This window comes from Bidens hawaiensis, unplaced genomic scaffold (genome assembly GCF_021521415.1).
Source record: "Bidens hawaiensis isolate Kalapana, Puna unplaced genomic scaffold, B.hawaiensis_p1.1 tig00044595_1, whole genome shotgun sequence".
Classification (NCBI taxonomy): Eukaryota; Viridiplantae; Streptophyta; class Magnoliopsida; order Asterales; family Asteraceae; genus Bidens; species Bidens hawaiensis.
The window spans coordinates 34,769-106,857 of record NW_027497901.1 but is presented as its reverse complement, the minus strand read 5'-3'; the positions used below and the strand labels follow the sequence as shown (position 1 = coordinate 106,857).

The 72,089-nt window shown below is 37.1% G+C and overlaps 4 protein-coding genes and 3 pseudogenes across 4 annotated transcripts in view; 2 read left to right on the top strand and 5 right to left on the bottom strand.

Annotated features, from left to right (window-relative positions):
- The window catches only part of LOC143595005 (scarecrow-like protein 30), a 1,854-nt gene extending 164 nt beyond the window's left edge, over nucleotides 1-1,690 (bottom strand). The window contains exons 1-2 of the mRNA XM_077074165.1: nucleotides 1,505-1,690; nucleotides 1-1,426 (exon numbers count right to left, since the gene is read on the bottom strand). The exon at nucleotides 1-1,426 is cut by the window's left edge and continues 164 nt beyond it. Coding sequence (XP_076930280.1) covers nucleotides 1-1,426; nucleotides 1,505-1,687 — 1,609 coding nt within the window. The 5' untranslated portion in view covers nucleotides 1,688-1,690. The remainder of the gene's footprint in view (nucleotides 1,427-1,504) is intronic.
- Nucleotides 1,691-26,203: 24,513 nt separating this feature from the next.
- On the bottom strand, nucleotides 26,204-28,053 carry LOC143594998 (scarecrow-like protein 30 pseudogene; annotated as a pseudogene).
- Nucleotides 28,054-31,972: 3,919 nt separating this feature from the next.
- Nucleotides 31,973-35,074, bottom strand: LOC143595008 (scarecrow-like protein 34). Its single transcript, XM_077074167.1, has 2 exons — nucleotides 35,031-35,074; nucleotides 31,973-34,455 (listed from the first exon to the last, which is right to left on the bottom strand). The coding sequence occupies exon 2, from the start codon at nucleotides 34,364-34,366 to the stop codon at nucleotides 32,120-32,122; it is 2,247 nt and encodes a 748-aa protein (XP_076930282.1). The 5' UTR covers nucleotides 34,367-34,455; nucleotides 35,031-35,074; the 3' UTR covers nucleotides 31,973-32,119.
- A 6,567-nt stretch (nucleotides 35,075-41,641) lies between these two features.
- LOC143595004 (uncharacterized) lies at nucleotides 41,642-44,102 on the top strand. Its single transcript, XM_077074164.1, has 4 exons — nucleotides 41,642-41,755; nucleotides 43,626-43,729; nucleotides 43,817-43,946; nucleotides 44,038-44,102. Exons 1-4 carry the CDS (start codon nucleotides 41,651-41,653, stop codon nucleotides 44,074-44,076), a joined length of 378 nt encoding a protein of 125 aa, XP_076930279.1. The 5' UTR covers nucleotides 41,642-41,650; the 3' UTR covers nucleotides 44,077-44,102.
- An 818-nt stretch (nucleotides 44,103-44,920) lies between these two features.
- On the bottom strand, nucleotides 44,921-45,411 carry LOC143595006 (pentatricopeptide repeat-containing protein At1g08070, chloroplastic pseudogene; annotated as a pseudogene).
- A 7,605-nt stretch (nucleotides 45,412-53,016) lies between these two features.
- Nucleotides 53,017-66,370, top strand: LOC143595003 (uncharacterized). The gene is made up of 5 exons (XM_077074162.1): nucleotides 53,017-53,030; nucleotides 54,259-54,364; nucleotides 65,851-65,954; nucleotides 66,042-66,171; nucleotides 66,263-66,370. The coding sequence occupies exons 1-5, from the start codon at nucleotides 53,017-53,019 to the stop codon at nucleotides 66,299-66,301; spliced, it is 393 nt and encodes a 130-aa protein (XP_076930277.1). The 3' UTR covers nucleotides 66,302-66,370.
- A 100-nt stretch (nucleotides 66,371-66,470) lies between these two features.
- On the bottom strand, nucleotides 66,471-68,521 carry LOC143595002 (pentatricopeptide repeat-containing protein At2g01510, mitochondrial pseudogene; annotated as a pseudogene).
- Between the last annotated feature and the right edge of the window lie 3,568 nt (nucleotides 68,522-72,089).

Below are 72,089 nucleotides of genomic sequence, written 5' to 3'. Positions count from 1 at the left end.
CGGCCCGAACATTCCTCGACTGCCACTGCTTATACGACTCAGGCCTCTCGACCCGAGTGGTCCCCTCACAAGCCACCACATTCATCACTTGCCTCCCAAACACTTCTTGCTCATACAACAACCTCTCTTTACTTTCCCGGGCTGCGGTGTGGTCAAATATGTCAAACATGGTTGAGAAATGAAAAAGAGCCTCTCTAAACCGGTTTAGCAAAAACGGGGCATTGTGGGTCCCGTTGAGGACCCCGAGGACAAACATGTCCGGGTTGATCTGTCTGATTAACTGCAACACAGTATCCCTAGGGCTGCTCTCTATAACCGTCTCATCCAGGATATTATGCATCCGGTTAACCGAGTTGACCACGGTCAATTCACTCCGATCAATGTCTAAATCATCGATTGTTATCTCGTCCCATCTTTTTGCTATCCCAGTATACTTAAATGGTACGTTAAACCGCTTACAAAATTTCGCAAGGCGTTTACCGGTCTCTTGGATCCGCTCTGCGGGCCGGTACCCGGGCTGTGGAAGATCAATGCCCGTGATGTGGAGCATGGGAGGCCCGCCGGGCCGCGTGGATAAATTTTTTATAAAACATGGCCATTGGAATCCGTATAAGATCCCAAAATCGATAATGTGAAGCTTATCGGCCCCTCTCGATAGCTTCTCGATCGACCCGTTAGCCAAAATATTCGACATTCGGTGAAACGGGCAAGCCATTAAGTAGGAATGGTAAGCTTTTAAGATTTGGGCCGCTGATATTTTCTTCATATTCGATACTCGGTAAACTTCGGCCCCAATCCCAGATAACCGGGCCTCAATCGCTGTCACGAAATAATAAGCCAATCGTTCGTTTGAATCACCATTCGGGCTACAATGTTGCTTGATTTTGCTCACTATTTCACAAACCAAACTTTGATTATTATTTGAGATTGCTTGAGCACATTGAGTTAACAAATCCCTTAAATCAACCATGATTTCTTGAGTGATGGCGTTCTTCTTCCCTCGTGGTCTTCCTCGTTTCGTTGTTGATTCAGTTGGACTGAACTGTTGTGGTTCGTGATCATACAACAGCAAGTCTTCATCATACGGGTCAGGCTGGTCCAATTCTGGGTCGGAAATGGTTGCCATTTTGGGTTCTCGGTCTTCTTGTCGATCCGGGCTTCGTTTTCTGTCGTAACCACAGTTTCCAATTGTGTCTCCAATTAAATAATCCGGCGAATCAGCCGCTGGATTATTGACGAGAACGTCGTATAACGACTTCTCCGTCGCTTGTAGAGACAAACACTCGTTCAACATACAAGGTTTTTCTTGTAAGTCATCTTCTTCCATTAACATTTGAGTCAGGTACTTGAGGACAGAATCGTAGTGGTCCTGGCTGTCAGGACCACTATCACCATCGCACTCAGCTACCACTGACGGCGATAAATCCTTATTATACGACCAATCGCTGCCGCTGGTAGCTGACGGCGATGGGTCCTGGTTGTGGAAGCCATCACCGTCCACAACTACGGTAGATGATGGTTCCTGGTATTGCATGGGTGGGGGGTAAATACTCGGGTGGGTTACTTGGGTCGGGTCAAAGTCGGCTGTGTGGTGGTTGTAACTGTTGATGTAGTTGTTCATGGCAGTTGCATAGAGAGTGTCCATAGGAAGTGTGAAAGCGTATGAAACAGAACATGATGGTTTCATGGGTTAATATAGAGGACGAGGTTATGTTTTTTGCTTTATCCAGATGGGTGTTTGTGCAAGTTATGATGCATAAGGTACAACTAGATAGTGTGTGGTTGGTTTACTTTTGGAAGTTGGTGGTGTGGAAGGTTATGAAATAATTGTTTGTAAAATATAAATAAATGGAAGGTTCGTGGATGAAGCTTAGCCACCTTGATAATATTACTGGTTACCGGGTGGTCCGGTGAGGGTGAGGTTCAGGTTAAGGAAGGTTCAGGGGAAGGTGGTGGGTTGAGCCAAGTTGGAATTGTCATTTGACTGAATAATATTATACACATGATGTTGATATCAAGAAAATCACAATTGTTAATAGTGGTTATGCTTGAATAATTAAAATTCAACAATATATATAATCAGTCAATAAATGGTTAGAGTTTCTATTTTTCTTTAAATTACTTATACGTTTATTTAATATTATTCTTATTATCGCATCTACTAATCTACACCACCGGTTCCTTAATCCATGACTACAGGCAAGCTGGTATTAGTGTATCGAGTGTGATGTAATTTAAATAGAAAAATGCAAGTCTAGACACTCGTAGACGGTGCTAAACAGATTATATTGTTAAATAAAACTTTTTGTTTGACTATTATGGCTTTTTATTTAAAAATAGTCATGTTTTAAATATATGTCTATATAAACTATGCAACTTGTTTTATAGATGTTTCATGTTTGCTATTGTATTTTAAGACGTATTTTGGATAATGCTCAATTGATAGTTACAGTTTTTGCTCTGACTAGATGTATTTTACTCATAAAATTAGACATGATGACTATTAAAGTCACTTCTGATAACTAGATATTTAGAGGATTTACCCGGATATAGTTGTTGTATATGAAAGTCACCTCCTTTATAACAACTTTTTTCTATAAAATCATTGAAATTAAAACTATTTTCTAGTGTTATGTGTTTATTATTTTTTATTCAATAAAAGCATGCCTAATTACAGAAATAGTTAAAATACAAAAATACTTTTTTATCATATTATCAACATGAAACATCAATAGCCCCGTGCAAAACATTTTAGGACATCAAAAAATGTGTTATTTGTATTTCGGTGGTTTACTCATCCTTAAAAAAATATATTATCTAACACTTGGTCAGTGTCTTGGTAACCAAGTATTTATTGTACTAAATTATTCCTTATCCACTTGGTATTTTATTTTTATTTTTCAATTATTATAAAGGATTTGGTTCAGTGATTGCAACATAAGTTGTATTTATTATTTTCTCAAACTTTTTGACTTGCTCCCCACGTACATGTAATTTGTCACTTTCACTTTAAATGATTCTTGAAAATTCTCGTTCACATTATTACACATTCAAGATCCTAGTCTAGGACCCATGTCTCGAACCTTGTCGTTCACACCAAAACCTGTTAATCAAAATAAAACTTTGATACATCAAAATTGATTAAATACATGCTAGCCAATCACTTTTTATTCGGCTGACTACTAAGTGCCAAGTATTCTCACTGACGGACTTTTTTCGGTGCTCCAGTGTTTCCTAACTTGGCATCCAAATTTTTGGTTTAGCTGGGGTGGACATTAATAATAATAACTTCTTGTTGCAGGAATTCGGTAAATCTAAGAGCTACAATGAAGTAATAATCGCAACAATGAAAAGATAATACATCGTTCAATGACCATTCAATGAAAATAAGGGAAGTACTTAATCGATTTGATACTCATTTGATTTTACTTTTTTACTTTGTTTTTCAAATACATGTATATATCCATTTCTACGTATTATGTCAACAAATATTCGCACAACGCCTACTCACCATATTGTTTTCGTGAACATGACATTATATGATTTAAAGTTTGTGAAAAATACAAAAAAGCCCCTCAAAGTTGTATTAACTAATGGTTGATGGATGGCGTTAACGGGTTAGACTAAAATTGATAGTCAAATTAATGTATTGTACCATAAATGCCTAAGATAAACTATTAAACTAAAATTGATAATTTTTAAGAAACCACAAAAACCAAAGTCGAAGTTCACTCTAAATAATAATAAGTCGTCACATATAAAATAGAAAAGATAATGAGTTTAGGAAACCTCGCAACGTATAATACTGGCTCTGCCGATAAGCGCCTCTACTTAGCTAATTAAACACCCATCTACATGGAGATCATAGATTTTGAGAATAATTATCAAGATAGTAATATTCTTAAAAACATTTTTTGCACTTCAGCCACATAAAAGGACCCAAATTCTTTAGATGGTCTAGTAAATCTTAAAAAATTTAACCTTTAACCGAAAAAATAACAGCAATCAATCATAACCAAATAAAACTGATGGTTATGGTTAAGTGAATCTGTTCACCGACCATCCGGCTATGTGTATTTGTTAGCCGACGGTTAGGGTTAATGTGTTTTCGCACAACGCCTACTCACCATATTGTTTTCGTGAACATGACATTATATGATTTAAAGTTTGTGAAAAATACAAAAAAGCCCCTCAAAGTTGTATTAACTAATGGTTGATGGATGGCGTTAACGGGTTAGACTAAAATTGATAGTCAAATTAATGTATTGTACCATAAATGCCTAAGATAAACTATTAAACTAAAATTGATAATTTTTAAGAAACCACAAAAACCAAAGTCGAAGTTCACTCTAAATAATAATAAGTCGTCACATATAAAATAGAAAAGATAATGAGTTTAGGAAACCTCGCAACGTATAATACTGGCTCTGCCGATAAGCGCCTCTACTTAGCTAATTAAACACCCATCTACATGGAGATCATAGATTTTGAGAATAATTATCAAGATAGTAATATTCTTAAAAACATTTTTTGCACTTCAGCCACATAAAAGGACCCAAATTCTTTAGATGGTCTAGTAAATCTTAAAAAATTTAACCTTTAACCGAAAAAATAACAGCAATCAATCATAACCAAATAAAACTGATGGTTATGGTTAAGTGAATCTGTTCACCGACCATTCGGCTATGTGTATTTGTTAGCCGACGGTTAGGATTAATGTGTTTTCGTTAACTGACTTTAATCAAGACTGAACCGGACCTTGTATGCTTGTTTTATTCCAAATTTTACACCTTTATTTCCATCTTTTATAACTTTGTTTCTAGCTCCGAATAATTAAATTTATGCTGCAGCTGTTTATAAAAAAAGCTTGGAACCAAGCTTGAAACTGACATGTATCAGCTTCAAAGATTCATAATTGAGCTTGGAACATCATAACCAAACTAATTTTAACTGGAAAATAGGAAAAAAGAAAAACATTGGACAATTAACCAAACTTAACCGAAGCTGACACATAACCAACTATAAATGACCATTCAGTTATGGTTATGATTAAGCAATCTTTTATAACCAACACTGCCGGCCCTACTGCTTTGTTAACTCAAGCAAGGGCTTGAGGCCACAAAATTATTATGGCCCCGTATTTCTAGAACAAAACTAAAATATACATGGTTAATTAAACTTCATTTTATCACTTGCGTTATGTTTAGCGTGCTTTGGTTCTTTTGAAATTACCGATTGCGATTGATTCGGAGTTTTGCATTTTTTTATTTCAGTTTGCCGATTGTAAATTGTTTATACTTTATGACGAGGTCTACAGGTGTTCTTTTGAATTTTGGATTTGCACTTCGATTTGGATTTGTCCAATTCAGATATCACTAGATTTGAAGTTAGTAATTACTTATTAGTTTATTACTTTATAATGTGTAATCTACCAATTTTTATCTTACAAACTTTGCCCTATTTTGGCCTAATATATAATCTGTTAGAATCAATAAAGCCAGAAAGGTAAAATTTATGAAAACATGTTTTTTATAAACACAAGATATATAGCTTTGAACAAAAATTTTTAACTTCATCATCGTCGGTCCCCAGCACTGGTAAAGGAGTAGGGTTTATATGGACTTTTTTTGAAAGCCCCCAACTTGATAGTTAGGTTGAGGCCTCCGAAAACCTTGGGCCGCCACTGATAACCAAAGCTCAGTTATGGTTAAGCCCCAATTGACTTTGCACACCCCGACTTCTAGTGTCGGCCTAATTTTTGTTATGAAATGTGGTTGTTTGAAAAAACAAAAAAAAAACCTTATTCGTTATTCCACAACCTATGTTTTCGACCAATATTATGGTTGGAAGATCAAGATCCAATAAGTAAATTCTTATGATTCGTAGGTTCCTAGCTAAGGACTAATGAGATCTGCCAAGACTCACCATTCACCAAGAGGAGGATGGTAGGTCGTACTAGCATCATGTGCATCCGTAATTTTTTATGTGTTATATAATATTTATGATGGTGATAATAAATGATAAGTTACAGAAGTAATTAGGTTTTGGGTTGATTGATACCAAATATTTAAAAATATGTGTTTGGCTTGACCCTTTTAGTTATATGTTGTGTTTTAACTTTTAACTGTGTGTTTAATGAATTTGTTGACCTATTAACCAATTGATTTTGAAGAATTTTTTTTTAAAAAAATTCTTTCTTAGAGGGGTTATTTAAAAAGTTTGAAATTTTCAAGGTACAATTTTTAAAATTTTATGAATTGAAAAAACATCAACTTTTCATGCACTTATGAAAAAAATATATGTTAAAATTGACAAATGTTAAAAGTGGTTGAATCATGAATGTGACAAATTCAAATATATCTAGAATTCTTCAAATCATTTTAGCACAAAAAATAGACTCTTTTATCTTTACAGTATATTTTTAGTTAGGGATATGAATGGTAGGCATGAGTTGGTGAATTTGCAATTTTTCTAAACAGTTTATTGGTAAAAAAATATAAAAATAAATATAAGGTGTGGGTGAAAGGACGGCCGTTTCAATCTTTTCAGTAACCTACGGTGCATAACAAAAATGGGCAATTTTCATACGAGAAATTAGGTTTCGATTTTGTGACTCTAACGTCATCTATGTTTATTTATAATTAAAAACCGCAAACCCTGTCATTAAACAGGATCAAAACCATAGTTACCTATCAAAAGGATTCGAACACCATGATTTTTAAAACGTTGGTTTTGTAATGTGTTGACAAATGTTATTCATACACTTTAAACAAAGCTTTTGAGTTATGTTTACCATGTAATATGATGCTCATGACGTCAAAAAATGAAAATTTTTTACGTAATATCATAAACACTATTTAATCTGACATTTTTCTTTTCTTTTTTTGACTAATATCTTTTTTTTTACTAATATCTAATACAATGTATATACTTTTCAAGCACACATTTTATAATTATCATATATTAATACAGATGTAGCAAAACATTTATGAAGAGGTAGGTCCCAGCAGAGCCCAGTTGGACCCGCAAGACTCACCTCAAAGAGGGACGTCTGCGCAGTTGAAACCGCAAGACACCTTCAACAGGGACGTCTGCGCAAAGGCTAAACTCGCAAGACTCACCTTGAAGAGAGACGTCTGCGCAGAAACCAACTGGATCCGCAGGATCCACCATGCTCAGAAACGTGACGTCCTTACGCGCAGTACGCAAGCTGTTCCCGCAGGAAAAGCCTCCCAATGGTCGACGTACTCCGCCTGTTCCCGCAGTAACGGATACTAGCCATCAGGGAAGGCTACCCGCGCAGCAAGGCTACACGCACAAGGCACTTAACTCTTAAATAATTCAGTAATGTCACCTGAAGAAGGAGTGAGCAAGCCGGGAATACTCCCGCCCAAATGAGCCAGTCCGTACGATACTTGAAGACCTTTTGTACTGTACCTGACGAGGTATGGACAAAAGGTCTGACCAAAGCAGCGACAGCTCACTGTGACAAAGGAATAGTACACAGCCGGCCTGGTCACTATCAGCCGCTGCCTACTCACCAACCCCTGTCACTATTAGCCGCTGCCTACTCACCAACCTGTCGTAGCACGTGCATAGCCTGCAGTTGGTGGAAAGGAATAGTACACAGCCGGCCTGGTCACTATCAGCCGCTGCCTACCCACCAACTACCAGCATGGCATGTGCGTAGCCCACAGTTGGCAGAACATGAATACTATTCAGCCGGCTGTACCTTCTTGGAAACCTACCTTCGGCTATAAATACTCCAACACCTTGGAATGGTATGTACACATTACATTACATTACCTTACATTATCTGATATCTCATTATCTTATCTTCTCTAGCAATCTCTTAATATACACTTATATTCAAGAGCAATCTAGTCTGATTCTCACGCCGGAGGGTGGTCACAAGGAGGTACCCCCCTTCTCAGTGACGAGCTCACGGTGTCTGTTTTGCAGGTCATCAGAAGAACCATCTTTGCCGGACCTAACCCCTCGTGGGAAACATCTATTTAACCCCCAGATTATCCGTAATCTGCCCGGGGTCAATTAGTGTTTCTTCATTGGCGCCATCCGTGCATAAAAGCTAGAACTAATTCTCTCAGTTTTTTCAAAACCTCCGAAAAGATGGTTAACGTTACTCCGGTCCCCAGGCCAGGGAGTAACCAAGAAACCCCGGTAACCACAACCCCAGCTACTGGTGGGAACACCGGCGAATACACACATTTTACGAACACTACCCCGGTTACCCAAGCCGGGGCAAGTGCAGTAAATTTTACGAACACTACCCCGGTTACCCGAGCCGGGGCAAGTGCAGTAGACAATCCTCCCCTGGGATTCATTGATACCCAGGTGGAAAGATAACAGATGAGGCCCCCCCGCCAAACACTTGAACAAGTTAAAGCGTGGGCGGAAAAACGTCAAAGGGAATTCCAAGCTTAGTTGGATGAACGCTTACGTTCACTCCAACAGACTGACGAATTCGGAAGCACTCGACAACAGCTCAACATAAGCAATGAGTGCGAGTACTTGGACGATGATTCGGAGGAATCCGACACCGACGTAAACCCTCTCCATAAGGCGACAGGGAAGCGTAAGGAAACGGACTTCCAACCAAGAAAGAATTTTAGAGAAACCTTCAAACCAAAAAACGCGGGTGGAAACCCACGTGACTTCTCTAAAACCTTCAGACCAACCGCTGCAAATGCGGGAACCTCCAAGTTTGCAAGGGACATTGCGGAAGCAATCGCCCCAAGAAGTGCCAAACATGTAAGGCCCCGAACCCGGTAGCCCTACTTTAGCGTCGGATTTACTCATAAACACAGTTCTTCAATCAGAGTTTATTAAAACTTTTCGCGGAATATAAAACATCAACCATTTGTTACAAAACGTTAAACCTTTTCTTTGATACCATAACACATAAACTTTATATTTAAAACATCTTTACTTCTTTCTTCAGATGCCAGCCGTTCAATCCATGCCATGTGTCATCCTCATGCTAACTCTGTAATCAGCTCACCTGCGTGCATACTAAAAGTCAGCTACGCTGAGTGAGTTCTAGTTAATCGAACGCCATACAATACATACACTTACATGCATATCCGTAGATACATATCCATACTTCACTAGTTACCCTTCTGTTCTACATACACACTTACTACCATACATACACACATATTTAAAACCACTAACCTCAGTCTACCGAGAGTACATTCATAGTCCGCCGTCTATACCTGTACTCAAGGTCGTGAACACGTAAAAGGTCCGCGGTCCTTACCTATGTTCACCCTTTATGGTACGTGCAAGGTCCGCAGTCCTTCCCTATACCATCCTACATCCACAACACGTACAAGGTCCACAGTCCTCCCCTATGTTGCAACCTAAACCATAGCACGTACGAGGTCCGCAGTCCTCCCCTATGCTACCACAATACAACTACAGCACGTATAAGGTCCACAGTCCTTTCCTATGCTGATGCCTATCTATAATACGTATAAGGTCCGCAGTCCTTAACTACGTTGTCGTCTATTATCTGTAACACGTATAAGGCCCACCGTCCCTATCTACGTTTACGTCTATCATCTACTTTACGTATAAGGCCCGCAGTCCTTAACTACGTTTACATCTATCATCTACTTTACGTATAAGGCCCGCAGTCCTTAACTACGCCATCACCAGCCGAGTCTATGTCCGACAAAAGCTAGAGGGATTTGCCATCCTAACTTACTATGTCGAACGTAGAACTCACATACCATTCGTGTACCTGCATACACCTACTTCACATATACAATAATTACATCATAGCATAAGAACACCCTAGGCGTTCTTTACATCATTCATTTAACAACCATACCTCTTGTCGATACGTGCAATATCCGAAGATCGTTCACGCCCCGACAAGTATTCATTTGTAATGTTCATACATATTCGATGTATAATATTCGTACCTTTATTTTTGACATGACAGTACGCGCAATATCCGAAGATCGTTCGCGTACCGACAAGCAACCATTCATATCCATCACATATATCACATATGGCATACACTTATCACTTAGGATAAATGTATTAACAACACATCGAGTATGCACACAGCCCCGAAAACATAACACATAAATGGGGCTAGAAACTCACCTGAATACTGTTACGCTCTCCGTTAATAGTTATTCCCCTCTTGAGCTGCGCACGGCTAACTGTAATATTTACACGTATCAATTAGCTACTACTACTTATGTTGCGTTTCTATCTTTATATGACCCACAACGAACGGGGGTCCGGGGGCAGCGCCCCTGGTAGCGGGGTTCTAGGGGCGGCAGCCCCTAGCGGGGTCCAAGGGGCAGAGCCCCTGGCTGGGGTTAAGCTGCCAGGTCAGCTTGGAAAAATTTTATTTTCGATAACTGCCTTAACACATTTTCCATTAGGTTTTTAATTTATTTTATAGACGAACTTCGCTTCAGGCGAAGTTAAACCTTAGGCGAACTTGGAAACAGCTTGGTTCTGGCTTGATTCGATCGAATAGGATCACGTTCGATCGAATAGGAACACGTTCGATCAAACAGGAACACGTTCGATCGAATAGGAACACGTTCGATCGAATAGGAACACGTTCGATCGAATACAACACTCATTCGATCGAATACAAAACTCATTCGATCGAATGAGTTGGAGACCATTCGGTTGCTTCCCTATTCGGTCGACTGGACTTGTTCGATCTACGCATTCGATCGAATGGACTGATTCGATCGACTGGTTCGATCGAATGAGTCTGATTCGACTCCTTCAAGCTGGGCGACGGAGAAACCCACGGGTTTTCCAGATTTTCCAGATTTTTGACCCAAAATCGAAGTTTTTGACATGGAAATGCTCGGGATTGAAAGGGCTATCGATTCCTAGTACTTTTAAACACAAAAGCTTGCATTTTGACACCAAAACAAGGCGGTTTTTGACCCGAAAACTCAAGTTACGAAAATGGGAGTTTTTGCTCGATTTGAGGTCGAAAATGGTTATGAAAACGGATGATTTTCGAGAGGGACTTACCAAAAACGATTAGGAACAAGATTGTGGACTCGGATTTGTGATTTGAGAACTTTCTCTCTCTAGCTTCTCTCTCTAGAAATGAGAGTGTTTGGGTGGGTGTAAGTGAAGGAAGATGGTGAAAATGGTGGAAGTGTCAAGAACTTTCGTTTATATACTACGGGTTTGGTTAGGCTCGGGTTGGCTTCCTACGGGTCGAGACAGGCCGAGTTCATAAAATAACTAAGCCCAAGACCCGTTCCTTACTCGACATTAAATAACTAAAACGTGAAATTACTAAACATAACTTTCTTTTATTAATCAATATAAAAAAAATTTTAGGATGTTACAAAACAGATGTCCAACATCGGCACCTATGATGGTATATCCGACCCAGACGATCATTTGAACAGATTCATAGCGGGGGCAACCGTCAGCAACTGGACGGAACCCACGTGGTGTTATATGTTCCAGATGACGTTGGTCGGAGCAGCCAGAGCGTGGTTCGACCGTCTACCGGTCCACCACATCTACGATTGGGCAGACTTCCAACAGAAGTTCAGCCAACACTTCAGTCAACAAAGAAAGTACACTGAAGAGCAATGGACAATCTTCAACTGCATCCGAGAGGAAGATGAGTCTTTACTAGAATTCATCACGCGCTTCAATCCAAAGAAGCTAAGTCTGGGCAGTATTAGCGAAGATTTTGTTCGCGCTGCTTTCATCCAGGGCACGAAAGATCCAGAGCTCATCCGCACCTTAACGGGTAAAGATGGCATGCCATCATGACAGCAGCTAAACGCTTCGCGGAAACGGAAAAGCAACTGGGTAGAGATCTTCCCCAAAGCACAAACCTCTACACCCAGAAAACAAGAGAAAATAACGTCCTTACCGCCCGACTAAACAAAAAGAGGAAGCTAGGTATTTGGCAGTCAAGGGTAAACTTCGACACCTCATCCGGCTCGCACCCTCGGTTAGGCGGAAAGGATAACAGGCAGTCGTCGAACCGGAACCCCCGGTTGACGCCGCTCACCAAAAGCGTCACCGAGATTTTCGACAACGAGAGGCTCCCATGGCCAAAGGCTCCAATAATCCGAGAGCGTCACAACGCTGATCAGAGCAAATTCTGTGACTTCCACAGGACAAAAGGCCACAACACCGACGAATGCATAGACTTGAAAGACATCATCGAGACATTCGTCAGAGATGGAGAACTCGCACACCTCGTGGCGTAAAGGATGCTGAGCAGGCCAACGCGTGTAGAACCCCAGTTGGGAAAAACACGAAACTACAGCTACAATGTTGGAGACTACATACTGCGTAAACAACGAGATTCCGAACCAAACGCATATCGGCTCGATGGCACTCCCATCCAAACAACATGGAAGGGAGCTCAATTACACAGTGCATGTAGATCAATTCCAAACTTGTAAAAGAAAAGGCCCAGAGCCACTTCTAATGGAAATGATTCTCCTTATCACATTGACGCTGATAATCTTACATTTAGACTTATGAACTTTCCACACTAATATGCCGGTCTTCACCGCATACATAAGTGGGGAAGTCGTTGCGTGTGGAAGGCGGTAAAACCCGCATAAACACAAAAAACGGCAAGAATTTCTAAGGAAAAGATGAGGAAAACCTTCACGCAGGTCAGTCATAGGTAAAGTTTGGTCATCCTACTAAATGCAAGTGACGGTCTTACCCGCACAATCATGATAGAGGAAACTGAACATTAACCTATTGACAACCGCGCGTCGAAAGGTTAACTTATTCAGAACACTTAGAAAATCTCTTAAGGAAAAAATGAGGAAAACCTCCACGCAGGTCAGATATAGGTAAAGTTTAGTCATCCTACTAAGTGAAAGTGACGGTCTTACCCTCACAATCACGAAAGAGGAAGCAAAACTTTAACTATTATCTGCCACGTTGAAAGGTTAACTTATCCAAAGTACTTAAGAAATTGCTAAGTTAAACTAAAGTATGCACAAGCGAATCATATATTGTTTATGCGGCAAAACAAGTGCCAAATTAAACTATAATATGCATGAGCAAGTCGTATAACGTTTATAAAGCAAGAGTGACGGTCCTACCCGCACAAAAGATTTATATTCCATAAAAATTCAACTGTTACAAGAATGGCCGGGTATCTACCCGCCTACAAGAATATAAATCTATACAAAGACGTAAATCTATCCTAACAGTGGGAAAGGATGTAAAAGATCAAGCTTCAGGGCCACTCCCTCCAAACCCACTTGTACCCGCACCATCAGTTGGCTGTGGCGGTTCAAGGAAGGTCTTGAGAATGGTTAGCCCATCATCAGCAGCAGCAACTTCGTTCACCTTCTCCACCACCGGGTGCGGGAAGGCGGCATACTTGTTCACTGCTTGGTCATATACAGCTTCAGTATCCACATCATATAAAGGGAAGTTGGAAGGCGGGATGCCCTTCTCAACGAACCCTAGACCAAGTAGGAAGCCAGCCTTTTCCTCATCCTCATGAGAAGCGTTGAGGGCTGCGCTCATGGCATCGTCATATGATGTGTCCGTGAAGACCCGATGCACAACCTACAAAACAAAAATACAAGTATCAAAACCTTTTCTAAGTACAAAGAAAAGCGTAAAGATATTATAAAGCTATGCATACCTGCGACAACGCTTCTCGTAGAAGCCATTCCTTGGTAACCAGAGCCTCCTGGAGGGCAGCTTGAGCTTCATTACGGGCGCGTTCGGCTTCGTTCTTTGTAAGGTTGGCAAGCAACACATCTTTGGCTGCAGCCTCTTCGACGCCCTTTAGCTTACGCTCAGTGTGGTCAAGCACCCCCCTCTGGTCCAAGATCTCTTGGAGCTTCTTGGCATCTTCCATGGCCAAGGCATCATGAGCCTGCTGGAGCCTCTCTAATATGGCTTTGAGCTCCTCATTCTCAGTGCGTAGAGGCTCAGCAACAGCTTCAGCCTTGGTGGCCCTCTCAGTTGCGTTCCGTTCAGTTTCCTTAGCCAACCGAAGCTGTTCATTAACAGCTTGGGTAGCCTTGGAACGGGCCTCGAGACGGGTCTGAACTTCAACCTCAAGGGCCTTGAAGGCCTTCTCCTTCTCCGCAGCGACGACGGAGAGTCTCCTGTTCTCCTCCCGGATAGCCCGCGCCTGAGCTACTTCTTGGATACGAGCCGCCTTTAACTTGTCGTTTTCACGACAAAGCAGCTCGACGCGCGGCTGCATCCGGGCAAGGAGAATTCGAAGCTCGTTTGTCAGCCTACCCTCTTGATAGCTCGACATAGCTTCTCCCAGTGCACCACTAGGGGCGGCGTGGCGCGCCCACTCGACGCAATCCACAGCCGTCCGAAGGGTGGTTCCCCGGCGGATGTTCCACCGCGGAACATACACTTCATTGGAATCCGACACTGTAAAAACAAAAGGCAGTTAGGAAAAGATGATATATAAAAAAAAACAGAGAATAGGCCAAAATAACCCTACGCACCTGTAGGGTCGACAACAGGCCGGTAGCCGCCGAACCGATCACCCGAACCTAACGGATATCCATCCAAGAGGTCAGGCAGATGGGAAGGAGGCAGAGATTGGCTAGAAGCCCCAAACATACCTGCTGAACCGGCCGGGGGCAAGGTAGTCGCCGGTGCCGGAGGCACGGTTGAAACCGCCGCGGTAGAGACCATCGGTGGTGAACTCACTGGAGGTGAACTCACAACCGTGGCCGCCACTGCGGAAGAACCCGCGGAAAAACTCACCGCCGGCTCAGTGAAGGACGCCGTGAATATGGCACTGACAGCCGGCGGAGATGACGTTACAGTTGGAACAGTTGCCTCAACAAGATGAGCAACTGAACCAATACTGCAAACAGGCGCAGCCGCCAGGGTCGTCGCCTCGGGTAGGTTGACCAAACTTACCGTCATGGGTCCAGAGGTGCTCCTCCCCGCTCCACCCTGGAATGCAGTTGCATCCACGCCTGCATGAAAACATATTTAAATATAATGGCGGAAAGATATGAAGTTAAAGTTAAAGTTTACACTTACGAGTTCTCTTCAGCTTGAAGGTTCTGATAGGCGGGGACGAACCCGATGGAGCCGGCCTCTTCACGCCGCTCACCGTCGTACTAGGCTGCCCGGAGGTGACAGCTGTCTCAACCTCCGGAACAGTGGTCTTGTCACCACCAGGGTTCCCCGCCACCTCTTCACTCTCGGTCTCTGACTCTGACCGATTCCCCTGATCGGCAGTAGAGGCAACCTTCACCTTACCCTTCCCGCCAGCAGCCTTCTTCTTCCGCGTGAAGAAAGGACCATCTGCGGATTCCTCATCAGAAGAGGACAAAATTAGAGGAATTCCAGCAGAGGTTTGAGCATTGACAGGGCGAGGGTTAAATAACTCCTTACCTGGCCGCGTGGCGCTCAGAATCGGGTGGCCCGGCGGGTAGACCTCCACAAACCGATCCGCCGTTTGCTCCAAGATGGGCAACTCGTTCTCATCAAGAGCACGGGTACCCATCCGAGCGGGACCACCAGCTTCCCGCGGATGCAGGAGCGATTGTAGGTCGTTTCCCTCTGAAACAAAAAAAGAAACAGTTAGAAGAAAAACCCTAAATCAGCAAAGAAGACAGAGCATACCGTAAGGGATAGAGTTCAAACCGTATTCAAGGACGATGGGAATCTGTGGCGCCTCCGCCCCAGCATCTTTCCACACCCGGCTCATCCCGAGCATCACCACCCCGGACTCCGCAAAGCGGTAAACCGGAGACTGGACCCGGGAAATCTTGGAGAACCATTCCGCCTCCTCGTAGTTGAAGGCGTGAAGGTTCGGGAGAGCTCTCCCGTTCTTGAACGTCATCGCTATGGGGACGACGCGAGCGGAGATATAGAAGAACTTCCGCTTCCAAGACCGAAGACTGCGCTCGGTAGCGCAGATCTTCAAACCCTTGATCCGAGTGACCAAGGTATACCACCCCTGGATGCACCTCCAGGAATAGAAGGTCATCAGGCGGTCGACATGGGGCTCCACGCCCAGAATGAGGCACACCCATTCAAAATGACGAATCTTGGCGATCGCCATTGGGTGTACCTCCGTCAGATGTACACCGTGTCTCTCCAAAACACGGTATACAAACTTCGTCAATGGGAACCTGAGATTCCCATAGATGAAGAATGCAGCATACACCCCTATTTTGCCCTTGGGGGCATCGTACACCGTCTGGTGTGGCTCAGGAAACTCAGGCTCGAAAGGCTCGAGCATGAACTTCCTGACGATGTACTGATACTGGTCGACGGGAAGAGCACACTGGCACTCGCCAGCAGTACTCTTATCGTCCCTATCAGAAGTGGACGTCGGGTTCTCGGAATACACGTCCGACTCTTCAGCAGTAACTTCAAGATCATGAGAAGACATGTTTTGAATGTAAAGAACGATTTCAGGAGAATGCTCGACAGAAAAGTTAGAGTATTCGCCGGAAATCGTTTAGAAGAAGAATAGAGGTGAAACTGTGAGTTGAGATGCATCATCTCCTCCCTTTATATACTCATCGCAATGAATGCGATGAATTTAATGCGGAAGAGAGAGGAAAACGCAGGTGCAATGAAACTATGACACGTGGAATATGCAAGCTGGCAACAACTGTTGACAGGACGCGTGCCGTAAACTTCGCGGCCACGCGCCCGAAAACTCGCGCCCACGCGCCTAAAAAAGCGTCTGGAATGACCATATACTGTCACGTCGCCATAACTTCCTGCACGTCCTGAAACTGTCAGAAGAAACCGTCGGACGACGTTTCAACAGTTTGGACTGTTCTTATCCTTTCACCAACTCTTCAAATTTCAAAAAGATTCAAAAGTAAGCGGGACTATACCCCTTACCTTGGCAACCAAGTAACTATAAGACAGGTGCGAGTACAGTGTTAAGGCAAAACCCTTCACATACTTAGCACCTGCAGGGAATTGAAGCCAAGAATACCTCGGCAACCAAGTAACTATAAGACGGGTGCGGGTACAGTGTCAAGGCAAAACCCTTTACATACTTAGCACCCGCAGGAAATTGAAGCCAGGAATACCTTGGAAGTAAAGTAACTATAAGACGAGTACGGGTACAGTGTCAAGGCGAAACCCTTCACATACCTAGCACTCCGCAGGGAATTGAAACCAAGAAGGATCTTCTGGGCCATGCTTGCGGAAACGGGAATAACATCCCCGCATAGCGGGAACGTCGAGAACTAGATTGTTTGAAGCTCCAAGATGGAATTGGTTGTTTAAACATAATTGATCACTATGTTCAAAACTACCAAAACCTCATGGAGAATCTACACAAGTGGAACTCAACGCTCCTGACTTGCGAGGAGGTTACAGACCTACCCGCATCATACCCAAAGACCAAGCAGAAAAGTCGGGAATTTCTGCATGTGACATTAGGACTTCCGCGGGAAGAATCCCCATGGAAAACCTTAAAACTAAACCCTTTTCAAAACCCTTTGCTTAAGTCCAAAAGTTCACCTCACTTATTAACAATTCATGAGAAGAACATTGGACTGGGGGACTTGAAGAGGTAGGTCCCAGCAGAGCCCAGTTGGACCCGCAAGACTCACCTCAAAGAGGGACGTCTGCGCAGTTGAAACCGCAAGACACCTTCAACAGGGACGTCTACGCAAAGGCTAAACTCGCAAGACTCACCTTGAAGAGAGACGTCTGCGCAGAAACCAACTGGATCCGCAGGATCCACCATGCTCAGAGACGTGACGTCCTTACGCGCAGTACGCAAGCTGTTCCCGCAGGAAAAGCCTCCCAATGGTCGACGTACTTCGCCTGTTCCCGCAGTAACGGATACTAGCCATCAGGGAAGGCTACCCGCGCAGCAAGGCTACACGCACAAGGCACTTAACTCTTAAATAATTCAGTAATGTCACCTGAAGAAGGAGTGAGCAAGCCGGGAATACTCCCGCCCAAATGAGCCAGTCCGTACGCTACTGGAAGACCTTTTGTACTGTACCTGACGAGGTATGGACAAAAGGTCTGACCAAAGCAGCGACAGCTCACTGTGACAAAGGAATAATACACAGCCGGCCTGGTCACTATCAGCCGCTGCCTACTCACCAACCCCTGTCACTATTAGCCGCTGCCTACTCACCAACCTGTCGTAGCACGTGCATAGCCTGCAGTTGGTGGAAAGGAATAGTACACAGCCGGCCTGGTCACTATCAGCTGCTGCCTACCCACCAACTACCAGCATGGCATGTGCGTAGCCCACGGTTGGCAGAACAGGAATACTATTTAGCCGGCTGTACCTTCTTGGAAACCTACATTCGGCTATAAATACTCCAACACCTTGGAATGGTATGGACACATTACATTACATTACCTTACATTATCTGATATCTCATTATCTTATCTTCTCTAGCAATCTCTTAATATACACTTATATTCAAGAGCAATCTAGTCTGATTCTCACGCCGGAGGGTGGTCACAAGGAGGTACACCCCCCCTTTTCAGTGACGAGCTCACGGTGTCTGTTTTGCAGGTCATCAGAAGAACCATCTTTGCCGGACCTAACCCCTCGTGGGAAACATCTATTTAACCCCCAGATTATCCGTAAATCTGCCCGGGGTCAATTAGTGTTTCTTCAATTTATGATGTATTCAATGGTCAATATACCCATTATTCAAAACAGGTGAAATATTTGAAGACGTGTTGATCAAGTTTTAGAAATGCGCCATTAGATTTCTATATTTTAGTTAAGCACAGTAACAAATTACTTCAAAAAAGTATTAGTTAAATTTACACTTATTTAAATAATTAAATAAAAATAATATAATTATACGACGTACGTTCTTTTTCATGTTATAAACAACATTTGTTTGTACAAAAATTTAGCGTGATCACGATCGTTTAATCTTTCCGAAAATGCGAATTAAGTTTCTATGTATCTTTCTTGGTAAATTGAATTTTAATAATTCGGGACGATAATAATTTTCATTGAGTTTATGTCAATCTTATCTTTCATTTTTGTTACTAAAAACTAAAAACTAACTATAATTGCCCACGGCTGTCATATTTGTTGTTTCAAAACAATTTACGAAATTTTGATTGGATAAAACTCGGCTTTTCATTACGGCAATCAGACTTATTATGGTGTAATTGTTCATTTGTCCGTTGACAACAAAGATGAAAGTTAGAAGTTATATTGATCCTCTGAATTATTATTGGACAATAAGTTAAAATTTGATTTTTAAAATTCAATTAGACTACGTTTTCTTTTATTTACTGCTATAAAAGAAATCTAAATTGCCAATTGTTTTAAACAATCGTCACCATCCGTCCACACGGACTCCTCCAGTCCTCCGTAGGAGTTTATAATAAGAAATAGGGATTTTCTAATATATACCTTAAAGACACATGTAAGAATAATTAATTATATTGAATATTCTTATTGAAACTATCATCTCACAATAATTACATTAATATTTTAATAGTTATCATACTTACCCATCTATTATTTCCTCCTAAATGTTTCCTCCGTTCATGACTAATAATTATTTTTTTTATAATTCACTCTAATTTTATTCTTTTATCACTTCTAAAATTACATGAAAAGATAATTTAGAAAAACATGATGTATAAATAAGTAGCATAAAATAATTGCTCATGTTATTGTTGTCAACAAGGTAAACGTTTCAACAAAACTGTAATTTATAAACTAATTAAAACACAAAAATGAATATGCAACAAGAATTTGTAAGACTAAACAAATAGGTATATCATTTCAATAAACATTTATTATTCCTGAGAGTCTTGTTTTGGTGTTTAAGAATTCATAAATTTCTCTTTTTATATTTCGAAGCATAGCATAGGTATATGAATAACTATATTTATCGTATAAATTACATAGTCGGAAATTAAAAGTGATAAATGAATACATTTAAAGGGAATTGGAAAAGTTTAATTAGTAGTTATGAATAAAAGAAGATTTAGGAGGGAATATTAATAGAATAAAAATATTCAACATAATTAATACTTCTTACATGTGCTTTTAGGGCATATATTAGAAAATCCTATTTTTTAAAATAAAGAAAAAAACAAAATTTTAATTTTAATCACGATTGTGAATTGTGATGCATAGCTGATTTTTAAACCGTCAAACCAAAGAATTGAAGACATTAGTTGAATAAAAACTTTATATAATATATGTACATTAAAACTTTATAGAATAATTGCTTAATTATTAGTATGAGTCAAAAAGCGAGTAAGTGGCATTGGACATAATAAGCGTAGATGGGATAGCATCCCCAACATATATTGGTCGGTCAAGTTTGATGGGCTTTATTTAGAATTAAAGCTATCCTCTTTACTCTTTAGTAATTGTAGCGATGTTCCATTTAAATTATATACTAATCAAATAACTAGTGACTAGTAATTATGCTTATAAATTAGTTAGTTAAAAACTAAAGTTAATTTATCTCAAGCTTATTATTAGTTCAATCTAAAGGTAATTTGCGCGTCTAAAAACTTTTATGGTTCAAACTTATTTGATTCAAGCAACTTCCTTTAGCCCGTATAGATTTTAAGTCATTTCCTTTTATGAACCGTGAGGTAGTTTACTCTTTTGAGTTGTGTGCTTATTATTTTGTTATTTATAAAAGAGCATACAAAACCATCAAAACTTAGAATATCATGTCAACTTGTTGAGCTATTAGCGGTAATCAAGCAAGATAAGCTCAGCTTGTACTTTCTAGCTTGGTTAGAAATATCGAGTCTAGCATTATTACTTGCTCAGCCCATCTTGATCTTGACTCGAGGTCGAATTGATTTTTTGCTTTGAATTAAATAACTCATTGAACAACCTGACTTAAACTAAGATTTACGATTTGAAATTATTTAGAGTAAAACATAAATATTAGAAAGCTTTAGTTTCTCTCTTTCTAAATATTGTTCCAAAACAAAACTAAAATTTAATTATAGTATTTGTTTACGGCAATTTGAATCACTAACGGATCAACAATACGCCAAATCATCTTCATTCCTTAAGTACGAAACCGAGGAGTGCTAGACGGTCATGTCCCCAAAGACTGAAAAGCTTGTACATCAATCCTTGGAAAAATGAATCGAATAAATAAATGCAAAACAGCCAAAAGAAATATTATATATTCTTATTAAAAATTAAAAAAAATATTTGACTAGCTATTCATACCTTGAAACAAGCGATTGACTTTTACTTCGTCAGAAAGCTTTAACTTCGATGTTGAGGTGACCAGATACAACCCCTCTTCACAATATTTTTTTCTTAAACGGCTATAGCCATAGTGTTTACCTATGAAAAGTTTAAAAGCTAAAACTGGAACCTTTGAATATCATTCAACAGTCTTATTATTATTATATATTTTGTGATAGTTACCTCATCACAATAAATATGCATCCATTGGATAAAATAAAATAACTATATCTAAGTAGGTTACGGAGGTGATATTTTTTTAATTGGCGAATTTCTTCTAATTTTGTCGTTAGTGGATTTGAACCCAAAATCTTACAAACCCTCCCAACCTAAGGTATAGTGGGCCATTAACTCATTGGTGTGGAAGTGATATTTAGCACTCTCAGTCTATTTGTTTTTCTCAAAATACAACATAAATTCAGAGTAATACAAACAATATAATTTTAGGCATAACGAGGTGTTATGGAGTCATTGCCCTCCTTGCGAGCTCGTCTTATCTTTATAGGAGGAGCTCGTCTCTTATGGGATAGATTAGAGTGGGCCCAAAACCAAAAGTCGGGTCAACTCCAACTCTCCAAGATGTACAGCCTACGTGTCCCGTTTTATTGTATGATGTAGCTTTTGTTATTTTATGTCATATTTGTTAAACGTGTATAACACCAACTCAGATTGAATACTCCTAGAATCTTGGAGAATATTTAATATAATAATAATTAGCGGTTAGTTTATAATAAGACGTATAGTTTTTGTATAAAGGATAAGAAGTAATCTTGTCCATTGATTTTGAACATGAAGGGTTGAGATTAGTTTATGGGGAAATCAAGTGTGAACATAAGAAAAATGGCATAAAAGGAATAACACATTTATTGATTTTTTCTCTCCACATGCAAGGCACATGCCAAATTCCCCCATCATTTTAAAACGTCTATAACTTTTTTTACGATGTTTTTATTGAAAAAGAAATTCACCATAATAACGAGTGTCTTTTTATCTTTTATATGAGTGCCATATTGTTATATAAAAATTAAAAAAAAAATAATGAGTTTTTTACAAATTGTGTTTTACAAAAATTGTGTTATACAATAGTATTTTTCATAGTGTTTTTTTCATAGTGTTTTTACATTGTGTCATACAATTATGTTTTTTATTATGTTTTTTTTCATAGTGGTTTTTTCTATTGTGTTTTCATAGTGTTTTCCACTGTGTTCTTTTAGGTGGCCATTTTCCGGTGACTTTTTTTCGGCGACTTTTCGGTGAATTTTTCAGCGATTTTTCCGGCGAAATTTCTTGGGGATTGTTTTTCGGTGACTTTTCGGCGAAATTTCCATAGATTTTTCCGGCGAGGTGGTGGCGGTGGGTGACGGTTGTGGTGGCGGTGGTTGTAGGAGATGAGTGAAGATGTAAGTGGGTTTTTGAAATTAATGTATGTGGGTTTTGAGATTAACGTAAGTGGGTTTTGATATTAAAGTGTTAGACTAAAATACCCTCCTTTCTAGCCTTCTTAGGAAAATCAAACTTGTTATTTGAACCTAACCCTAATAATTAGTTTATTATTATAGATAAGTTAGTCTTATCTTTAATCCTAACCGTATTTGGTTCCAAATTATGTATTTGAAAAAGGTTAGGATTAGAAACCGTGGGCTTATATATACCCTAGGTTAAATGTGTTAGGAATTATTAAGTTTTTCATGTTTGTCGTTTTTTAATAAAAAAGTCATAGAGAGTTCTACAAATCTCGTGTTCGTGTTCTTGATTCGCTAGCTCAAAGTTTAACAAGTGGTATCAGAGCTTGGTGAAAAAGAAAGCCGTTTTGAGTGTCGTAACGTGAAGTAGAGAAGGCAACAGCCTTTAGGCTGCTGCACCAGTTCGTTGGGGTCGGTGATCAAGAACAGGAGGCTACTATTGATAACTTGGCCAGAAGAATCGAAGGTGAACCGAAAGAAGATCGGTTACCGACCACTAATAAAAGCATTCAGTAGTGGCGTTAAAAGTTTCGTGGAGGTTGTGGTAGGTTCGAGTGGGACCAAGTTTTGGGTTAAATTTGAAGCTATTTTTGGGCGACGTATAACCGATTCACAACGGTTCAGTGGCGAGCTAGTGACATAAGGGAGTTATAAGGTGGTTCGGGTCTGCCTGTATAATGGAGTGCAACGAGGCTGTGTGTCAACTTTGTTTTGGTGTTCATCGAGTTAAATGTTTCACCGATGATGTGCCATCACCGTGTGTCGGGATGGTTAAATCTCCGTGTGTCGGGTATGTCGAGCAGTGATGTTGGCCATGATCGTGTGTTGGTATGGTTAAATCTCCGTGTGCTAGGATGGCTAAATCTCCGTGTGTCGGGGTAGTTTAGTGGGATAATCGATGCCCCAACAGTCCCAAGTGGTAGCGCACTAGCGCTATCGGGCTGTCTAAACGGGATAACAACATCAGATGCTCGGGGTCCGGTTTCGTGACCAAATCGTAGCGTACAGGTTAGCAGCGGTTCAAGTTGTCGACAACAGCGAGGGATGAGTTACGAGCTAGAACCAGTGGCTAAAAATGGCCAATAGTTATGGTTTTGGAGCTGCCAAAATAGAAGACGGCAGGCTCGATGGTTTCGGTTTCTACGTGTACGAACTGTGTGTTTGTAAGATACCACCAAAGATGATCAGGGCATGCTATAAGGCTGTTCGGAGGTGAGTTGAATGTATCCTAGATCTTGTGTAGATTAAAGAGTAACGGACCAAGACGCAACTTCGTGTGAAGGCGAGTGACGAGTTCAAGAATCAAGTCCAAAAAGATATGAGTGTTGCGGGATGTGAAAGACCTTAAAGGAACAAGTTTGGATCTGGAGGGAGTGTTGGAATTTAACACTTGAGTCGAAGCCGAAAGACATGACTTGTTGCATTGAATCGTGGGTTGTTGAGTCGAGGTTCTTCGTGTGTGTCACGGTTAGATGAAGGTTGGTGTTGAGAGGGAGTGTTAAACGTATACAACACCAACTCAGATTGAAGACTTCTAGAATCTTGAGGAATAATAATATAATAATAATTAGTTTATTATTATAGATAAGCTAGTTTTATCTTTAATCCAAATTGTATTTGGTTCTAAATTATGTATTTAAAAAAGGTTAGGATTAGGAACCGTGGGTTTATATATACCCTAGGTTCAATGTGTTAGGAATTATTAAGTTTTTTACGTGTGTCATTTTCTTGATAAAAGAGTCGTAGAGAGTTCTTCGAATCTCGTATTCGTGTTCTTGATTCGCTTGCTCGAAGTTTAACAATATTGACACTATTTTTTGTCTTTATGACTTCATTTTGTTTGTTTTTTCGCTTTACACACTGTTGGTCCAAATTAAATTACCCTTATATCACATGAAATTGATATAGTATGTATGGCTTGTATGCCAATACTCTGGAAAGTGGAAACAATGTTCTTTTAGTTCGTGTCATATAATGCAATAGGGGTGTTTTTTAACCGTACCCGAATAACGAACCCGAATTGAAGCGACCCGAGACCCGAATAACCCGAACCGAATTCACCCGAACCGATTAAGCTCCTAACCCGAATCCGAGACAAAATATTCGGTCGGTATTTGGGTTGAAATACCCAAATTTGGGTTGACCCGAATAACCCGAAGTATAATACATCGATGCATGTATCCCTAATTTTTATAGGGTAATTTAGCGGTGAAGTAAGACAGTGACCTATGTATTCTTGTTCGATTGTTCTCAAGACTCCGATTAATTTTGGATTAATCACATCCCAATGCATTAATTACTATAAAGCATGTTGAGAATGTATATTCAGTTCAAAAAGTTAAATAATATAGTATTTAAACCAATATGTATTGAGCATGTTTCTTCAATCTACACAAGTATTGATCCGCAGGTTACGACACTCCTTCATCCGATCTAATACATGCTTGTATGATAAATTTCATGTTTTGCTAAATAATATATGCTATTGTTGAATATGGTTGTATATTATGGTTTTATAACGACTTGGAATACGGTTTTTTAATTTATGATATTGTCAAAGGTGGATATATTTTTTTAATTTGTTAAATCCGAAACCCAACCCGAATTAACCCGACCCGTTCAACCCGAAACCCGAACAAACCGAACTTATTTGGGTCGGTTATTGGGTCAATTTGTTTTGAGCTCAAATCCGAACAACCCGACCCAAACAACCCGAAACCCGAATAAATAACCTGAAGAACACCCCTATAATGCAATGCGCGTCTGAAATGTGAAAATATAGAATATTTCATGTAACACGTTTATCATGGCCGGAGCATCAACCAAATAATGAGGTGATTTCTAATCGATATGAGGAATTGTTGTAGAAGTACCTCGACACAATGTCGAGGTAAGTTTTTGGCCATCATGATCGAAATATAGAGATACTAGAACTTATGATACCTTAGGTAAGTAATAAGTTTCTGATCATTTTGAGCAAATTTGAGAAGTAACTCAACCCAATGGCAAGGACACAAGGTAATTAACTCTCCAATCGCTCATAAGCTCTCGAACAAAACTTAGCATGTATGTTATTGTTACATGTAAACTGCGTAATGCGCACATGTCAACGTCTCCATCACAATGTTGTATCGACTATCACGTTGTGTCTCATGGTAGTCTTAATCTTTGTCGCGTCTCCATTATCCTTGCACCTTCTCGTTACTGTGTTGCATCTTTCACAAAAAGTCGTCGACCACCATTGCTTCACTATTGACAAAGAACGCTTATGAGTTCCGGATCTCAAAACCATAATACAAGTTTTCTTCATAAGATTAATTGTCTAAAAGTTTAGACCTAAATGATTCATGGAAAGACTAGTACATTGTGGTTAATCGATATAGTTTATAAGTTACATGAACGATGACAATTACTTATTATAGAAACAAAACAAGACTTTAGAAGTAAACAACAAACTTATTATAGAAAAAACACACATAATGAAAAGATTCAAACTGGATATTATTAAATGACCACACCAAAGGGTTCATTATGCAGCCTTCCATGAGGACATAGCATAGATCACTCTTCCTTTCCACCCTTGCACCATCCAATCTCCATCATTATCCACCATGAAGTCCTTATGAAACCCTATTTTCACCTTAGCCTTAACCTCCTTCATTATGTCCTTGTTCATTGGTACCACCGTTAGACCCGCCCTCTCATTCCTCGCGTGCCATTGTTTATATGATTCCGGCCTCTCAATCCTCCTTGTTCCTTCACAAGCTATCACATTGATCACTTCCCGACCGATCACCGCTTTTTCGAACAACAACCTCTCTTCGTCATCACGTTGCAATGCCGCCTCAAACATGTCGAATAACACTGAGAAGTTGAAGTAGGCCTCACGGAATCTTGTCAAGAAGAACGGGGCGTTGTAGTTCCCGTTCACAACTCCGTGGATGAACAAATTGGGCTTGATATTCTTGATCATCTTTAGAACCGACTCACGTGGACAGTCCATGGCTCCAAGTACCGTTTCATCAAACACGTTCCTTAGTCGATACAAGCAATTCACAATGAGGATCTCATCCTTGTTGATCTTAAGATCGTCAACGGTCACACTATCCCATTGCTTTGCAATAGCGTGATACTCAAATGGCATGTTGAATCTTTTGCAGTAATCAGCCAGACGACGTCTTTGACTCTCTCATCTGGGCGAAAGCCCGGCTGAGGAAAGTCAATGCCTGTAATCCTAAGGCTTGGCGGCCCACCAGGCCGTGCTGATAGGCCCTGAATAAGACAGGGCCATTGGAACCCATAGAGGATACCAAAATCTATAATGTGAAGCTTTGGTGAACCTCTTGCTAGGTTTCCAATCATCTTATTAGCATAAATATTGGACATCTTCTTGAAAGGACATGCGGAGACATAAACTTGATACGCTTTAACGATATCACAAGCATTGATCTTGCTCGAAGCTAGATTCGTGTAAATATCCATCCCAGTGCCCAAGAAACGAGCCTCCAGTGCATTCGCGAAGTAATGCGCCAAACGCTCGTCAGCATCTCCATGAGGGGATGAATGGTTTCTAACCTTCTGGAGAAGCTCTTCAACTGTGAGTTTGTTGTTTGATGAAACAGCTTGGGCACATTGAGTGAGCAGACTCTTCAAATCCACAATTTGCTTAACCGGACCAGTCCTCTTTCTTCTTTGTTTTTCCGCAATCAAGGTCGGATTAACCGGCTTATCAAACGGACAACAAGCAAGCTCATCATGCAAACCAACATCTTTCGAGCCGGGACAAAGCAAGAGCTTGTCAATCATGGTTGTGATCTCGGTCTTCATCAATTCTTCCTCACCCGAACCGCCTGCTAACTGCTTGTTACCCCTAAATTGTTGCTTGTAACCGCCACATTCAGACAATTGCCTGTTATTCTTCTTTCCCCTTGAAGAAACATATTCGCTTTGATCCGGAACTTGGACCGAAGAGAAGTTGAGATCCAAAGCTTTAATCATGGAAGGAAAACTTGGTTGTTGTTGTTGTTGAGCAAGAACATCGTAGAACGATTTCTCGGTTGCTTGAAGTGCAGAACAATCATGGTACATAGATGACTTGTTCATCAAGTCATCTTCTTCACCCATGAGCATATCATTAATGTAATCAAGAACAGCCTCAAAGTAGTCATGTGGAACCGTTGGATCATCGCACTCGGTGCATCCACATGAACACCACCCCTTCTTCTCTAATGTTTTCAGCTTGTTGTCAGCTGGTTTCGAGCATTGAAGTTGAATGAGGGTGTTCATATTGTTGGTGGTGGTGGTAGTGATGAAGTGAGCATATGCAACGGGTTTATATAGAAGCGAAAAGCCGATATTATCGAGTAAAATGGATGTCATTTGGAATGGATCCAGAATAATGGGATGTAATTTGGATTAGCAAGATATCGAGAGATTAATATTCGGATCATGTTACCCAACAGACTAGCAAAAGGATGACGTTTTTGGAGGAAACTTAACATGAAATGAATATTATGGTACGTAAGAAGTGTGATGCGAGCTAGGTCTGTCACAAGAGGTGTGACGCAAGGTTGTTAGTTGTTAGTTATTATTATTATTATTATTAGCCACTGTGTGTCACTGGTGAAGGGCGGTGGTTTGTTTTGGTTTGTGTGTGGGCTAGGGTGTCAAATACGCGTACTGGCGTTATATTTAGGATGATCTTATAAACAAAGTTAATGACGTCGTATAAACTATATATAGAAGGATGAGATTTTGCATGTATGCTACGTACGTGAATTAACATCATGTTATCAACAATGACATAATATGTCACATGCATTAGATATCATAAGGTTGTGCGGTTTGGGTCTTGGTTAAACGAATTCCAACGTATGCATGCCGGTCTTCAAAATTTTAAGTGTTCAAGATGAATAATAAGAACGAGATTAAAATTCTTTTTTCCTAAGACAAGTGCCCTTCAGTGCCCTTCAGCCTCTGGGACTTTTGAATTTCTGATTACGATCGTGGATGTTGCATGTGGCTGGGCTCTAATCATTTATCAATTATGAATTATTTAGAATTGTATGACTCTTGCTCAAGTTATCAATTAAAAAGACTGTCACACCCATTTTGTCATTAATCTATTAGAACTTAGAAGGCCCAAATCCTTTGTTATGTTTATATTTGAGCTTTTGGATAATTTTCAGGCCATTTATATATACCACGACTCTTTTGAATTGCCAACTAGCGTAAAACTTAACTATCTTTTGCAGAGTTTTTCGATAGTTCATTACTTCTATAAGTGAACTTATGCAAAATCAGACATTCATAGAGTTTTTCACAAAATTTAACCTCGTTTCCAATTTCTCATCAAACTCTAAGAAGTAAAAAAAGAAAAGAAAAGAAAAGAAAAGAAAAAAGAGAGAATTCACCGTATTTATAATTTTGAAAAGGTTAAATAATTGAAAGTTCTATAAAAAAAAATATTTTCACTCTTTTATTGGGTTTACATAAAATATATAGATAGGGGGTAAAACATCCTTCAATCTTGGACCACCTTATCTCAATGTTTACAAAAGTTTAGGACCACGTCATCCTCTTACGCTACAATCACGTGTAACAAGTCAAGCACTGTACACGAAAATTGGTTATCTAAATTTTATTTATCAGCGACGACTCCGTTTACAAAAAGGAGATCAGGTTAAGTAATAAGTTATTGATGACAAATCAAATGTTATTAATGTCTAATTTAAAGTTGCTTCAAATTTTAGAATTTCGTTTATAAATTGGTTCATGAAGTAATATGTAACGTTTAAAATTGATTCGTAGAAATTATCATTTAAATTTCTTTTGTACGTGAGATGGTATATTTTTATTTCTTGCTTTTGGTTTTTTTTTGGATGGTGACTTTCTTGAGTGTAATTTTGATTCTTTTATATGTTTAAGATTTAAATAGATTTCAGAAAAGGGAGAAGTGTATATTTTCTTTCCAAATCCTCTTTAAGAAATTTATAAATTTATTTATTTCGATTTACTTTATTAATAATAGTTTGTATAATAACTAAATTGCATGCTTACTCATTTTTCTTAGTTATTTTTTTACTCATTTCTTATATTTTTATTTTCTAAGATACATTTTTGGCATTTCGCTAATAAGTTTTTTTCTTCGTTTTTACTAAGATACTTCTTTTGCAAGTTTTTGTCATCCGTCATGAGCTTTTATAATAACAACAATCATAAAGAATACAAATGACAATCATATTGTTGAATACCAGTTTTTAGAATGGTAACATATTTTTGGCGGGAATAAATCTCACAAATAAATAGAGTAGTAGCTGGTAAGTTTTTGCATTTCGCTAATCATATATTTTTTTTTCTCAATATGACCGTTGCTTTTATTCTTTTTAATTTTTGTTACGTTAAAATCTCATGATAGATAAAAAAATAATGGAAAAACGCCTAAAAAGTTGTGTTAGTAAAAGAAAAAAGAAAACTAATTAACTAAACACAAAATATATATATATATATATATCTTATTAGAAAAAAACATAATAAATGAGTAAACACACACGAAAAATTAGTTAAAATGTAAATATGTAATTTTTAAAGTTTTAGTAAGCGTTTGAGTATAATAATAATCATTATATAAACTATTTTTAATAAAATAAATTAAAATGGGTATATTTGCAAATGGTTTAAGAAAGTTGGAAAAATATACAATTCAATTTTTTTGAATCGGATGAATATGCAATTGAATTTTTAATCTAGATAAATATGCAACTAATGATGTTTAAAGAGTAAATATGTTATTGTTCTTTCAAAAATTTCTAGAGACGTCATCTAATTTTGGTGTAACACACGTTTAAAGTTTAAACGTATTTAAGAAGATGCATATGGGGACACCAATTAGAGGTGGCAAGAAAGTGATTAGACATACTATATAATTACAATTTACACATAAAAATAGTTTGATTCATAGTTACAAAATTTCATACGGTCAAAACATGTGAACTGAATGTATCAAATCTAATTGTAACAAACGACTTTATAGTCACGCCTAAAATCTTATTTTAAACTTTAATTGTAAATTTACTAATGTATTAATATGTGGTAATTCATAGAAAAACTTTCCCTACCTACTAGGGGTAGATGAGTCGAGTCGTCTCATTAAAAGTTCGAATCAAGCTAAGATTAAGCTAGCTTGAGTCTTAAAATAAAGTTGTTTAATAGACGATCTCGGGCATGAGCTTGTTTTATAAGGCTTAAGCTAGCTCGCGAGCTTATAATTTTAATAGATTGTATTTAATGTATCAAACATATATTACATAATGATATAAATTTATAAAAATAATAAAGTAACAAAATAATTTATATTAAAAAATGATATATAAAACTATACAAAAAAAAATAATTAAAATGTATGCATATTAATGAAGAATAATAAAAAAACCCAGTTCGAGCCTTAAAAACGAAGCTCGAAACAAGTCAAGCTTGAACACGACCTCTTCTAAGTTAAAGTAAGCCGAGTTCGAGACTAATCAAGCACGGGCTTGTTTATCACATTTACACCTCTTTAGTATAACGTCCAAAAAGCCTATGCGAGAATCTTACCTGAGATTCATCTCTAGCATAAACTATAGATTTTCAAATAAACATATGTCAAAATGGTAAGATTTTTAAAATTTTTGGAGAACCGTCACTAATATGCCAGAATTATCAATTCACATGTGTCGTTAGCGAAGACGCGTTGGCGATATTGGGTTTTTCTAGAAGTGAACATCGAACTACAAAAGGTTAGCAGTGTGTACGGGATGTTGGTTCATCATACAAACGCTTGAAATTCTACTCACGGTACAAAACTTTTGACAATATCTTGTTTTCTAAAATTTTGACATTAACAAGTCAAATCTTATAATTATAAGACCATAGTCAAATCACCTTTTGAAAACTACACTCCAACACAGGCAACCCACATTAAACGAACACCCACGTGAAACAACTTTTAACTTCTTTCTTTTTCTCGAACAACAAACTTTCTTAAAAACGCCACTTGCTACAACTTTTACAAAACGGTTCTTCCTTTTTCTTGAACGACAACTTTCATGGAAACACCACTTGCTACAACCTTTACATAAACGGCACGCACCTAGCAAGATGCTAGGGGCCCAACCCAACACAACTAAAACGAAAAATTTTACCAATCACCCCAAGACGAAAACTTAAAAGACGGCCTGTTTTTAATCCAAAGAAAGGTCAACAACTTGATCGTCTCTGAACGCTTCGGTAATCGGGATAAGGTTAACCAGAAAAAGCGGTCAAAAGTTAGCACACAGACACAACTTTAACTAGACCATCAAAAGAACCAGTCACTACATAGTTTATACATCTGATCTCAATTTTAAAGAAACTAACATATTAAAATACCAACACAAACACAATACAAAAACATAAACCATTTCAACTTCTAAGCCGGTACCCAACACGAACTAGCATACAATATCCTTCCTTTCCATCCTTGTAATATCCACTTCCCATCTTCATCAAACACGAAATCTTTATGATAACCGGCCCGTTTACATCTCAACATTGTAACAAGCTCCTTACGCAACGGTTGCAACTTAAACCCGGCCCGTGAAATCCTCACTTGCCATTGCTTATACGATTCGGGTCTCTCAACCCGTTCAGCACCTTCACACGCGATCACATTCATCGCTTCACGTCCAAAAAACTCCTTCTCAAAATTCAATCTATGCTCGTTCTCACGCTCTATAGTTGAGTCAAACATGTCAAACAAAGCCGAGTAGTGAAAAAGCGTCTCGCGAAAACGGGTCACAAAAAAGGGAGCACTATAAGCCCCGTTAACGACTGAGTGAACGAAAATATCGGGCTTCATATCGCGAATCAATTTTAGAACTTTATCTCGCGGGCTTTCTTCACAAACGGTTTCGTCGAGCAGGTTGTGGAAACGGAGCAAACTGTTGACCGCTAAAAACTCGTTTCGTTGAAGCTTTAAGTCTTCGATTTTGACCGTCTCCCAATTTTGACTTGGTATTGAGTTGTACTCGAATGGAACGTTGAACCGTTTGCAATAGCTCGTTAAACGTCGGCCTGTTTCGTCTAACCGCTCAGCTGGGCGGAAACCGGGTTGTGGGTACTCGATACCGGTTATTCTTAACTTAGGTGGCCCGTTAGGTAGAGTTGAAAGATGCTTAATGAGAATGGGCCATTGAAACCCATACGCAATACCAAAATCAATTATATGAATAGTCGGGCTCGACGAAGCTAACCCTAAATCGAATATCGTTTTGTTGGCGAACGACATGCCGATTTTTTTAAACGGGCAAGCTGAAAGAAAAACTTGATACGCTAGCAGTTTTTCAGCAGCCGAGATACGTATCGCACATTTGGCTGCGTAGAGTTGAGAACCCGTGCCAGCTAAGCGGGCCTCGATACCCGTTGTGAAAATATGGGCTAACCTTTGTGAAGCATCACCTGAACTAGACGCGTGCTGTTTTATCTGGTTTAATTGTTCGATTGCGGTTCTTTGGTCACCAGCAGCAACCGCTTGTGCACAGTTGACTAACAGAGTACTAAGGTCAACAGTTTTACCTGTATGTTTTCTACCATTTCGATTATTATTAACGCCATGGGTCCCATTTTGGTGTGACTTTAAGTCTAACTGAACGGGTGATGGGTGATCACAACAAGATACAAACTTGTCGTTAGCGTGTGGACCGAGAAGAACTCGGTCAAACATTTCAGATAAGTCTTCTTCTTCTACATAAACAGCAGATTGTTTGCTACTTCGTTCTTCTTCATAACCATTATCCTCCAACTGATAATGTTTTCTTCCCTTAAGCCCATTTGATGTGAGCCTATTTGATGGTTTAGGCCCATTTGTAGGACTATATTTCTCGACTTTGACTGTAACCTCTGGAGGGGCATTTTGGGAATCTTGTGGCAAGTCATATTGATCCAAATCAATAATTAGAGGTTTAGTAGATGGTAGAAACTTACTAGCTTCCTCCATCCCTTTATTGAATTGCTTGATAGACTCACTATCGGTGAATATGTTCTGGGCTATGGTAGAGTCAAACGACCATAACGGGCCGGGCTCAACAGAACTGGCCTGTGTGGCGGGTGAAAAGGACTCAAAAGGATAACTAACAGGCCAATCAGGGTGAGTAGAGTTGCTATTACTTGTGCTGCTGTTTGTACTATACTCACCAGAGCTAGCAAAAAGGTTATCTTCAGAGTTTTCAAGTTTTGGGCATGGGCCTAATAGAGGAAATGGTTGAGAAGAAGGGTACTCCTGACCAAGGGCTTCATACAATGATCTTTCAGTGGCTTGTAACTCCAAAGGGTCACAAAACAAACTTTGTGTGCCTTCTACATTTTCTTCCACAAGAATCTGATCTATGTAGTTAAAAACACAATCATTAAAATCGTCAGGCGAGTCCTCTTGAGAAGGGATATCAGGAGACACACTTAAAGAACCAGAACCAGAAGCATAATCAGGGTTAAGGTTGGGGTTAGGATAGAGTGCAGGGTGAGGTTGATCTAAGAAGCTGAGATCTGGAGAGTTATCTTTGAACCTGTATCCATTTGTAAGGCCTTGATTTTGATCAAATATTGGTAAGATGTCCTCATCATAAGGTGTGAAACCATCGATTCGATCAAAAAACTCATTTTGATGTGGCTCCATGAACATACAATATCCTTTAATCTCCCAAATAATTTAATCAAAGCATGAAAAGCACCAATTCTTCATACAAGCTAGAAAATGATTTCCACTAAAACCTACAAAAACATTAAAGTAAGAATCATGTTATTTTGCAAAGAACAGGCTTCTAGAAGCTCACTTTAACTATGCATATCAATTCATTTCTCAGATAATAAAAAATAATGAGAAAAAACTAACAGATCTAGGGTTTGAAATTGAGCTTCAACAATCATGAAAAGCACAATTCTTCACACAACCTAGAAAATGATTTCCACTAAAACCTACAAAAAATTAACGTAAAAATCATGCCATGAGCAAAGAACAAACTTCTCGGTCCTAACAGACTTAATTTAACTATGCATATCCACTAATAGCTCAAAGAATAAATAATAAAAAGCACAACCTAATAGATCTAGGGTTTGCATGCTTCACACACCTAGAAACCCCTAAAATTCATACAATAACAGAACAAAATTAACAAGAATAAGCCTAAAACTGGAACATTCAATAAATAATTGCACACACAAAACCCTAAATCGCGAAGAATCGGTCAATTTCAACCAAAATTAGATCGATTACATGAACCGGATACAAATAATTAAAGAACAAAAGTAAGTATAACTGTTCGATAAATGAATTGGTGTAAGTTTACCTCCGGCCGGTGGCGTTAGCCGACGTGTGCGGCGGAGAAAAAGGGTTTATTAAAATGAAGAATAGAAAGAAAGTGAATAATTATGTGAGATGCGAGTATTTATAAAAGGAAGGTGTGAGGAAGTGACGTGGGGCCGAGTGGACTCCGGCTGCCGGGAGACTAGGCGGTGACAGGTGGTGGTGGTGGTGGTGGTAAATGTGAACACACACAGTTAATGCGTGTAACAGTCAAGTCAGTCACCAATGGGATGGATTTAAGCGAGTATTTGCTATTTATGGGTTGGAGTTTTATGCGTTAAAATATTCAAAATCTCTCTCTTTTTTTGTTAATATTTTTAATTATTATTATTATTATTATTATTAAGGGAAATGATAATATCTAGATAGGATATCCAATATTCTGGTCTGGACCGGAACTCCAACGCTCCAATCGAAACCAGCCTGAATCTACGGTTTCTATCGAGTTCATTTCGCTTCAGGTCGTAGATTTGGTTAGCCGGTTTCAACGTGCCCCTTAAGATTCGGGTCTAGTCCAAGTAATACCTCGTGATCCGATGCTCAAACTTGTTGTGGAAAGATTGGTGTAATTTTCGCTTGTAATTTTTGGTTTGCTTGTTTGTTTGGTTTTCTAGCTTTTTGCTAGTTTTGTTTAGTGAAGTTCGTTGTTTCAAAAAAAAATTGTTTTTTTATATTTATTTATTTTTCTTTATAGCATCTTGTGGACATGTGGTTGCAAATAATGGTCACTTTATGATCAGTTGTAATGGGAGATCCATGACATCTATGTGAAAGATACGGATGGATAAGTTAAGAACCGCCAATTGTGGTGTGAGAAATGAATAAGCTTTACCAAAAACTATATTAGTTATTATTAAATAATAAACTAGATTTATATGATTGAATGAATTACTTGAGAAGAACTTATGTAAAGGTTTATAGATTAAAGGTTTTAGAATTTGCACACGTTATAATTAAAGGATTTAAAAAGTTTTAATATCGCAAAAAAGGGGTTGAATACGAATCACTTTCCAATATATGGGCACATTATCACTAACTCCTATAATAATTTATCATTTATTTGATTATTAAGTCTTTCTTGCCTTTTATAAGTTACTTTACAAAAAGGAAAAAAAAAAACCTTTAACGTTTTAATTACCGATCAACGCTTAATGAAAAACATTAAAATATGGTAAAAATCACATTTCTACAATAGTTTATGAAGATATCTTCAATACTAAATGATAGATTTTTCATACAACTGTATTATTTTATTAGTAAAATGGAAAGAACAGAAGAAGTGATTCATGTTTAATAAGCATTCTTAAAAGATCTTGATAAAGGTAATAGAATGATGAATTTTGTACTAATTAAACATAATTATTGTAATTATTACGGTATTATTGTTATCATTAATATTACAATTATAAATTATCTGGTTATTTTATAGAAAAATAATTCATTAAGGATATAATTAAAATAAAATGTTTCCTATTCGGAAATAACTTTTGTAGGATCTTCAGCGTCGCTTAGGCGGGGTTTGGTTCGCATAGTGTTGTCAATGAAATTGGTTAATGTTGGTAGTTTCAATTATAAATAGAAAGTTACTCATTTAAAACAAATCACATCAACAAGAAGTTAAACTCTTCTTGTAATTTTTTTCTTAAAAAAATAAATAGTGGTAATGTTTTATGTAACCCTATGCTCCATTTTGTTAACTTGAATAGTGTGTCTTGTGAGGATCAATATAAAGTTGGCTTAATAGAATTAAGGATCGATGAGCTTATAAGAAAAGTTTGTGACAATATGCTCTAAAGGTGACTAAAATATCATTTTATCAACTCATGGGTAGATTGTGAATGTCAACTTTATAATTGTCCACAAGTTTTTATGTGGACTTAATGTAAAGGAGGTATTGTGATGAAGTGTACACATAAATCTATCCATTGATTGTATTATATAAAAATATCATACTTGTGACAAGATTGTTACTAGAAAGAATAAGGGGGGAGTGAAATAAAACAATTTTTTTTTAAATGTAACAAATAACATATAGTTATGTCATTTTGATTTTGAGACGATAAAATTTATATTTCATAATTATACGTACACATAGATAGCATAAGAGCCACGTAATTAAAAAAATCATATGAAAAGAGTCCACAATTTTATTATGCATTTTGAACTTTAAAAAATTAAGACAACTATGATAAGGAACAAACTTCAAAATTTAATTCATTGTTTTAAAGAGTTGTGATACTCTATGTAAAAACTTTTCAAGTCAGAATGATTCAAAACATTTGTATTTAAGTTCTTTTTGTATTTCCTATAGAATAAATTCTTTCCATTTTATCTTTCGTCTCTATATGAATAGAAAATTTTGAAGTAAATAAATAGTTTTAATATTAAAAATATCTAAAAATAGACAGTTAGTTTTCGCAAAATAGTAAACCTTAACCTTAAATATCATGAGGACAATATTATGGATGGATCGTGGATGACCTTCGTCAATAATAACGACACTACGCAGTTCGATAACGATGTCGTTTTGAGCAGAGATCTAATTATTGCTAAACTTGTTGAACACGAAACTTGTTGAACACGTACAAATTCAAGAAGCTGACCGTTAAAATTGAATATTCTATTCTAGTGGCCCAAAAATAATAGAATTATACAATCACTGGATTGTTGGGAAACAAAAATTATTTTTTATCCTCTTTTTTTTTTCGTTTTTATTTGTTAATACGTAGTTAAATAGTTACTCAAATTATATATATCATCCATCGCGATATTATTACTCGATTCAGCCTCTATCTATATCAACTGTGCAACTTTTAAAACCATTAAATAATAATCATTTTCTTGAATGTAACGAGGCAGCATAATTTTTTGAGGCTCTAAAGCGAAATAAAAAGCGGGAACCTGTATCTTGCAAGCAAGGTTTTGAGCTCATGACTTACGTTTTCGAGAGAGAATACCATACCACTAATCAAATAGATCATGTTTCATGGATTTTAACACACAATAATAATTCACATGTTAAAAGAAATACAATCCCACATATTATAGTTGGGGTTAATATTAATGAAAAATAACTTTTCAAAACACCATTACTATGCTACCAGTCTACCACGTCATGTAGGGAACAACTAAACAAGGATTTGTCAATTGCTTTCAAGGCTTCAAATTAAGAAAAAAAAAAAAAAACTTTTGTCAATTGTCTTCTCTCGTCCTGCACGATCAAAGTAACATGCCCAACTGAACTATCTATGAGTCTATGACTTTAGATGGTTTATTTGCCGCAGTTCTACATTGAGAAGTCGACCAACATTGCTGGTTGTTTGATTGCAGCAATTCCAACTTATAAAAGTTCGAAGGATTGGGAGCTTAGGAAGTTATGGTTGGAGAGTAAGAATCAAACATGCATTGGTACTGAAACCGAACATAAACACTAAAAACTTTGGATTGCTTGAAGATGTTGCGCAAGTTATATCAACTTATATAAAAAGTTAGCCGCTTCTGACTAATGATTGGTTGTTAAGGCTAATGTATATGTAAAAGTATATAATAAAAATAGGAAAATGCCCCATAAATAATATCAAGACACCAAGATACTATTTAAGATACATTTAGCTTCGCAATTAGAGGATTTTACCTTATAAGTGGCTTTACATCTACTAGTTGCGGGATTAGGTGTCGAAGGTTCAAGGCGGCCCATTTTAGTACTTCTCTTGTCCCAATTTGGAGTCTAGTTTATCATCTATGGTTTAGGGGTTTACTAGGTTAGAAAAACGATTTATCACCTATGGTCTACCCGAAATGCTTTCAGTATTTTTAAACCGATTATCCGTTGAATATTAAACTTGATTATAAGGTGTGAAGAAAATGACACGTTTTAAAGTTGAATTTAACATTCACGCTTATATTTTCTCATTTTGTAATGTTTTAAACACGTTTAATTTATCTTTTAAATTTTGAATTAAAAAATAATTAAATATAGTAAAGAGTTTCTAGCAGTCCAGCCTACGGTATAAAAGTTTGTATACAGTGATTTGTCTTCTCAAATGGTTGAGAATGCGCGTTCCTTAGTAAACAAATGTAGAACTTATAAATAATTTTATTAGGTGTCGACACTTGGTCGTTCAAAAAAAAATAATATAACATGTTCAGAGGTTGAACATTTAACCTTTAATATTAATTAATATAATTAAAAATAAAAGCATCAAGAAGAAATATTATAGTAAGTTGGTCAAGGAAGAAATCAAATGTATACAATTTACCCGTAGTTGAATTTTATTAAATAATAATTGAGTCGGAATTAAAAAAAGGAGTATCCTTTTGAATATGAATATATATAGTTGACACTCGACAGCTCCTAATCAAAATGCTTTCAGAGTTTGTTTCGAATTTTGATTGCTAACCAAAGTGTTAATATATTGTTTTGTTTTAGGAATGATGTTCGAACGCTGATTTACATTTATTTATGTTAATTTCTTTATATATAATTATTTAAACTTTTTTGATGTCATTCAATTAATTCATATGTTACCCCCTTAACTTGTAGGTCCAACCCAGTATATTGATGTCGTGGAACTCACAAATAATTAGTGTACCATTTGTTATTTATTTATGTTTGATAATTTATTTTTATATATGTTTGTTTCTTTACGTTCATTTATATTCATTTAGGTGTGATTGTTTTTATTTGTGTTTGTGAACCGTTCACTTGCACCATTAGGGAAACGAACACAAGCATGTTTATTTTCGAACAAACACAGACAGGTAAACCTTGTTTGTGTTCGCTTGTTTTTTCGATTAAAGTTAAATGAATGAACACAAACATGTCATGTTTGTATTCATTCGCTTCATTTACATTCCTTTAATTAAACATTAGCAAAAAACATCCAAATGATTTTCATTCCTTAAAAAAAACTATGGATCCATCACTAGATAACCTAGTGGCTATATACATTTCATGTTAAGCGTGGTACTTATCAAGATAGAACAACAAAAAAGAAAGGTATACTAATTATATTGCGTACTGACAGCAAATAAATCATACAAATTGGGAGGTCCAACAGTAAAGTGGCTATAGTTTATAGCTGGTGAAAGACCAAGAAGGCAAGTCGTTTCTCCTTTAAGGTTTTGAAACAATGAAGACATCTTTGCATTTGTGTTTACAGGAGGATAGTCTTGAGCCTTTTTATAACACATGGATTTTGTTGCTTCAGTTGCCAAGCATAAGTGGATAAAGGTATTGAAAGATGAAATTGATTCACTATACAAGAACGGAACTTGGGTTCTAGTTGACTACACAATCTCTAGTTGATAAACCACAAGATCAAACACTGGTTGGATATAAATACATATATAAGGCACATGAGAGGATTCAAGGGTTGGCGGTCCAAGGTTTAAAGCTAAGCTTGTGGCTAAGAGGTTTAGCCAAAGACTCGAGCATAGGTTAATTATAACGAGATACTCTTAGATGCGTTAACTTGTCAACTAGAATTATGTTGGCCTAACTGCTAGTAGTGATTTTAAGTTGGAATAACTCGTATGAAAACCAACGCTATTGTATATTTGTATGGGAACCTTGATGAAGAAATCAATATATGATTCAATAGTCATCTAGGTTGTTGGGAATTCCTTAGTCGGTTGTGACCAAAAGCATAGACCAACTAGAAGACTTGATTGCTTGGTGCGTAAGTTAATTAATAAACATTTAATTAATTAGTGGATAATTATCTAGTTTCATATATGGATAACGACAGGGACATAGATAATTATTATGTAATTAATTAAATGCAATCCTAGTTATATCTAATGTGTTAGGTTAGCAATATACCATGAATATATAGGGTAGGAATTATAAACAATTTTTAGAGTCAGATTTTCTTGATTAATAAACGAGTTTCGGTGTTGGCCAAATACAAGGTATACCAATTCATAACTTGATAGGCAATGGTCAATGGTACGAAAGATTTGATCACTCATGGGGTTCAAACGAGCAACTATGACAGTTGTGTTTACTTTAGATAATAAAGTTAAGAGAATAAGCGGTAAATTCTTTTTTCTAGATGCAATCGTTTTCAAGCTGGGGTTATAATTCATAGATGTTTAGTACGAATGTAGAGTAGCCGATCTCGTCTCACCCGTAAATTTTTTATAATTGTTAGATTCGATTCAATAAAAAGATTTCCATAATTTAATTTCTTCTTAAAATTAACTTTTTTTTCCGTGTTTAATGGGTGTTTGGGATTTCTTGTTTTACCTCCTTATAATTTATCTTTGAGATAAGTTATAAGATAATATTGTAAGTTATTAACTAAAACAATCCCAAATACTTTTTCAATAAGTAACAAGTTTATAATTTAGCAATCCCAAACACTCCTAAATATTTTAAAGTAATAAGATAGATCATCAGCTCTAATAAAATAATTATCAACCACCAACAGTTTGGCTGTCTGTCAAACTGCTTTGCTTTGCTTTGCTTTGCTTTGCTTTGCTGTTCCATCCAATTAAACCCTAATCCAATCTAATCTGCTTTCATCCGTCTCTGTTTTCGATTACCTTCCAATAATAATAATAATAATCTTATCATCGATCTAACTGAAAATAAGAAGCATGAAGAAATCTGGAAAGTTAAACCTCGAAGATCAGAACGGCGGCCACTTATCCCCTTCTTCCAAATTCGCCAAATTGCTTGATCCAGAAGCTTCTTGGGACAAGGTCTGTTTTTTCTCCAATTCTATTCGCTTTTTGTTATTTTCCTTGCATTGTTTATAATCAATTTGAAATTAATATCTCTAACTGAAGTGTGAATTGTTATGTAATATCTTAAATTGAAAGTGATCCGCACTTATTAGTTTATCTATCAGATGAAAGATCAACTCTCTGTTAAATAAGATTTCAGATTTACTAATTACCTTGTAGCAGCAGATAAGTGAAAGTTAGGTAGCAAATTATTATGGTTTAATGTGGCACTTTCAGATTTTAATGTTTAAAAAGTGCGAGGCATTCTCAGGTGATGTGATAGCATTGCCGTAGGCGAGGCACACTTGTTTTCTCTAAGACACTTCTTCTAACACATTTAACATATACCATGACAAACCACAACTAGCACAACACAAACGAAACATATCTATGTAATCCACTGTATATGCTCTACGACTAGGTTTGGTGGTATTAGCAACACACTTTCGCCTTAGATTGACGCATTGCTTATGCTCGTTCTTAAGTAGGTTCAGATGCCCCAGAAGCAGAAGGGTTTAGTCCTAGCGGGCCACAACTCACATGTGAAAGAGATATAGTGTGTATGGAAGTTAGTTCTTAATTAGTTGTTTGGTTATATTTGTAGGGTCATTGTAATTTGAGTTAGATATAATTGCTAAAAGAGTTTTTGTTTATTATTTTGTTGCTTCAAAGTAGGAATTTTGAGTCTAGGCAGGAGTCTTGTTTAGCTTAAATAGGTTTATTGCGTGGTTTTCTGTTTTCTGGTTTATAATAAAATAGTCAAATAATTGTTGCTTGGTATCTGGCGTTTAGTTACTGCTGTTCGATCCAATTTCTCCAACAGAAGCTTGATGTTTTGACAAAAAAAAGGGGTCTGAGTTCATGCCTCTCGTACATGGCGAGTTTTTTGCATAAGAATGTTGTGCATTTAGGTAATTAATATATTCTATCACATATAAAGCTTATTTATAGCTAAATTTTGGGCAGGATATGCTAAAACCTGCAAGATATATAAAAAAAATTGTATAGCCACTTTGCACCTCGATTTTAGACATTGTCTCTTTGGTGTGGTTCTCGCTTTTTAAAAAACAAGCTTAGAAGGTCCTTGTGTTAAGCCATAAGAATCAAACAGAAGTAGTAAGTATCAACCACTTATTACTTTCATCAATTTCTTGCAAAAGTATATGATCTATGACTCCCAATCTTTGATACCATGGTTTGAATGCATGATTATATTTGACATGCATCGTGTCATTTAATAAACTTTGTGCCAATCGGTTTCTATTCTTTGTATGAAGCTATCAAAACTTATTATTTTTTACTAATTAATGATGTGAAAACTAACATTATTAGAATAAAATTTTAATTCACAACTTGCATGTTCGAAGACACTTGGGATTCGCTTGCAACCCTTAGCACTGCACGTAAGACTAAGAATCCGAATGGAAAATTTTCGCAAAATTGGAGTGGAGACTCTAAATGTGGGTCGCCAAGGCGCTATTAAGAAGTTAAAATCTTAATCCATGTAATAAGTATATTTGACATGTAATATTGTCTAATTAGTATTTTTACATGCAATATTGTCAAATTATTATTGTTACATGTAATATTGTCTAATTGGTATTTTTACACGTAATCTTGTCTAATTAATATTTTTACATGTAATCTAGCTCATATTCATCTCCTACTTCCTTCATCATTTCATCAAGCATTTTATATAAAGTTTCCTGAGCTAATCAACTGAGATAATTTTTTTGTAGCACAAAGGTGGATGATCAGATTATGTGATGTCACAAAGTTGGTTTTTTGTTATTCTATTATGACAATAGATTTTGAGTTAATGAGAATCTTGTTTGTTTGAATGCAGGACCAATTAGGAGCTGTACTTCACTGGATTAGACAAATAGTGGCCCTTGTATGCGGGTTACTATGGGGCGCCATTCCTTTGGTTGGGGGTATCTGGCTTGTCACGTAAGTTAACTTGTTGCATTAGTTACCTCGGTTTGCTTGACGGCATCGTCTTTTATTTATGGCATTAACTGTTTAATTTGACTTCAGGTTTCTGCTTATTTCTTCTGGTATCATCTATGGTTATTATGCAGTCATACTCAAGGTTGATGAAGAAGAATTTGGTGGTCATGGACCTCTTCTCCAAGAGGGTCTTTTTGCTTCAGTCACACTCTTTCTGGTAAAACATTAATTAATCACATTATTTGCTTGCTAACACATTTTAGATAAAGTATTGATTTTAAGAATCTCTGTGTTCTTTTTTATTTCAGCTGGCTTGGACTCTTGTATACAGCTTGGCACACTTCTGATGTTTTCTAGTTCACTTGCATGAGGCACAAAGCAAAAATCTGAAAATTTGATATTACAAGTATTGAACTTCAACATTTGATATTCATAATTGTGCATTAGTAGGTGGGTTTAAACATTTAAACTAATCACCGTTCCATGATAATTATCAGCAGGACTATGTGTTCTTTATTGTTTTGTTTTATGCAATGTTTTCATAACCCGACCGGTTGGACAAGCTTGATTTTTTTTAAAAGCTGGATGATGTTGTAAATATTTAAATAATTTAAAATATATATGTTTAGGGAAGTTTATTACAGAAGACTAAATTATTGTGAAAATAAAAGCTAAAAAAGTTTAAATATTTTTTAGTAGTGGTTAATATTTTAAAAAACTTTTACTTCTTACATACAAATATTATATTTATAGACTGAAAAGCTATTAAACTGTTTTGTTCGTAAGTATTTATTTATTTATAATGTATTTTTTAGAATGCTAAAAGTATGTATACATGTAGCATTTTAACTGTTTTTGCATTTTAAATTTTTTAAAATTGAATAACTAAATGATTTTATGTATTATTTATCAAATGTCTTTTGCTCACCATTCCCTTTATGTTTTAAGCAAAATATATTTGTTGTTTTAATAAAATATAAGCCTTAAATAAATTTAAAAAATGGAGTCTGAACTACCAGATAAATCAGAAAATGAGATTTTGATACCAAAAAAAAAAAAAAAACTATTTTGAAATTCCTGTCCCACCATTCGGTCTGGTACTCTGGTTCAGCCGGCCGGTTTTTATACACTCAAATGGATTGGTTATGTACCTAACTCCCAGTCTGGTTTTAAAACAATGGTCTTGTGTGTTCAATAATCTCCACACGGGCAACAACCGTTCTTGAAATGATGAAACCGGCTTCTATCTCTAATCACAGTTTCCCTTTCAAAACTCTTGGAAAGTAGGTTTATCACAGCATGACAATCACCACAAATCCTTAAATTCTTCACTACCCGTATAACGGTTCCTTTACTCGTACCAAGAAGACCAAAAGCGACCGCCATCTTCTCACTATGAAACAACAATGCCTTATCTTTTTCTTCATCTTCAACATTAAAAAACACCTCATATCTACTCGCAACATGTCCCGACAACCTTAAACGACACAAAATCTCATCATCATATCATGACTCTCCTTAACTCTCAGATGAACCTTGTCCTCGGCCCCAAACTCATGAATCTCACTGTTAACCTCAATCGAGCTACACCCGCGTAACTTATCAAACCCTTTTTGTTTCATAAGCTCTCGTGTTTTTGCCACGTCATCCCCCCTTCCCGCATTTGCATATATGTTTGACATCATAGTAAGATAACCCCCGACTTCATGCTCGAGCTCATTCAACCGTTTGATAGCCGTTTAGGCTAACTCAACCTTCTTGTGAAGCTTGCATACACCAAGAAGTGCACCCCACACCCCTATATTGTCACACCCCAACCTAAGGCGGAATATTCCGGGGCGTGATCCGATTGATCACAGCTCGAAGATACTATCATAATATAAAAGTGACAATATCTAATTAGTTATTTTAATTCAAATATACACACACGTTTACAAACATTACAAAACAATTCAAATAAATGATTATAAACATGATTTAACGATCGTCTTCATTATAACCTATGGTCTTGACTAAATATCCATACTTCAATTTAAGCAACATGCATATGCGTAGAAAATGGAGTTTGTCAACAACACATGTTGAGTGAGATGATCACCAATTTTGACACAACAAATGTGATAATAATCAATCAAATCATAACAAAACATGTATATAACCAAACCGTGCTAGTGTGCCAATGAATCATTGCCAAGCGAATCAGGCATTGATTACAATGACTAAAATTGTCGTTTTACCTTCGCCAAGTGAATCGGGCTCCGGTTACTAAGACAGTTGTATGATCATACTAATGAGAACCCTATACAAGGGGATATGTTGGACATCTCCGACAATGATAGAATATACACATAAGCAAATAGAATTTAGTTGATGTTCACACAATGATTATGTTTGCGAGTTTGAATATAATATATGATAGAAAATATGAGTAAGTACGTATATGTCCCCAAAACGTTTGAAAACAGTTAATAAAAAAGGGGAATGATCAAACTCACCTTAGATTAAAGGCAAGTGATTAATATATATATGATAAACGAACTAAGATTTAAACGAATCATCCACTACGCATCAAACGAGATAATGATCAGAACCTGAAACTTTGAGATATGATAATATAAGTAAAAACAAACTCGTGGCAACTGGAATCAATCTAAACGGACGTTTAGAACTCAACTTATGTTATATTTAAGATTTAAGCGAGCTGGTACTAACCAGAATCCGAACAGCGAGTCGGAAGTTGGGTTTTGGTCAGTAGCCTTAAATTTTCGTTACGAGAACAAAAGTCTTATGGACCGAACGTTGAATCCGACCAGAAGTAAGAGAAAACGTAAAGTCAAACTTGTTGACTATTATGCCTTTAAACGGGGTTGAGTCCAATTGACCACCGAGAATCCCTCAATGAGCAAAATTGTTTGAGGGCTTTTGTTCTACATATAAAAATCTACAATATTGAAGAAGACAACTTACCCGAACGATGAATGGAACAAGAGATAATCGAGGTCAAAGGATCCTGAAACTTGAAAGTCAACGAAGGCTTGAAGAAATTGAACAAACCGACAATGGTGAAAGGGAAATTTCGTGGATTTTAGATGTGGTGGTTGGTATTGAAGTAATAATTTAGGGTTTTATGATATGCCTTGTTTAAATATTAAGGGTTAAGGCTTGTTTATTAGGAAATAACTATTTTAGAAAACCGAATAATCAATTAATGACAAAATCGGGTGTAATAACTTAAATATTTCAGTTTGGCATAAAATGAAATTGGAATATTTATAACATTATTTGACATGTCTTGGAGCTTAAGTGTCGTTAATCAAAAATAAGAAAGGATTGGCAAAACTAGTCCCTGTAATTCCGGAAAATGTGATTTTTAACCGTTTTAAACGATTTTAAAGGTTGTTGACGAGTGACTCGTAGGGAAGCCGTTAAGCGAGTTAAAAGATATAAATGCATTGGCTTAACCAACTTAATTTCATGGAATTAGTTGACTATGGTTACTCATATGTTTGCAGGTAGGAGGAGGTAGAGGATGAAATTACGAAAACGTGAGCGAAAACGGCGAAGAAAACGGAGTTAAAACGAGAAAGATATGAAGAAAACAAGAAAATGAGCAAAAGCTCCACCATGGCCCACGGTCAACCCAGCTCTAATCAGATAGTTTTCACCATACCGTGTCATTCTAAGCACCGTGGATGGACCGTGGCCCACGGTCCGACTCGTAACAGCCGAGTTTGGGCCACTTTTTAGGCCGTTTTTGGGTGTCTTTTCACATATCTTTCAATCGGGATGACCCTAGGGCGATTTGTGGAGTCCAAGACATTGTTTTTGGTGATTCTAATCATTAGATTGAGTGTTTGATCCTTATGATTAAGACAATTGAAGCTATGATGATCCATCAAACCATGATTGACTAACTCCATTCGTATTTCTCTTGGATGTAAGGTTAATTACAATGCACTTATTGTTAATTGTTCTTGAACATTGGATTGATTGTCTAATTGTTTATGTTAGTATAATCATGATGTTTATGTGATTGTTTGTAAATTGTCCATATCGTTTAATCCTAATTGCAATCTATATGTTCTTGGTGTCGTTGACAATTGAGATTTAGTGGAAGGAATTAGGGTTAAACATATTGATTGATTACCAAGTAACAATCTTGCGTTCTAGGAATCCGAGTACTTAGTTCTTGATTAATCACAAACAATTATATCTACACAAAACTGAGATATTATGGTTTATCCATTGAACTTTAACAGGAGTGTTGCGTAATAACCCGAACTCCAAGAGGAATACTTGTTTAATCAATCGTTAAAACTTTCGTGTTAGTTTATTTTAGATATTAAAATCAAATCAAAAATCAACTTGAAAATTACTTTTTGTCTCTTACTTTTATACTAGTTTAATTGTTAAGCTGCTTATTTAACACATATTCCACAAACTCCTTGTGTTCGACACCCACTTACAACTATCTATTTAGTTGTATTTGGTTTATTTTTGAGTGAGCTGTAACATCCTAAAATTTATAATGTTGAATAAAGAAAGTTACGTTTAGTGATTTCCGCGTTATTAATTAATTAATATCGAGTAAAGAACGGATCATGGATTTAGATTAATTGAGATGGGTTAAATGAGAATGGGCTTTAGGTCCATGGGCTTTAAGGGATATAAATATCCCCTAAACCAACCTAAAACCCTAAACCCTCATTTCATTTCCATCATAATCTCCACACACTCCAAAACACACACACACCACACACCGCCATATACGGCCGGCGGCCGAGGGAGAGAAACGAGCAAGATCCGAGAGAGAGTAAACGATTAGTTGTGATTAAACAAGTTAAACGAGATCCAAACGACCACAAAAGGTATGTTCTTGACCTTTAAAGTTTATGTTTTATTGAATGTCCTTAAGCTTAAAGATCCAAGCTTTATAGTATATACGGGATATATATACGAACGAAATGGTTAGGGAACGTTAGTGGGTGATGTCGAACCATAACAAGGGTATTAAAATCGCCAAAATGCTTGATAAAAACCAAACCCGTAGCTGAACTGGGCAACTTCGCCTGCGAACTGGGCAACTTCGCCTGCAAACTGATAACTTCGCCTGCAAACTGGTAACTTCGCCTTCAAAGCTTAACTTCGCCTTCAAAGCTTAACTTCGCCTACGGCCAAGTTCGCCTAGCTGGTAACTTCGCCTAAAGCTAAGTTCGCCTAAGGTTTAACTTCGCCTAAAGCTAAGTTCGCCTAAGGTTTAACTTCGCCTAAAGCTAAGTTCGCATAAGGTTTAACTTCGCCTAGAGCTAAGTTCGCCTAAGGTTTAACTTCGCCTAAAGTCAAGTTCGATTAGAAAATAAATTAAAAACCTAATGGAAAATGTGTTAAGACAGTTAATGTAAATAAAATTTTTCCAAGCTGACCTGGCAGCTCAACCCCAGCCAGGGGCTCTGCCCCTTGGACCCTGCTAGGGGCTGCCGCCCCTAGACCCCGCTGCCAGGGGTGCTGCCCGGACCCCCGTTCGTTGTGGGTTGTATAAAGATAGAAATACAACATGAGTAGTAGTAGTTAATTGATACATGTAAATATTATACAGTTAGCCGTGCACAGCTCAAGAAAGGAATAACGATTAACGGAGAGCGTAACAGGATTCAGGTGAGTTTCTAGCCCCATTTATGTGTTATGTTTTCGGGGCTGTGTGCATACTCGATGTGTTGTTAATACATTTATCCTAAGTGATAAGTGTATGCCATATGTGATATATGTGATGGATATGAATGATTGCTTGTCGGTACGCGAACGATCTTCGGATATTGCGCGTACTGTCAGGTCAAAAATAAAGGTACGAATATTATATATCGAAGATGTATGAACATTACAAATGAATACTTGTCGGGGCGTGAACGATCTTCGGATATTGCACGTATCGACAAGAGGTATGGTTGTTAAATGAATGATGTAAAGAACGCCTAGAGTGTTCTTATGCTATAATGTAATTATTGTATATGTGAAGTATGTGTATACAGGTACACGAATGGTATGTGAGTTCTACGTTCGACATAGTAAGTTAGGATGGCAAATCCCTCTAGCTTTTGTCGGACATAGACTCGGCTGGTGATGGCGTAGTTAAGGACTGCGGGCCTTATACGTAATGTAGATGATAGATGTAAACGTAGATAGGGACGGTGGGCCTTATACGTGTTACAGATAATAGACGACAACGTAGTTAAGGACCGCGGGCCTTATACGTAAAGTAGATGATAGATGTAAACGTAGATAGGGACGGTAGGCCTTATACGTGTTACAGATAATAGACGACAACGCAGTTAAGGACTGCGGACCTTATACGTATTATAGATAGGCATTAGCATAGGAAAGGACTGTGGACCTTATACGTGCTGTATTTGTATTGTGGTAGCATAGGGGAGGACTGCGGACCTCGTACGTGCTATGGTTTAGGTTGCAACATAGGGAAGGACTGTGGACCTTGTACGTGTTGTGGATGTAGGATGGTATAGGGAAGGACTGCGGACCTTGCACGTACCATAAATGGTGAACATAGGTAAGGACTGCGGACCTTTTACGTGTTCACGACCTTGAGTACAGGTATAGACGGAGGACTATGAACGTACTCTCGGTAGACTGAGGTTAGTGATTGTAGATATGTATGTATGTATGGTAGTAAGTATGTATGTAGAACAGAAGGGTAACTAGTTAGGTATGGATATGTATCTTCGGATATGTATGTATGTGTATGTATTGTATAGCGTCCGATTAACTAGAACTCACTCAGCGTAGCTGACTTTTAGTATGCACGCAGGTGAGTAGAATGAGACAACTAGCTTGAGCGGGCACATGGTGGGCGAATAAGAGACTGGCATTTGAAGACTCAAGATGTTTTAATGTAATTGACGTTTATTTTGAAAGACAAGAATGTTTAATTAAGGCAAGTTTTGGATTGTTGTAACGTTTCATGAAAGTTTTTATATTCCGCGAAAGTTTTAATGAACTCTGATTTGTAAGAACTGTGTTTATGAGTAAATCCGACGTTAAAGTAAGGCTACCGGGTTCGGGGCCTTACATGAGCCTTCGACCTCACGTCAGTTGTTAAGGACTATTTGGCATGATCAAAAATTATGAAATTATAAAATAAGTTAAACCAAATTAAAAACCAATAAATACCAGTTTTAAATAGTTCGAAAGATCCGAATTACATTCTCGAATCGGTTGAAACAAATACGAAAAAATCCGAGATGTTACATATATGTGGCGATTGAAATACTTTGGATCAACTCATAAGCTTCATCAAGCAAACCGGCCTGACCGAGAAGATCAACCATACATGTCACACCCCGACCAATGAAGGCGGAAACGTCGAGGCGCGACATGATTGCTCATTGCACAATGACACTATAAAGTTAGAATATTTAAACAACTCATTTAAATCCATATCATCATAAATAACACAACAATTGTTCATACAAAATGCCAAATAGATAGATAAACAAATAACTTGTTCTTTTATTTTCTAATATCCTAAAGCCAAGATAATAAGTTTCTTCAAGTAATCCAATCAAGCTAACATCAAACCTGTAACATTGCATAAAATAGAGTTTGTCAACACGAAGGTTGGTGAGCAATTTTCATAGTTTTGGACAATAAGTATATAGTATGAAATCCACAACTAGTATATGAAAACAATAAATAATAGCAACAATTTAGAAAATAAAACCGTCAATAAGAATACATTGACGAACCGTCAATAAGAATACATTGACGACAATAATGAAATCGTCAATAAGAATACATTGACGACACCTTTCTATATGGGGATACCATATATACTCGGAACTAACGTATGATCATACTTTGATGAGGCTACCCGCCTTAGCATTCAAGAGGTTACCCGTCTTAGCATTCAAGAATTTGCACATAATCATGTAAAGCATATAACACCAATTCGAGCATTTATTTAAGTAAACATATACAATACGTGTTGTGGTTTAAGACTCAAGTATAAATCATTTGAATTTGAATAAGTATGCAATGCCACCCCCAAAACGAAAGATTGAAAACGGGGGATGAAAAAGTACTCACATTAACAAGTAACTTGAAAGATAGTATCGTGAATAATCGGAGAGATCGGTTTAACGAGCAAGACCTATATTAAACGAGTCTTGTGTTAGTAGGTAGTCTTGGAAGGGTTTAAAATAAAATACATGACAAATAAAGTAAATAAATAAAGTTTAGGATTTAAAATGTAAATATTTGAGAAATTAAAGAAACGAGTTTTATAAAATAAGTTTACTCGAAACCGGGTCTCGGTATTCTATTCATTAGTTTTTTTCTTTTTTTACTCAACATATGTTAAGTAATAATGTGGGTTAAAATGCGATATTGCAAAACCCTTGGTTATAAGAATACCCAAAACGAGGTTTAAACGAGTGTTCGGGTTTGTCGGTTCGAGACTTGATAATTGACCAAGCTCACAGTTAACTTCCCAAAATAATAAATGTTATGAGATAACTCAATAAAATCAAAATAGACTTAACCAAGTATGTAGTTCTATTATGAAGAACCTTAACGTTCGTTAAGCGAGTATACGACCTTATCGGTTCGAACTTGTTATAAGATCAAGTTGGTTACCGACATGCCAAGTATGTTTAGAAACTAACTAAAATTGATTTAAAATATAATCTTGAAGAAAAATATGAGTTTTGATGGCTAAAACACACTTGTGTGTCTTAAGCGAATGAACTCGGTTTAGTTCGGTTTTTGGTTCGGTCCTTGACTCGGAATAAGACCGAGGATGGTTACCACATACCCAATTACCATGGAACTTGTAAAATAACTTATAATAATACTCAAGTTTTACATTCAAAAAGTTAACAATAAAGCTTTTAAACAAAAGTTCGGTTTTTGGTTCGGTCCTTGACTCGGAATAAGACCGATGATGGTTACCACATACCCAATTACCATGGAACTTGTAAAATAACTTATAAATAATAATACTCAAGTTTTACATTCAAAAAGCTAACAATAATGCTTTTAAACAAAAGTTCGGTTTTTGGTTCGGTTCTCAACTCGGGATGAAACCGAGGCTAGTCACCACATACCCAATACCATGGAACTTGAAAAATATGAACAATAAACTAAAATATGTAGAAGTTAAGCAAGTATAACAAGTTATATGGTTAGATTTGTTAAATATATAAACAAGGACTACAAAGTCCTCCATGTAACCTTGCCTTACTAGCCCGACATTTCAACCGGCCGAGGCCGGAGAAATGAAAGACCGAAGGTAAACAAGGAGTGTATATTATATATATGTTGTAACATCAAGCTTTAAGTATTGACAAGTTAGTTAAAATGAAAGATTATCTTATGAAGAACAACCTTAGAATTCAAGAATTTGAGAGATAAATGAAGAAATGAGCAAGCACAAATGAAGAAGATGGGTGCGTATATATAGGGTAAGTTGAATGGGTCTTTCATAAAGGGTGTTTCATGAAAATGGGTTGGTTATAGACCCAAGAAAATACAAACTACAAATGGGTCATTCAAGTCTCCATTTTGGTAGTTTTAGTCCCTGGAGTTCGTTTTGAGCGTTTTCGGGGAATTTTAAGAACCGAAAAGGGTGTGTTTTTTTTATCCAACAACTATAAAACAAATATTTAACATACAATTCATCATTTTGATAATATCGAAAGGTTCGGGATACAAAACGGGTCGAGTTTACATTAAGAATACAAGTATAAAATAACCCGAAATTGACAAATGTCACAATACAACCATAATGCTCTACTCTCAGTTCTAAACCGAGATCTTTAACCATACTATTAAACAACTCACGACCCTTGTTCACGAACCCCACGTGAACACAAGCACATAGAACCCCAAGAATTGTAATTTCAAGAATCGTTCCGTTTGGATGGATTAGCACAGTTATAAGTGGTAAATATCGTATCTTTGCATGGTGTGTCATTATCCATCATCTCAGATAAAAATAGTGGTTTCACCTTCACACTTAAATTTAAGTACAGCCTATCATCCTCAAACTGATGGACAGAATTAAAGAACTATTCAAACTTTAGATCATATGCTTCGCGTTTGTGTGATAGACTTAGGAGGTAGTTGGGGCACTCACCTATCTCTAATGGAATTCTCGTACAACACTCACCAATCTTTGAGATAAATTATAAGTTATAATATGGTAAGTTATCACAACAATCTAAAAAACTTTTACAATAAGTTAGAAGTTAAAATTAAGCAATCCCAAACAAAAGGGGGAATAAATATTATTTTCAACAAATAAATATTTTAAAGTAATCAGATAGATCGTCATCTCTAATAAAATAATAATCAACAACAACCAACAGCCTGGCTGTCTGTCTAACTGCTTTGCTTTGGTGTTTCATCCAATTAAACCCTAATCTAATCTAATCTAATCTGCTTTCATCCATCTCTGTTGATGATTACCTTCCAATAATAATAATAATAATCTTATCATCGATCTAACTAAAAATAAGAAGCATGAAGAAATCTGCAAAGTTAAACCTCGAAGATCAGAACGGCGGCCACTTAGCCCCTTCCAAGTTGGCCAAATTGCTTGATCCAGAAGCTTCTTGGGACAAGGTCTGTTTCTTCTATAAATAATTAATATCTCTAACTGAAGTGTGAATTGTTATGTAATATCTTAAATTGAAAGTGATCGACACTTATTAGTTTATCTATCAGATAAAAGATCCACTCTCTGTTAAATAAGATTTCAAAGTTACCAATTTTACCTTGTAGCAACAGATAAGTGAGAGTTAGGTACCAAATTATTATGCTTTAATGTGGCACTTTCAGATTTTAATGTTTAAGAAGTGCGAGGCATTCTCAGGTGACATCACGTAGGCAAGGCACACAGAATTGTTTTGCATAAAACACTTCTAACACATTTAACAACTATAACATGTATACCATGACAAACCACAATATAATTCACTGTATATGCTCTAGGACTAGTCTTGGTGGTATTAGCAACACGCTTTCGCCTTAGATTGAAGCATTGCATATGCTCGTTCACTGTTTATTGCGTGCTTTTTATTTTCTGGTTTATAATAAAAGAGTCGGAACAATTGTTGCTTGGTATCTGGCGTTTAATTGCTTCTGTTTGATCCAATTTCTCCAACAGAAGCTTGATGTTTTGACAAAAAAAAGGGGCCTGAGTTTGTGCGTCTCGTACAAGGCGAGTTTTTTGCATAAAAAAGAGGGACCGAGTTTTTTGAAAACACCAATAAGCATTTTCCAAACTCAATCCCAAACATGCTCTTAAGTTCGATCTATTGATAATAATTACAAAAATTCCAATTCATTCAGACGGTTTGTCACTTTTAACCCTAAATTGAGTTCTTAACAATGTACGTTTAATTAAATTAAACACCAGTCACACATAAAATAACATGTAGAGAGTTTTCTGCTTTCTTTATTGTAGCAACATATTGGCTATGCAGCTATGAATCTTTACAAACAAAATATTATCATGTCTTTGAATATGAACAGAAACCAGCAATTAATTTTCTTTACCTGTATGAACCTCAAATATGTCTTTGAATATGAACAGAAACCAACAATTAATTTTCTTTACCTGTATGAACCTCACATATGTCTTTGAATATGAACATAAACCAGCAATTAATTTTCTTTACCTGTATGAACCTCACATATGTCTTTGTAGGCGATGCGTTCTATTACCCTCCCAACATATAAACCCTTCTCAGTAATTTGCACCTTTGCTGTGGACGTCTCCATATTAAGCGAGATAACTCGGGCATCCATTCCTTTATACGCGCCATTAACGATCCTGGCACGTTCCCCAACGTGCGGGATCACGGTCCAAAGACAGCATTGATCAAGCCAAAATATCTCGTCGCTCTCGATCAACACAACCTCTGCTGTAAACTTGTCGAGCACACTTCGAACCACGGCATGCTTGCTAAAAGCACTAGTACCCACCTCTACCACAAAGCCTTCACAAAGCCAGCTCTTCTTGCGGTTTTGCGCATCTTTGCAGTTTTCTTCTTGTATCATGATTTGTTGTAGGTTAGAAGTGTTAGGAACAAAGCGGCGCGCGGAAGCGAAACAGCACACACATGCACAACGATAAACACACATAAACGAAAATATAAACGACACAAGAATTTAACGTGGTTCGGTCCCCGCGAGGGGACCTACGTCCACAGGTTGCAACTAGGTTTTCTTATTAGCTCAGAACCAAGATTACAATTACATGATGGGATATATATAATAAACAAGATTAGGGTTAAACATAATTAGGAGCCAAAACCGGGCCTTCTAATAAAACCAGCCCAAAGGCCTTCATAACCCAACAATCTCCCACTTGAAGGCCTTGCGATAAATTCCAGCCTGCCATCCAAGTAAATATAACAATCTCATTCATCCAGTAACTCTAGTAATCTTCAGTAATAGAAATCAACCAAGCCTCCAGTTCCAAGAACAAGCTAAAACTTCAACAAAAGAAGTTCTCCAAGCCTCCAGTTCTCTAGGAACAAACTAAGATTTCTACCAATCCACACCAGTTGCAGCGCCCCTTCCCATCAGTTACCTGAAAGGCCCATTGAAGCTCCCGAGAGCTCCAATCCGGTCATCACAGACCCAGCCATGACAAAACCCGCCAATGGCTCATCCTCAATCTTAACCGGCCCTCACTTACTCACACTACCGGCTCCAAAGACTTCCAGAGGATAATCACTCTCCAAAAATCAGCAGACTATACCAGGAGAGATTTTCACATTCGGATTTCCCAGTCTTCCGAACTCAACGTCCCTTTGGAAACAAACCTAGAATACACCGCGTGCTCCCACTGTTACCAAAACCCCGAACATGTTCAGACCTCCGAATACGCTCAAGCTAACATCACTGTGGCTCCAGGCTTCATGTCTGCAAACTGAAACCCCTTAGCTCTACCCGATTCAGCGAGCCAAGACCTTATAACTCGGAAGTTGGTTCACTTCTTCCGACGATACAGAGACCGTATCTTCCAAAAGTCTTTAACTAAAAGATTCAACAAATGCTTCATTGAAGTGAGTAACAAGAAATAAAGCAAACTAGAATCTTGAACCCAAGAGTCTTCACCGCCTTCACTGAGTCTCAATGCATCAACCCCAGATACATTCTCAAAAGCAGAATTCCAAACCTTTCGACATCGACTCTTAAAATGTCTCACCTCTACGCAACCTACCAAGTCGACTATGCCCAGCTCCCACTGTTCCTGTTATCCCAACCCATGCCACACCAACACTCCATGAGATGAACCCCACTCGTACTATCCCGGCAAATAACTTTACCCAACACGAGATTATGAACCTCTCAAATGGTGTACCACTGATCACCACCAAACAAGATATAACTTCACAATTCCAAACGAACAAGAAGTAATAATCACAGTTTCGAACCAGTTAACAGGCAAACAGCTATAACAACAGTAGAACTTTCATGAAATCAAGCGGTACCAAGGGTTCTATGACCGTACACACGATCAGTTAACTCAAACCCTAACCGAAAGATCATCCAAACGAGCAATAGTTAACATGACTTGCCACTAACCTCATTTTTTTTTTTCACTTATGCCGTCACCAGCACACCCGCTGGTTCCATTTTCTCCAAGTTTATCCATCACCAGTACTATATCCAAGTTCACATGACAAACCAATCAACCAAAATCCAAACAATCCAAACCGTCAAACATTCCGATCATAACCACCTCGTCTTCAGTTATAACAATAACAAACGAGAACAAATCGAAAACAGTGAACAGACACAACAAGGGCACGGGCCTAAACTTGACGATTGTTCAACAGAACACTGCCAAATAAACCGATTTGCTCTTGCAATAACCGATAAATCAACTAACTGTAAATAAACTATATAAAGTTACCTCAGACTAATCTCTTGCAAACAAATCTGAACCCGAACCTAAATGGTCTTCACAAAACCCGGTTCCCTGAAGCCGAGCAACCTCCAAAGAAAAACCCTAAAACCCGAAACACCCGACCCGGTGCTTCACCTGCAACGCCCGAGTGAAACCTGCAACTCCAAGAAGTCCAAAACAGGAATTCTAATTGCAAAATCACCCGGAAAACCGTCCTAAACAGCCCTGAAAAACAGCCCCGAACAGCCCTGTTAACCAGAAAAACGAAGATCTCTGACAATACTGTTCACCGCCGGAATCACTGTTCACGGCCGGAAACACTGTTCATGCCAGATACTGTTCACCGCGGCACTGTAGCGGCGGCACTGTAGCAGCCCTTCTCAAACCAGCCTCTTCTACCTTTTTTTTTTTTTTTCGATCGATACCCGTGCAAAACCGTGTGTAAACAACGAGCCAAAGCTCTGATACCACTTGTTAGGAACAAAGCGGCGCGCGGAAGCGAAACAGCACACACATGCACAACGATAAACACACATAAACGAAAATATAAACGACACAAGAATTTAACGTGGTTCGGTCCCCGCGAGGGGACCTACGTCCACGGGTTGCAACTAGGTTTTCTTATTAGCTCAGAACCAAGATTACAATTACATGATGGGATATATATAATAAACAAGATTAGGGTTAAACATAATTAGGAGCCAAAACCGGGCCTTCTAATAAAACCGGCCCAAAGGCCTTCATAACCCAACAAGAAGACCCGGCAGCACCAGCACTACTTTTCTTTGGTTTGCTAAAATTCGGGGCATCAATATCCTTGTCATCAAGGACGTTACCCGAAGCAACCTCTTTTTTAACGAAACAACGAAGCTTGAAGTTCATAGCCCCCACTTTAACCGCACTTCCTGTTTGGTTAGGAACCTCCTCGAGTACAAAAGTAGTTTCACGTGCATCTGATCGTTTCTTGTTCTCTGAGGTAACCGCATTATCCCACTCAGCCATAAAAGCTCCCATATTGCGGTTGGTTTGACGCATAGTTTCTTCAAGTTGTGAAATTTGTTGAATTGCACTTACTGGCAAACCGAAGACTCCCGGACGATCTTCGTGTTATAGGCACGGATGTTGTACCCGTGCCATAACTGATATTTGTTTGCATGATCTGCCTTTCCAACTCTTTCAAGATTCTGAATACTAGTCATGCTAGATGCAATAAGTGTCTGATAGGCAGCAATTGCATCACTGAGCACCTTTATCCGTTCTCCAGCCATGCTGTCACAATAAAACATTTATTGATAAGAATCAGATTAACATGACGCTTTCAAATTAAACCAATGTCAAAGTGATAGCAGCAACACACACACACACACAAAACATATAAATTATTTTGTATTTTTGTTATTTGTTTAATGTCCACTGAAACAATAAAAAAAAGTATAAACTATTTTATAAAAAATAAAATAAAATAAAATAATTGAACTATTTTAGTGTTTAAATCATTTTACATAATAAATCACAAAAATCATATTTATACAGTAATGAAAAATATGAAATTACTTTTAAATACGCAATAAACTTTTTCATGGTTTTTTTAATTAATCTATACGACAAACACTAAAGGTTTCTATATAGTTTTATTCAAGCATCTACAACAATTAATATTACCATTAAAAGTATGTATATATTCACAATATCATATAATTTCCAAAGATTAGGAAAAAAAAAACTTTCAACAAAATTAAAACTAAAACATAATATTTTTTTTCCAAAGTATAAAAAAGATGTGTTAGTGGAGAACTGAAAGAATATTTAATGGAGAACTGAAAGAATTAAAAACCATTTGAAAAAATTAAAAACGATAGAAGAGAGGTTCAAGTTTGACGAATTGTTAATGGATCCAATGCCAAGAACAGGGCATGAAGATCCATCAGCAAGTTGGACTGGCAGGTGGGAAACTTTGTGTATGCTGGAAAGAATATTCGGGTTCCCAGTCATGTGATGAGTAGCTCCATAATCAATAACACAAGATGAAGTGAGACTAGGAAATGTACCTGAATTGACCGTATTGGCGCGCGGAGTAGGGGTAGTTGTCTGAGAGGCTAGAAGATGCTGAAGTCGACAATAGTCTTCCTCACTAAACGTGTAGGCTGGAGTAGTGATCTGATCCGAAGCCTCACCAGTGATGGCCAAGTGAGCTTTAGGTCAAGGAGGTGGCTGGCTTCCAGGAGGACGATTCGGGCAATCCCATTTAGTGTGACCAGGTTGCTTGCAATAGTGACAGACAATACCACTACCCCGTCCAATACCCTTTTTGTGGGGCGTATGAGAGCCTCGACCAATACCTTTACTAGTAGACGTATACGCGCCGATGTATCAGTAGGAGTTGCATCGGGACCATACATCTCTCGTAACAGATGATATGTTGATGCAACAGAGGATGTAGCGGAATGGTTGCTCAACAGTAAAGGTCGAGCGCTCGAATACTTAGGTGATAAACCGGGAATGAAGGTCATGACATCCATCTTGTTGTTTCGCTCCTCCTGGATCTTTAAATCAGTAGTGAGTGGAAATATAGTACAAAGCTCATCTCGGAGTTTAGAAAATCGTGTAAAGTAATCGGTGAATGTATAATCGCCTTGTTCAGCCCTGGGCCTAGACCACAGAATATGCATGAGATAAAGACTCTTGAGCCGAAAAGGATGAAGAAAGGTGATCCCACATCTCCTTCATAGTGGAAAATTTTGGGCAATAGTAAGGATTTGTGGCTCCATGGCATTCCATAGTGCCATTTGTATTCCATTGTCATCAATACGCCATTCTCGGGAAATCGGACCAGGAGGTAGTTTAGTGAGATGGTCGTCTTTGTCCACATTAGTAAGACCTTTCTGGGCAAAGAGACTCCACGAACCCCAATTTTTGGAGTCAAGCTTGACGGGAATGCGTAGGACAGCAGAATAGTTGATAATACCAGGGGTGGCTCGTGGGACAGCGAAAACAAGTTAGGGCTTTAAGCCCATACTTAATTAAGGCTTCCAAGTCCAAAAAAACTTTATATATATATATATATATTATAATGGGTAAAGTAAACTCAAAGTAATGTATTGGTGTGATGGTAAGCTTGGTTGTAAGAAATAAGTGGCCTAGAAAAATTCAGGTGACCGGAAAATGGGTCACGTGCCCTCACGCGCCGGCGCGTGAGAAGCAGTGGCGGTGCGGTGGCATGTGGCGGCGGTTTGGCAACGAGTTTTCAAGTGATGTAAATCGGAACTTCCTGGTTACGATGGTGGCAGCGCTAGGGTAGGGGATGTCTCGAAAAAAGATTTCGTGACAAAGCAGAAGGTACAACGATACCGGAGCTCGTTTCAGATCTGGTGGCGGCTGGTCAGATTTGAGTTCGGATCAGATGGCAGCTAGGGTTTGGATCAAGAGCCGTAGCTCTGATACCATGTAAAAGGAAAGATGATTATTGAATGAGTGAATATTACAAAGGGGGAGAACACCTATATATACAAGTGGAAACCCTAATTACATCTAGAAACAGACCCATGGGCTTTATCCAACTATCTAACAACATATGGGCTAAAACTCAATATAATATAACTAACAATAAGGAGCATAATCTTGTGGAAAAGTTGATGAATGGGTATATCACACAGGGGAGGTTTATTAATGACAGGTAATCTTTATGTTATGAATTTTATGTCTGAAAAGGAAAAAGAAACATAATTTATTAATATTGTTTCAAGTCCAGGGACTTTCTTGTGGAGTCCGCAAGGAAAGTTGGGTTAGAGGAGCAGACGAGTTTCTTCAAGATCCAAACAATAGACCAGAGGAGGTTAATGAAGAACTCGAGCAGTACTCGTAAAACATATCGGGTGTCCCTCATTATTTGGTATGCTACTAGGAAAATATGATTTACTGCAACAGTTTTGGTTTTGGTTGCAGGTTGTTATATAACTGAATGTCTGTTTCCTGCTTGTTTGCTGTAGATTAATGGAAAGCATAACCTGAGTGGTGACCAACCTGCAGAAGTGTTCCTTAGAGCTTTTCAAATGGTAGCTACTAATTGACTGAATTAAGTTGTTCTTTGACATGTGTGTGTGGGTGATACTGTGATATTTACTTTCTGAAGTGTTCACTTTGAATAAATTTGATACTGATGACTTTCTGTTTTAATAAATATGAAATGATATAATTTGATATTTAATTTTCAAACTTACTTTACAAGTTCAATAACTAAAAGAGTAGCTTGGAGCATCTTTGAAGAGAAAATGAGAGTCTTTTTCTAAAATAGTGTTGGTGAAAAAAATATTTACCAAAATAGTGTTCCTTAAATAATATTTACCAAAATGGTGTTATTGAAAGTATTTTCCATTTCTCACTCTAAATCTTATTGGGTTAAATTAAGATAGTACCATGACATATCTCTATTGTTATAATTTTAAAAGGGGAAAGTGAGTACGGTGCTGTTAGCCGTCTAACTTTACACGCGAAATCCAGCAAAACTACGTAGTTTTGATTAAAATTCCTAAACCTAATTAAACCACTTCACAAAATCAAGCCCCTAATTTGTTCTAATCCTTCAGCTTCTCGTTGACAAGCAAGATTCATGAAATCACCTCCATTCCATTTATAGTTGAATTAATTTTATGGTGATTTTGTATTCATTCATCAAACTATAGTGCATGTAGGTAATTGCAATTGTTTATTCAATTGATATCAATTACCGATAACATAAATGATAGCAATTAATTTGATGGTAATCCTATGGAATGCTTTTGTAATTAACTTTTTGGAAAAATTGCATCAAACCTGGATCTCAGCTTTTCCTAATTCAAGAATCCTGAAATCACAAACCTTAAAGTTAAAAACAAACATTCAAGGAATTCGAGATTCGCCGGCCTTACATCCAGTTCATATTTTAATTCTAGTGCACGATCTGAAATCCAAAATGAAATTAATTTCCGTTTCATAGATATATAAATAATTTTAGACTGGCATTTTATATATACCAAATGAAATTACTTTGGAATCACAAGTCCTTGTGTTTATCTATGTGATAAATATAAGGATGTTGCTTATCAACAAGCAGACGACGAGTGATACAAACAAAATTGGGGCGTGATTTTGTGAAGTGGTTTAATTAGGTTTAGGGAACTTCAATCAAAACTACGTAGTTTTAGTGGGTTTTGCGTGTATACTTAGACGGCTAACAGCACCGTATTCACTTTCCCCATTTTAAAATAATAACATTAACTTATATTCAAAATACATAATTTTTTATACATTTAGTTTTGTTCATACTATTCATTTTAAAGAAACCCTTAAAAGTGTATATAATTAACTACTCTCGATTTATCTATCTAATTTTCCAATCACACATTCGTTCAAATTTGGAGTCAATTTTTTTTTCATTTCATTCGAATAATCTGTCTTGTGGGGTGCCCCATTTTCTCTCAAGTTCACAAATTCATTTTAATTTTGATGCAGTTGACAATGTTGGTTAGAACTTTGTTTATTTTATTTTTGAGCATTTTGAAAGTTTAAAATAAATCTTTTTAATGCTTTAATTTAAATCAGTGATTTGCCTGTATATGTGACCGATTAAGATAATTCAAAGAAATATTCATGATTCCACGTATAGGTGTAAAAACTGGTTTAAAATCCAAAACCGGTTTGGGTTGAAACCAATTCGGTTTGGTCAACAAAAGTCAAAACTGGTTTACGATCGGTTTTGGTTAAGGTTGAAACCGGTTTTTTAACCAGGTTATGATCGGTTTCGGTTCAGGTTTTGATTAATTTTGGTTCGCATTTCGACCGGTTTGGTTTGGTTCCGGTTTCGGTGAAGAAAATTACAAATTGGTTCCAAACAAACCTAAGGTTTCAATCGGTTCTAAAGCAATTTCTACATAATCGGTTTTAAACCGGTTTGACTTTGGTTCGATTTTCAGGTTGATTCAGTTAACCGGTCCTTTCGTCCACCTCTAATTCCATGTGATTTAATAGCTACATAATGGAAGTGCTCAAGTGCTAAAATTGAAAAGATTGAGATAAAATAAAAATAAAATAAAATAAAACATACAAGTAACATCAGTTATATCAATTGAATGACAAGTGTAAACACATTAAATTGATTTTTAATTTATATCGTGTATAAAATTTGAAAGATAAATTGAGTACATTTATATATGTATACTAATTTAGCCTTTTAAGATTTATTTAAAAAGAGAAGTATAAATTTTAAAAATGGAGAAAATGTATAATTGTATAAAAATTATTTCAGATAAAGAGATATCATGATCTTATGTCGTTTTACTCAATAAGATTTGAAGTGAGAAATACAAAAATCTTTCAATAACACCATTAAGGTAAATATTTTCCAAAGAACACTATTTTAATAAATATTTTTTTCATCAACACTCTTTTAGAAAAAAAAAAACTCGAGAAAATGATATATGTTATAACAAGAAAAACAATATCTATCAAATGAAAAAGCAGCCAGTAAAGGAACCAAAATGGAGCAATTTTTCAAACTTTTTTACATTCAAGAACACTTGGTAACATGTGGATACTCAATGAATTAACAAACTTTTTTATTATTATTACTAGCTTAGCTATCCGTGTATTATACGGGTTTAATAATTTAAATTATATAAGTAATAAGAAACTCAATATATATAAAATGTTTAATAAACATGAACATCCCCAAATTACATTTGAACCATAAATCATTTCAAACTTTTGTAAATCGACAACATTATTACAGTTTTTTTTTTGTGGCCTATATTATCACGTCATCTCACAAATTTTAGCAACTCAGACAAATTATTCATACAATGAGATATTATTGTAGGCTAACATATAACCTAAATAGACTAACATATGTACATCTTCAAACCTTTGCACAAATTGATTCTTCTTTGATCCGTTAATAATTTAAAAGAAACCAAGATGTAGAAAATGTTATATTTAGAAATTTGACATCTATCAAATCAAAAATATCATGACAAAAATGTTGACTTTGAATCTATCGCAAACCAAATTTTAAATTTTTAAATCAGTCTTTTGATCTGTTACTAAAGTCATGACCTCAAAAATTTGTCTCCAAAGTCACGACCTGAAAGTGGAAACACACTTTGGCCTGTTAAGTCTTTTTAAATAAAAATGCTTTTAAAAAACCATCTCGACCTGTATCATTGGAAAGCCTTATTATAGAGGGGAGGAGGGGTAAAGGTAGACCCAAATTGACTTGGGATGAGAGGATTAGACATGATTTGCTAGACTTGCATCTCTCTGAGGACATGGTTGAGGATAGGAGTTCTTGAAGACGTAGAATTAAGGTTAAAGACCTTTAGAATGAGGGGCTATTATTATTATTATTATTATTATTATTATTATTATCGGAGTTCTTGAAGACGTAGAATTAAGGTTAATCACATCTGTCAATCTGCTCATACTCTGCTGCACATATAAGTACTCTTTAAATCGTTTTAAGAGGATATATGATGATCTATGGCTCCCAATCTTTATACCATTGTTTGAATGCATGAATATTATATTTGACATGCATCATGTCATTTAATAAACTTTGTGCCTGTCGGTTTCTTTTCTTTGTATGAAGCTATCAAAACTTATTACTTTTAACTAATTAATGATGTAAAAACTAAGATTATTAGAATAAATTTTTAATTCACAAATTACATGTTGGGATACACCTGAGTTTCGCTTGCAACCCTTAGCACCACACGTAATAGTAGACTAAGAATCTGAATGGCAAGCTTTCGCATAGTCGGAGCAGAGGCTCCAAATGTGGACCGCCAAGGCACTATTAAGAAGTTAAATCTTAATACATGTAATAAGTACATTTAACATGTAATCTTGTCTAATTAGTATGTTTTACAATTAGTATTTTTAAATGTAATCGTGTCTAATTAATATTTTTACATGTAATCTTGTATAGCTAGTTAGTATTTTTACATGTAATCTTGCACATATTCATCTCCTACTTCCTCCACCTTTTCATCAAGCACTTTATATAAATTTTCTTGTGTGAATCAACCGAGATAATTTTTTTCTAGCATAAAGGTGGAGTATCAGATTATGTGATGTCACAAAGTTGGTAATTTTTTGTTATTCTATTATGACAATAGATTTTGAGTTAATGAGAATTTTGTTTGTTTGACTGCAGGACCAATTAAGAGATGTACTTCACTTGATTAGACAAATTTTGGCCCTTGTATGCAGGTTACTATGGGGTGCAGTTCCTTTGGTCGGGAGTATCTGGCTTGTCACGTAAGTTAACTTGTTGCATTAGTTACCTCGGTTTGCTTGACGGCATCGTCTTTTATTTATGGCATTAACTGTTTAATTTGGCTTCAGATTTCTGCTTATTTCTTCTGGTATCATCTATGGTTATTATGCAATCATACTCAAGGTTGATGAAGAAGAATTTGGTGGTCATGGACCTCTTCTCCAAGAGGGTCTTTTTGCTTTAGTCACACTCTTTCTGGTAAAACATTAATTAATCACATTATTTGCTTGCTAACACAATTTATATGTAAGAATATTTATGCTTTTTTTCCCTCTTTTTTGTGTTTCAGCTGGCTTGGACTCTTGTATACAGCTTGGCACACTTCTAATGTTTCTAGTTAGTTCTCTTACATGAGGCACAAGACAATAAAACACAAGTTTTGGTATTCCAAGTATTGGACTTTACCATTTGATTATCATAATTGTGCATTAGTAGCTGGATTAAACATTTAAACTTTAAACATTCGATTCTTTTATCATTTTGTGTCTAGTATGTGCTTAAGTTCACCAATAATCTCCACACGAGCAACAACCGTTCTTGAAATGATGAAACCGGCTTCTATCTCTAATCACAATCTCCCTTTCGAAACTCTTGGAAACTAACTTCATCACAGCATGACAATCACCACAAATCCTTAAATTCTTCACTACCCGTATAACGGTCCCTTTACTTGTAGCAATAAGACCGAAAGCAACCGCCATCTTCTCACTATGATACGACAATGCCTTATCTTTCTCTTCATCTTCAACATCAAAAAACACCTCGTTTCTGCTCGTAACATGTCCCTCCAACCTCAAACGACTCAAAATCTCATCAATCATCTCATGAATATCCTTCACCCTAGGATGAACCTTGTCCTCTGCTCCAAACTCATGAATCTCACCATTAACCTCAATCGAACTACACCCACGTAACTTATCAAACCCTTTTTGTCTCATCAATTCTCGTGTTTTTGCCACGTCATCCCACCTTCCCGCGTTTGCATATATGTTTGACATCATAGTAAGATAACCCCCATCTTCTTGCTTGAGCTCATTTAACCGTTTGATAGCCGTTTCAGCCAACTCAACCTTCTTGTGAAGCTTGCATGCACCAAGAAGTGCACCCCAAACCCCTATATGTGGCTCCATTGGCATACTTTGGATCAACTCATAAGCTTCATCAACCAAACCGGCTCGCCCGAGAAGATCAACCATACAACCATAATGCTCTGCTCTCGGTTCTAAACCGAGATCTTTAACCATACTATTAAACAACTCACGACCCTCATTCACAAACCCCACGTGAACACAAGCACATAGAACCCCAAGAATGGTAATTTCATTAGGCATAACAGATCCCGTTTTCATACGTGTGTACATCTTTAAACTCGCCTCGCTTTGCCCGTTCATCGAGAAGCCCATAATCATAGCATTCCAAGCAACAACATCCGGGTTTTGCAACTTACTAAACACATACTCAGCACTCTCCAAATCTCCACATTTTGAATACATATCCAATAAGCTCGTCCCGACAACAACGTTAGAACCATAATTGTTCCTATCGATGTACGTATGTAACCATCTGCCTGTATCCAAAGCACCAACTTGAGCACACGCAGACAAAAGGCTAACCAATGTTATGTCATTCGGGTGTATGTTCTCACTCAGCATTTGGTAGAACCGGTTCATGGCTTCTTGGACTTGGTTGTCACGGACTAACCTACCGATGATCGTGTTCCAAGATACCAAGTCTTTCGTTGGCATATCATCGAAAAAGTTAAGCACCCTGTCTACCTCACCATGTCTCGCGTATCCACCTAAAACTGTATTATACATCAACAAATCCTTAACGGGAGCTAACGTGAAAAGGTCGTATGCATTCTTAACATCACCGGCCTTGATATACTGAAAGATCATGATGTTCCAAACCACTAGATCTTTACCAGGCATTTCATCAAACAGTTTACGTGTAGCCTCCAAGTCACTGCATTTATCGGCACACGAAGACAACAAAACAGTCCAAGCAACCTTATCTTTCATCTGCATTTCATCAAAAACACGGCGCGCTTCTTCAGTATCACCAAACGCACCGTAGAATTCGATCAAGCTCGTACCGATAAAGGTATCCAATTCGAGCCCGGATTTAAACAATAACCCATGCATGCACCTAGCTCTAATATCCTCCGTTAGCTCGGTACACGCCCGAATCACAAACGGGTACGTAAAACGATCCGGGTTAACGGTTCAGTCCGCATTCGATTGAAAAGGCTTATAGCGTGTCTGGGTTGGTGATTCTGTTGGAATCCTCTAATCATGGTGTTCCAGACGAATGAATTTGGTTCAGGCATTTGGTCGAACAGTTGGAGTGCATAGTTCATGAGACCCAAATTGGCACAGCAGGTGACGAAGTTTCCGACGGCGTAGCTGCTCCGGTGAAGACCTGTTCCGAGAAGGATGACGTGGATGGACCGGAGGTGTTTGATGGACTTGATTGATTGAGGGGTTTTTAAGAGTGTTAAAGCTAACTGCTTTTGTTGGGTTTCTATCATTCCTCCAAGGAAACCCATCCATTGATTTCTAAGCGGACAACATTGGTTGATACATAAACCGAGAACGAGTCACATACGGGTGTTTGTAATACCTTAAGCATGACAATTATTAGTAGCACAAATATTGAAAAGCACGATATGTGGCACGCAGGCAAATGATAATATATGCAGGGCTGGCTCTAAAAAAGAAAATAAAATTTGGGTCGAATGCGAAAAATTTTTTAGGTCTAAAGTAAAAGAGGTATTTTGTTGGGTTTAAACAATTTAATTTTGATATGGGCTTACTTGTTATAATTTATGTTATGTAAAAAAGTTTTGTACAAAAATAAGAATAAACATATCTCATCAAATGAGACGAGAACCCACAACCTCTTGGTTGAGAGTAACACTCTTTTGTCACTAGACCAAACTAGTGGTTATGCAATTAAATTTAAACACTAAATATACATGTTGCTTTAATAAAAATACGTATAATTTAAAAAAAAAATTCTGGGCCTAGTAGGGTGTCGGGCCTGTGGCCGTCGACCACCCTGCCATCCCTCAAGGCCGGCCCTGTGATAATGTAGCACAACTCAATGATAATGATATGACACGTAGTTAAATAAAGATGTGGCGCGCAACAAAATGAAGATAAGGTGTGTAGTCTAATAATGTGTGTGTATGGTATGTTTGTTTAAATTACAAGGTTTTATAAGTCGTGTGTACCGAGTGTTGTGGATGAGCACCGGCCTCAATTACCAAATACTCTACAATGTATGTTTGTTTCAATTACCAAATGGCATGGATGGACACTTGTTTAAATTGTCAATCTTTTTATATCGCGCTTCTTCCGATTATCAAGCGGCGTGTGTGTACACATATTTAGATCTCAAGCTTTTTTAAACACACACTTGTTCCAATTATCAAGCGATATCAATGAACACTTATTTCAGAAATTCATATTGAAAACTTTTCCAATAACGCAAAATTGTGCAATAAATGCTTTATGTTTGAAAATGAGTTGATTCTTTCACTAAATTCATATTGAGATATCTCTGATTTCACATTGAGAGATTACAAAATGCCAATGCTTTGCAATACTTTTACTACTTGTCTTGTATAATAACATTAATGTTGTTGTAGCAAACGTCAGACCGAAGAGAAATTGCGTTGATCCAATTCCCATCCTATTGTACTTCAACCTCTATGATATAGACTATGGCTCAACTTTGGGTAACAAAGCAACCATGCAGACATCGATACTCTCGCAAGCAGGATGGCATACACATATATTTCCGCCACGCTGGCATATATGGAACTTGCTTGCGTAAGTGAGAATAAATGTCGATGTATGTGTGGCCGTATGGGCATGGTTCCTTGTTCTCCGAAGTGGAGTCACATGAGGTAGACTCTCAAAATAGGAGCACAAGAAGAAGGTGAAAGCCAAAAATTCTTTAGACCGTTATTACATGAATTTCTTTTCTTATAATTTTAAATAATATGGCAATGCAGTGTCTATATATCTTTTGTATACATTGAAATATAAGCATGACTTTACATTAATACTTGATGTGTAATGCATTAGAAGTTATTTTAGGTCATGCAACATCACTCTAACTAAATCAAAGCTAAAAACAAGTTATTGCATGAACATGAAATGATAATAGTTAAATTAAATGGGGAAAAGCGAGGTAGTCAATTTGAAATCTTCGGAATGCACGATTTTCTAGAAGAATCGTTTAAAGACAAAGTTGTTATTTGATGATGTTTATTTCTCGATTTTTTGGGTATTAGAATAGAAAGAAGAAGTGTAAAATCTCTCGGATAGAGTGGTTGAAAAACCTTCTTCTAGTCATGTAATTTTTACGTTTTAGGCTGTCTAGGTTCTTGGTAGGCGTGTTTATTTTTAATCAAATACCACCATTCAAAAAAAAAAAAATCGGGCAATGGTGATTAACTGATAATGATTGATTAGGCCAGTAATTGCGCCATGGTAATGTTGATGGGTTGGCCAGGATAATAAATTTTAGCACCAATTTGATAAGGCCATTAGAGCACTGATGGATTACAAGTGAATTGGGCCATGAAAGTTAACTTGGAATCTTGGATACAAAGAATTTATTGCAAGTATTTTGATCAATTTTGGCAACATGATAATTAAAGACACAGGTTAGGTTCTAGGTGTGTGAAATGAAGACAGAGTAAATTTAAAAAAAAAATAATTAAAAAAATCATAACTCAAAATTTAATAAAAAACGAAAAAAGTAAAAACAAAAAATGTTTCCACCGTCTTTCTCGTTCTTAAAAAAAACAATATTGAATGAAAAACATCATTGTGTCTTTTTGTTTATTATTGTGTTTTGTGTTTATTTTCGTCATTGATTGTGTCTTTTTTTCTTGGCTTTGTGCCTTTTTTTTCTTAATATTGTGTTATATTACTCTTACTCAACATTGTGTTATATTTTGTTTGACATTGTATTATATTTTGCGATATATTGTGTCTTTTTTTAGTTATAATTGTGTTTTTGTTCATTTTCGTCATTGTGTCTTTGATCTCATCATTGTGTCTTTTCGTCATTTTTTTTTGGGAACGTGAATGATGGGAGAAACATTTTAGTTTTTTAAATTTTTTTTGTTTTTTATTTTTTGGGAACGTGAATGATGGGAGAAATTTTTTATACGCCCTGCTTGCGGTGAGCGCGTATAATGTATATATGTGTGAACCCTCGGGTGGGCAAAAGTAAAATTGCACTAATTTTGACGTTATTTTACTAATCTCGTGAAAATAACGTTAAAAGTGGCGGAAGGTTAATCAGGCATCATGTGGTGGCGTTGATAGCCGAAAGACAAGGGCACATGCACCAATCAGCCGGTGTCCCGATGATTGAGTGCTATGTGCCTTATGTCCAAGGCTTGATGCAAAACTACTATCGAGCCGGGGGTCTCACCGGAAGCAGCCTCTCTATCCCTATGGGATAGAGGTAAGGCTGTCTACATCTTACCCTCCTCAGACCCTACCATATCATTGCTATTGGTGGGATATACTGAGTACGATGATGATGAGTTCTGATTTTTTTATTAATTTTTTTGAATTTATTTTTAAGGGGTTTTTATGTTATCATAAATCTTTCTCATACTTCTCATTTTTGTCTCCCTTTTCATTTTAACTTTACCCTTATTGGATGTCCATTGTTGGATACAACCGGGATTCCGAAGTGATGTGTGATGGATTTCAACGAACGTTTTTTATTTTCTTATGGATTTAGAGTATAGATTACGAATATGAGAATTTAAATTGTATTATACTTGTTATTGAGAAGTCATTATGGGGAAGAAGGATGAGAATGTTATAATGGTGGTATCATATTAGAAAAAAAAACGTGATTTTTTGACAATGCTCTTGCGTGATAGAAATGAAAACACCTTCAACAAGAAGACGGTGTCTATATTCAAGGTATTCAAGCTTCAAAACTTAAATTCGTCAAGTATAATGTAATTTTAGTTTTCACTAAGTTATGTTACAATGTTTTGGAAGTGTAATAGTGTATGTTATATTCTAGCTTATTGCTAATAATCTATCTTAATTTATATAATAATAAGCATTCTG

Coding starts and splice junctions, on each gene's coding strand:
- LOC143595003 (XM_077074162.1), top strand. Junction 54,365..65,850: donor CAGAAGCTTCTTGGGACAAG/GTCTGTTTCTTC, acceptor GTTTGACTGCAG/GACCAATTAAGAGATGTACT. Junction 66,172..66,262: donor CTTTAGTCACACTCTTTCTG/GTAAAACATTAA, acceptor TTTGTGTTTCAG/CTGGCTTGGACTCTTGTATA.
- LOC143595004 (XM_077074164.1), top strand. CDS start 41,651: ATGAAGAAATCTGGAAAGTTAAACCTCGAAGATCAGAACGGCGGCCAC. Junction 41,756..43,625: donor CAGAAGCTTCTTGGGACAAG/GTCTGTTTTTTC, acceptor GTTTGAATGCAG/GACCAATTAGGAGCTGTACT. Junction 43,730..43,816: donor GGGGGTATCTGGCTTGTCAC/GTAAGTTAACTT, acceptor ATTTGACTTCAG/GTTTCTGCTTATTTCTTCTG.
- LOC143595008 (XM_077074167.1), bottom strand. CDS start 34,366: ATGTTCATGGAGCCACATCAAAATGAGTTTTTTGATCGAATCGATGGT.